General features: G+C 37.2%; 6 protein-coding genes and 1 pseudogene across 11 annotated transcripts; 5 read left to right on the forward strand and 2 right to left on the reverse strand.

Annotated features, from left to right (window-relative positions):
* The first annotated feature begins 44 nt into the window (after positions 1 to 44).
* On the forward strand, positions 45 to 905 carry LOC126627901 (BON1-associated protein 2-like). The gene has a single exon (XM_050297471.1). The coding sequence runs from the start codon at positions 147 to 149 to the stop codon at positions 681 to 683; it is 537 nt and encodes a 178-aa protein (XP_050153428.1). The 5' UTR covers positions 45 to 146; the 3' UTR covers positions 684 to 905.
* A 9,385-nt stretch (positions 906 to 10,290) lies between these two features.
* Positions 10,291 to 11,093, forward strand: LOC126627721 (BON1-associated protein 2-like). Its single transcript, XM_050297237.1, has one exon. The coding sequence runs from the start codon at positions 10,384 to 10,386 to the stop codon at positions 10,918 to 10,920; it is 537 nt and encodes a 178-aa protein (XP_050153194.1). The 5' UTR covers positions 10,291 to 10,383; the 3' UTR covers positions 10,921 to 11,093.
* Positions 11,094 to 16,006: 4,913 nt separating this feature from the next.
* LOC126628259 (BON1-associated protein 1-like) lies at positions 16,007 to 23,564 on the forward strand. Of its 3 annotated transcripts, none has more exons than XM_050297877.1 (4): positions 16,007 to 16,398; positions 20,980 to 21,481; positions 22,325 to 22,681; positions 22,793 to 23,564. In XM_050297877.1, exons 1-3 carry the CDS (start codon positions 16,371 to 16,373, stop codon positions 22,551 to 22,553), a joined length of 759 nt encoding a protein of 252 aa, XP_050153834.1. In that variant the 5' UTR covers positions 16,007 to 16,370; the 3' UTR covers positions 22,554 to 22,681; positions 22,793 to 23,564. The 3 variants fall into 3 exon arrangements, with proteins under 3 accessions (XP_050153834.1, XP_050153837.1, XP_050153836.1); XM_050297879.1 differs by lacking the exon at positions 16,007 to 16,398 and adding an exon at positions 20,694 to 20,828; XM_050297880.1 differs by lacking the exons at positions 20,980 to 21,481; positions 22,325 to 22,681; positions 22,793 to 23,564 and adding an exon at positions 17,275 to 18,322.
* A 2,837-nt stretch (positions 23,565 to 26,401) lies between these two features.
* On the forward strand, positions 26,402 to 27,066 carry LOC126630341 (BON1-associated protein 2-like). Its single transcript, XM_050300427.1, has one exon. It carries the CDS (start codon positions 26,453 to 26,455, stop codon positions 26,882 to 26,884), a length of 432 nt encoding a protein of 143 aa, XP_050156384.1. The 5' UTR covers positions 26,402 to 26,452; the 3' UTR covers positions 26,885 to 27,066.
* Positions 27,067 to 31,055: 3,989 nt separating this feature from the next.
* LOC126627711 (E3 ubiquitin-protein ligase At1g12760-like) lies at positions 31,056 to 34,276 on the reverse strand. Of its 4 annotated transcripts, none has more exons than XM_050297228.1 (5): positions 33,491 to 34,276; positions 33,031 to 33,150; positions 32,811 to 32,958; positions 31,520 to 31,681; positions 31,056 to 31,358 (listed from the first exon to the last, which is right to left on the reverse strand). In XM_050297228.1, the coding sequence occupies exons 1-5, from the start codon at positions 33,808 to 33,810 to the stop codon at positions 31,182 to 31,184; spliced, it is 927 nt and encodes a 308-aa protein (XP_050153185.1). In that variant the 5' UTR covers positions 33,811 to 34,276; the 3' UTR covers positions 31,056 to 31,181. The 4 variants fall into 4 exon arrangements, with proteins under 4 accessions (XP_050153185.1, XP_050153186.1, XP_050153187.1 ...); XM_050297229.1 differs by having other exon boundaries at positions 32,811 to 32,942; positions 33,030 to 33,150; XM_050297230.1 differs by having other exon boundaries at positions 33,512 to 34,274.
* A 3,364-nt stretch (positions 34,277 to 37,640) lies between these two features.
* Positions 37,641 to 39,411, forward strand: LOC126627712 (BON1-associated protein 1-like; annotated as a pseudogene).
* Positions 39,412 to 40,864: 1,453 nt separating this feature from the next.
* LOC126627710 (E3 ubiquitin-protein ligase At4g11680-like) lies at positions 40,865 to 44,483 on the reverse strand. The gene is made up of 5 exons (XM_050297227.1): positions 43,674 to 44,483; positions 42,970 to 43,089; positions 42,725 to 42,857; positions 41,323 to 41,484; positions 40,865 to 41,162 (listed from the first exon to the last, which is right to left on the reverse strand). The coding sequence occupies exons 1-5, from the start codon at positions 44,171 to 44,173 to the stop codon at positions 40,986 to 40,988; spliced, it is 1,092 nt and encodes a 363-aa protein (XP_050153184.1). The 5' UTR covers positions 44,174 to 44,483; the 3' UTR covers positions 40,865 to 40,985.
* Positions 44,484 to 72,089: the final 27,606 nt, after the last annotated feature.

Below are 72,089 nucleotides of genomic sequence, written 5' to 3' on the forward strand. Positions count from 1 at the left end.
GGTCTTTCTCTCTCCTTTCTCACACCCTTCCCTCAACACTCCTACATAACCTCCCACCCACACCTCTTCCCTCTCAACGGCTCTCACAATTCCCCTAACCTAACACAAGCAATTCATCAAACACTAGCGCGCACTCTTCATCGATCATGGCAGCCAATTCCCGGACGCTCGAAATCAAGGTGATCTCCGCTGAGAATCTGCAATTAGATAGAAAACCCATCAAGAAAAACGCTACCGTGACCGTCTGGACTGACGGCAACAGCCAGTTTTGCTCCACGGACACGGACATCGATGGGGGCGCCTACCCACGGTGGAACGAGAAGCTCGTGCTCAACTTCCCAACGCACTCCAAGTCCATCACGGTGGAGGTCCAATGCAAGACTTCGTCCGGCATCAGGACGATCGGGACGGCGACGATTCCGGAGTCGGATTTTGTTGGCGGGTACGTGCCAGAGGGTTGCATGCATTTTTTGAGTTACAGGCTGAGAGATCACAAGGGGGAGAGGAATGGGATTATTAATATTTCTGTGAGGATGAACGTTCATGAGATGTACGCTTGTGCAAGTTCAACGACGTGGTCTCACTCGCAGATGGGGTTTCCGGCGGATGGGAACAAAAGTTTTGGCGGCGGCGTTGTAACCGGAGTTCCAGTTTGGTGTGGTGCCTATCAGAAAAATTATTGAAGATCCAAGGCACAATTTCTTGTGCGTAAATATTACAGGATTTAGACTTTTGGTTAAGGAATATACAAACTCAAGGTCTTTTGTGTTGTTGAAAGAAATTTGATGCAACCATTTAATTCATTGTTACAATACTTGATTGTTTTTGTTTTGATTAAAAGAAATTTTCTCAATATCTTATAGTGATTGTAATTATATATTATCAACGCCCACCATTTCCTCAAATTTTCTGCTTGCACAACACATTTACAATGTGCCGGCACCAGGTAGCCGACAGCAAATAGGGTGAAATGCTTATTTAGTCTCTAAACTCTCACTTCAGTGAAAATTAGGTATCTGAATTATTTTTTGGGTAAAATAAGTCCCTAAATTCAATAAAAACTGCTAATTTGATCCCTACTATTATATTCAAAACTATTTTATCCAATTTTTCGTCAATTTAAATCACTTGACACACTTTAGGGTGTAATACCGTTTTTTTCTCGCCCATAAGCCCTTAACATGTCGTATAGGTTGCGAATCTAATATCTAATTTACCCTCCAAAGTTAACTCCATGCACTATTTCTTTATGAAAAATTACCAATCTACCATTCAATGTGTATCACATGCAAATAACGTGACTTAAATTGACAGAAAATTGAATATAATAGCTTTGAATCTAATATTAGGGATGTAATTGGTAGATTTTTATAATTCAATGACTGATTTTTTTGAAAAAAAATAATAATTTAAAAACCTAATTTTCACTTAAATAATAATTAAGGGACTAATTTGGCGGTTCACCCTTACATATATATTGCATATATACTAAACCAATTTACGCAGAAGCAGATAGGGAAGCAGTGGGTCAAATTCATTGTGATATTTGAAATAGCTGACAACGGCAACAGTCGAGTAATGCACACCACCTTTGACTTGATTAACCAGTGGTTGGGAGAAACGCATTACTAAAAACCCTAATCACCAAGGTAATTTACCACTTTCTAGCGATATTCTACCACTGGTCGTTTATTTACTAGTTACCTTATCAAAATTTGTGGACCCAATAAATTGTTGATCTATGAATTAAAAATTCATGAGTAAATGTTCTTTCACATAATACCATTAAAATTACGTCCAAAATATTGAGTTTAAATGGAATACGGATGAACATTTTAACAGAATTATCCAAAAGAACCATTGCATTGCATTGCATTGTGACAAGTTTAAAGACCAATACTCATAAATTTTTGGCTAAATTGAATTAATGGTCCCTGTGGTGATAGGTTATTTGGATGATAACCCTCGTGGTGAAAAAATTTGAATTTAAACCCTCGTGGTGAAGTTCCATTAGGATCCAAGCCCAAAATTAACATTGATGTCAACTTTTGTTAACATTTCCACCTTGGTTCTTTGGTTCTGCCTCTCCCTGCCTGGTTCTTAGCATCCCATCTCTCTCTCATTTTCTCTCCAGATTTTCGGCCTGGAGCAAACCAATGGATGTTTATCTGCATCCCAGCACCCAAATCATAGAGTCATAGCTATAGTTATGGAACATATGAATTAATTAACTAATAATTTTCAGCTCCAAAATAAAAGTAATTAATAGCAAATTTAAATAATTAGTCTGAGAAATAAAGTTTTATGAGGGTGTCGAGCCCACATTGTAGCTGTAGTTTTACTGATCGAAATCACAGAAGTACAGAACCTCTTTCTATTCTGGAGCCGACTGAAAATGTCGTGCTTAACAGAACACTGTTGTTCCTTTCTCTCCTCTCTCTGTTCAGCTTCCCTTCGTTATTTTTTATTTCCTTTTGAGATAAAACAATCAAACCTCAAACAAAGATAATTCTTCAGTGGATGATGATGAGGTCTGCTTACTGCTCCTCTTTCCATGTTTCTTGGGTTTTGTTTTGCTTGATTGGTGTGTTCTCAACAAATTAGTCCGGATTGGTTTTGTTGGTAGGTTCAGATTTCATCATTTCTACAGCTAACAAAACCAATCAAGAAATGTTAATCTAACAAAACCAACCACGGACACGTTAACAGAAAAAAGACGGAAATGTTAATAGGGTAATCTAGAAAAAAGACGGAGTGGGTTAACAGAGATGTTAATTTTGGGCTTAAATCCTAACGGAACTTCACCACGAGGGTCTAAATCCGAATTTTTTCACCATGGGGGTTATCTTCCTATTAACGTATCACCATGGGGACCATTAATCAAATTTAGCCTAAATTTTTAATTAATGGACCAAAACTCTAATTCCACTAAAACTTAGGGACCAATCCAAATTTGCTTTTAAAAATAAAAATTTCTAGTTTACCCTATATCTTCTTTTTGAAGTCCTAATCCTTCTTGAAAAATAATCCCCCACGCATTAATAAAGCATAGTAATCATCTATTCTATTTTCTGATTTAGCATTACAACAAGTTAGTTTACACTAACTTTATATAATATATCGATTTTGGGTTTGTAATTGAACATTAAAGTTTCATGTTCACCCCAAAATGGCCTGGCATAAGCATTCATTGAACGCTTCAATTGATCGCTTGGTCATTGGTCATACGTACCAAACTCTCAACCCTTACCTGGGACTATGCACTACTTTAGCTATGTTAGTCCACATGATGCTCATGTCACCCAATCCTATTTGAGCATTACAGTTGGTAACTGGGTACAAACCTGAAGTTTTGTACTTACGTGTCTTGGGTGGACACTTTATGTGCTAATTGAGCCGTTGCAATGTACCATTATAGGTCATCACAAAGGGATATGAATCAATGTCAATTTTGATTCTCGTAAGCCCTTACAAGCGATTATGTCACTTCAATTAGAACGTCACACATTCTTGAAGAATGAAGCGAATTATTATGGACGTCCCCACTATGTCTCATCTCAATCCCTAATCTAGATCATTGATGCGAAAATTAACTTAACACACAAATTTAACCCTCTTTTGACAATTGTAGTATAAGTATAAGTAGGGATCGTTCTGGACCGATGATTAGGAGGACTTGCTAATAACCTCTAAACTGACTCAAAAACATAAAACTAAACTTAAAAACACTTAACAAGATTCACAAGACTCAAAACAAACTTAAAATACTCAAAACAGCTTAAAACAATCAAATAAACTTAAACTAGACACTAGGAATGACTTTGGACGAAAATTGACTTTTACTTGAATCAAAACACTTAAAAACACAAATTAAAACAGATTTGAAACACTTTGAAACAAGAAACTAAAAAGGGGGTTTTGATTTGGATGAAGTTGTAACAAACAAACAAGTATGAAAAACTAGACAGATTGTAAAACGAATGTAAGAAATAAGATGATGGATGGGATAGCTAGAGGCTTTTTCTCCACACATGATATGTATGCAAATAATTCGATTTCCAGTTGCTACTTCATTGAATTATGAACGACAATGCTCCAAATTAACCGTGACATCACTAATTAACTCTCAGATTTTCCTTGTTTTATTGGATTGGATGACATCATTTGACAACCCAAAACATTCTTCAAAAGTTCCCTACATGACATCATAATAGAGATACAATCAAAGATCATTACGTTTAATGAAAATCATAAGCATTGACAAAGCACTTGCAACTATGACATCATGTCACTCATGCTAGGAATTGAACTTAACGCGATCGTTTATAAGCGACCTTCACTACATGTGAATATAAGTTTGTAACGATTATGTGAAACTTCCTTATACTCTAGCAACGGATTTATGCATGCCAATTAAGTGTCAACCCTTAATTAACAAATACAAATAAGTTATCAATCAAATAGTTAAGCCAATTGCATTCATGATTCAAGAGTTTATAACTGGAATTTATCAAATCATATTACACACATAATCATGGCTTTGAAATCACCCCTAACTAAGAGGGGTTTAGCCACTCATATTCATAACAATACGAAAGAAAATGAATTTAAACATTGGAAACAAAAGAAAGAAAACACATAAACGTTCCAACGATCCAAGTTGGACAGCAAGCATGTCCAAACACTTTCCTTCCCTTCCTTTGCTATGGCACAAGGTGTTGGTGAGTGTTTGAAGGTTTGTTTGTATGGAAGAATGGATGTAAAGATGAATGGATGTGTTTGGATAAAGGTTGTATCGAAATGAGGATCAATAATCAAGCAAAAACTGAACTATATGGCTGCCACACACACTTCCTTTTATAGAGGAAGTGCACGGCAATGGAGGGAAATTGGTGGTGTGTGCAATGATTCAAGGATGAAAATGAAGTAATGATGCAAAGCATGGGGGGTAAAATGGAGTGGTGTTGCAGCAATGAGTGCATGAAGTGGTGTTTGAAATGATTCAAAGGTGAAAGTGAAGTGATGATGCAAAGCATGGAGGGTAAAATGGAATGATGCAGAAATGAGTCAAAGGTGCAGCAAGACTCATGATGCACGGCATAGGATTCCAAATATGGTGGATGGTGCATCAATGAGTGCATGTAGTGGAGGTAAAGGTTGTATGAAATCTGATGGGTGAAGGGGACAAGGAATGTGCAGCAATTGAGTACAATGATTCAATGTTTTGGTGCATGAAATCAGAAATAATGAAGGAGACAAGGGTGGTGCACGGCATAGATGGATAATGAGTGTAATGGTGCATGAAATGAGTGCAAGAAATCTAGTGCATGAAGGGGACAAGGGTGATTATGCATGACATGGGTTGGAAAGGTGAGTAAATGGTGAATCAATGAGTGCAAGGAGGTGAAAGGATATTGTGCACATGGAAAGGAAGTGGAATGGTGCAGCAAATGAGTGCAATGAGGGAACATGGATGAATGTGCACGGCATGGGTGGTAAAATGAAGTGATTTATGGCAAAAAATAGGAAAGGAATGGCTCCCTTGCACGGCAAGGAAGAGAATGGTGAAGGATGGTATGGCTTGGACTTTTAGGGCAGGTTTAGGACTTGTAGAATATATAATGAAATGTCCCAAAGTATTTAGGAACCCTTTGTGTGACCAAATCTTTGGTAATTTAGGATTAGGAAAGATAACGACAAGATAAGGCAAGTTTGACTAGTCTTTCCTTATTCTTAATGGTTTCCTTGTCTTCCTTGGTCCTCAATTTATTTTCTTCCTTTCCTTGGCACATTCCTAGCTTCTTTAGATCTTTAATTTTGTCCAACCACTTTGCTCCATGCATGTGATATCCATTCCATGCCCAAAACTGCTCCAAAAGACACCAAAATGCACTTCTTTGCCTCTTTAACCCTTTGTACCTACAACCACATGAAAATGGCTTGAAATACTAAATCAACTAAGAAATAACAACATAAATGCACAAGAACAAGCTAACTAAGTCGCATATGCTCCTATCAATCATCAGAGTGGTACCAGACGCTTTATCTAATCTAGTAAATGTGACAAGATCACATATACTAGCTGCAAACATGTTTGCAATGATTTATGTATCTAGGTAGGCCGCTTCGCCTAGTGGTCGGCCTAGTATATCGGCGGCTAGCCAATCAATTTGTTGTCTGCCTAAAGTGCGATAGATCACTTGGTTTGAAGGATTCACCTTATCAGAAGTGAAGGAATATGGCACAAACAAATCCCTCCTTAGATTGTTGTCTCAATCATTTCCATCTCATGAGACTAAATCTGGATTACTCCCGAGGCTTGAAGTTCTTGGTCCAGCATACTAGTTTGGATGAGATATAGAATTGGCATGAGATTATCATCAATGGTGTTTCAATTATATGGTACCTACCGACATAAATGAAAAGTAAGGATATCGAACCACATTTCGTTGATTACTAATAATGTAGAATTGAATGGTCAATTAGAAATAAACAAAATATGTCGAAGGAGATAAATGAAATAATGTGATATAACGCTGAAGACTTCTCTCATACGCCATGTGATTGATTGTAGCATATAAACGTCGTTGTAACGTATCTTTGAAATCATGATACAAAATATACATGGAAGTTTTAGAATGACTTACATGTACTGATTTAAATAAGTTCTAGACCATAGAACACCCTTTCAGTTTAGATGAGGCTTTCACTTTACGGATGCAGAACAATCCGGGCAAATGTGGTATACTCGTCTAAGTGAATATTTGATCAGTTAGGGATATTGCCTCAGCATGTACAAAATCCAAAATTGCTAGAATTGCAGTTTATGTCAATGACATGAATCTTACTAAGACTCTGGAAAAGCTTAAGAAAACTGACTAGTAACTGAAGTCGGACTTTGAGATGTATAATCTTGGGAAAACTCGACGCTACCTCAACTTGAAGTTTCGAGCATGGTTTTGATAGTATTATGGTCCACTAGTCGAACTAGACCCAAAAGGGGTTGCTTCTGAGTATAATCTTGATCATCTATACATTAGATGCAAATGAGACCTTTACGGAGGTTATGGAGCATAAGGGTTCATATCAAAACATGTAACACCATATTTGAGTGCAATTGGCGTGTATTGTACTTAGCTCAATGAACTAGATTGGACGTCTCAAGTGCTGATAATCTTTTGGCAAAAAGCACCACTGCGCTTACACGCCACCACCAAATTAGGTGTTAATGACGTTTTTCTGTTACTACGGATTTGGGCTTACTCTATCATTATGCATCTCAGAATATATCACACCCCCTTGATCTTCGGCATGATACCTACAATGTGGGAATCGAAATTAGAATCTCTGTCTGATCCGCACAATGTACTTTCCCAAATGGTTATGTCTTTACTGTTAAGGAACACTGCAACATTTTGGAGGTCAACCAGATAGACCTTAGTTGTGAAATCTTTGAATTGTTCCAAGACTCATTGTATATCATCACGTGAGAGATATAGTTGAGAACTCTTGTTGAGCATATTCGAATTCCCTACAATTTTCATCTATCGTTGAGTCCCAACAACGATCCATGAAGATAATGACATATGTATCGATCAGATCATGATACATCCAACATGTCAACGCCAAGCATATTGTACCTACATCAGTATAAGCATTATAAGATTGAAGTTAAGCAGTTCGATCCCAGACAACCTTGCCGACCTCTGCACGGATTCACTGTCGAAGTATACCTTCCAGATGCTTGTTTGAGGAATTGGTATGCGTGACTTTCGCATTTGTAATGCTTGCAGTTTTATTTGGAAATTCTATCAAATTGAGAGGGAGTATACATAAGTATACTCACTTGACCTTAATTTACTTTTTTTTCCTATGCTTAGGAGCACTTTTCCCATTGGATTTTTACTACCAAACTAGATTTTGACGTGGTACTCATCTTGGGCTGGTCATACCCTTGTGTACATTCTACTTGCATCCTGAGGACTTATAGTTTTGACTTAATGCAACTTCTCAATTTTCTCCTTTGACTATGGGTTTCTATCCCACCTTAGGTTTTGCTATAGCAAGGTTTTGTGAGTTTTACACCTATGCATTCTTCTGTTTGTTTTGAGACTCGCATTCGCTACTTGTGCCGACTAGACGAGACGACTTCATCAACTGTTCTACATTTTCCTGAAAATGTGACGTGTCATTGATGAGTAGATTTTATATTATATATTTTACCCTATTCTTTAGTATATTTTGGAAGAATTTTGATACTTTGAATTGTATTTTCAATATAGGACTTCCGAGTTCTTATGGAGCAAAACATGACCAAATGGATGAATTTTGGAGTAATTCCAGTTGGAGGACGTTTGTGAGTCACTTAGCTTGATCTCAAAATTTGGGATTTTTCCACCAAGTGGTTATTTTCTGGCAATAAAATAAAAGAGTGATGCGTTGTGCTGGAAAATGACGTTTTTGGGCTTAAATTGCGTTTTTGGAGCCCAAGATGACCTCGAATGGTTTCGTGGCCTTTTGGAGATGTGTTTGGAACGTCCTACTCTTTAACATAAGCTATCTTCGGCCGGATTTGGAGGAGATCTGAGGCTAAAACGTAGTTGGACAAGTACTTGGCAGATTCTCCTAGTTTAATTAGGGTTTTATTTTCTAAGATATTTTATTATTCTTCTTAGTTTCCTAATTGGAATAAGAGATATGTTTTAGGATTTGTGCCATGGCTTAGCAAATATATTGCTTTACCATTCTTAGTTTTTTTTTTCTACGCTTTCTTTTATGCAACTTTGGAGATAGAGAGCAATTGCTAAGGTTTTTGGAGATTTTCTACTTTAAGGTGTTTTCATTCTTTTTATTTTTCATAATATTTCCTATAATTTCAATTATGAATATCTGTAACTAATTTCTTTTGCTAGGGCGAAGCCTTGAGCCTTAGCATGAATATGTGTTTTTTATTTAATTGCTTATGATTGATTGCATGCACACTTTGAATTATTAATCACTGGTTTAAACTATCTAACTTTCTTAATCCCTGATCACCATTAGGATCTTTAGAAAAGTAATTTGATGCAATTTTGGTCAGAAGGTTCCCTGAAATTGACGCTGGCTTCATGTGGTTAATAATTGTAATTTCACTTAAGATGAACACCATGTCTTAAGGATTGCATGGTTTTTCAAAAGTTTTTCATAGTGCATAATTAGTCTTTCATGTTCAGATTTAATCCAAACGTCCAGACGGGTTGCATGTTAGATATACGTTCTATGTTGGAGGTTCCAAGTAGAATATGAATTAGGAAAATCTAACCTTCAAAGTGGCATGCGTAGATCATAAGTAATTGGTAAAAATTCATAGGATTGCTAAGTGATGGTGGAACCCTAATGCTTTCTTAATTTGATTTCTCCAAAACTTTTCTTTTTCTTTCAGCTTTAATATTGCAGGTTGTTTTACTTTTATTAATTAAATTCGTTTTAATAAAGTAGGTTATAAAAATCAATCATCTCAATTTTTACTTTACAATAATTAATTGGAATTTGGTTGTTTCGAATTATTTAATAATCCATGTGAAGAACGACCTTACAAGATCCCTTTATACTACAGTAACCTTATCATTCTTGCAAGTAATATAGGAGTTTTTAACCCATTTGCATGTGTGGTGAAATCCCTATCGGTCATCTACTTGTGTATTTGCACACTCAAGGGGGAGCATTGTGATATACATTCTAATACATATTGTGATTATGTAAATCCTAAGTATAGATAGATTAGGAATTCTTTGGGATCTAGAAGATCTTTGCCAATAGACTTTGTATTACTTAGAGATCAAATTTCTCTCCTCCTTATTACTATAAATAAAGGCACAATGACTGGGGAATAACACATAATTTCTCAAGCCCAATCGCCACTCTCTTTGTCTCTATGTCGTGCCCCTTTATTCTCCCTCAGTTAGATATAGACCACAACAAAGTAGAGATAAATCTATGTTTTCAAGAGGTTCAACTTCGCAATAAATTGTAAGAACCAATTGCTTGAAAGTTTCTCTACTTTATAAGAAGCGTGAACATATTACATGGAAGTTTCTCTTTAAAAACTCATAACTCATAACTCATTTAAAGGCCCAAGAGTCAACCTTCCCAACTAGGAAATTAAATTATACTTCTGCCACTCACTTTCCTATCCATTCAAAATTCGGCGCGTATTGTATATTTCAACGTCCAATTTGGATTCCACAGAAACCACGTGGGTGTTTCGCACTCCTTTCTCACACCCTTCCCTCAACACTCCTATATAACCTTCTACCCACACCTCTTTCCTATCAACGGCTCTCACAATTCTCCTAACCTAACACAAGCTGTTCATCAAACACTTACGCGCACTCTTCATCCACCATGGCAGCCAATTCCCGGACGCTTGAAATCAAGGTGATCTCCGCCGAGAACCTGAAATTAGATCGAAAATCCATCAAGAAAAACGCCTCCGTGACCGTCCGGACCGACACCAACAGCCAGTTTTGCACCACGGACATTGACACCGAAGGCGGCGCCCACCCACGGTGGAACGAGAAGCTCGTGCTCGACTTGCCAACGCACTCGAAGTCCATCACAGTGGAGGTCCATTGCAAGACTTCGTCCGGCGTCAGGACGATCGGGACGGCAACGGTTCCGGCTTCTGATTTTGTTGGCGGGTACGTACCGGAGGGTTACCTGCATTTTTTGAGTTACAGGCTGAGGAATCACAAGGGGGAGAGGAATGGGATTATTAATATTTCTGTAAGAATGAAGGTTCCGGAGATGTACGCTTGTGCAAGTTCAACGACGTGGTCTCACTCAACGATGGGGTTTCCGGCGGCTGGCAACAAAAGTTTCGGCGGCGGCGTTGTGACAGGAGTTCCGGTTTGGTACGGTTCCTATCAGAAAAATTATTGAAGATCCAAAGCTCAATACTTTGTGCGTAAATATTAGAGGATTTAGACCTTTGGTTAAGGAGAATACAAACACAACGTGTTTTGTGTTCTTGCAGGAGATTTGATGCAACCATTTAATTCATTGTTACAATACTTAATTGTTTTTATTTTGAATAAAATAAATTTTCTGAATAATACTATAGTGATTGTAATTCTATATTATGATCAATTCTTAGATGCAATTGATATGGTAAACGAAAACGAGGAATTATACTAAATTAATTTACGCTGAAGAAGATAGGAAAACTGTGGGTCAAATGCATTGTGATATTTGAAACTGCTGACAGCAGCAACAGTTACTCGACCACCTTTGACCTGATTAACGTGGGAGAAACACGTTATTGAAAAACCTAACCATCTACCACTTTCTAGCGATATTCTACCACTAGTCGTTTATTTACTAGTTACTTTGTATAAATTTTGTGGACCCAACAAAATTGTTGATTCTGATCTAGTAATGAGAATTGTTATTAGCAATTCAAAAATCTCATTGTGCACTCCAAATTTTATATAATTGGAAAAATACACTTGTAAGGAGTGTAGAATGTGATTTTTAAAGTATTAATAACAGTTCCCTTAAAAATTCATGAGTAAATGTTCTTTCGTGTAATACCATTAAAATTACATTCAAAACTTAGAGTTTAAACGGAAATAAGGCTGAAAGTATTAACAGAATTACTCAATGAACCATTGTGTTGCGTTGCATTGCATTGCCTTCTAACAAGTTCAAAGATCAATGGTAATAAATTTTTAATTAATGAACCAAAGCTCTAATTTCACTAAAACTTAGGGACCATAATGGGAATGTCTAGTTTTTTTAGTACATCGATATTTTTACATTAAGGGGAGGGGGAGTTCGTCTAAGCCACACAATGGGTAGCCTAATTAGGTATTGAATTCACCATCTATGAGATTTGAACCTAAGACCTCTCACTTCCAAGTAAAGAGAAATATCACCATACCGTAGTATTGAGTGGCTAATGGGAATGTCTAGTTTACCTTAAATCTTCTTTTTTAATGCCCAATTCTTCATGAAAAATAATCCCCACGCATTAATTAAGCATAGTAACCATCTATTATATTTTCTTATTTAGCATTACAACAAATTAGTTTACGCTAACTTTATATAATAGATCGATTTTTGGAAGATGTAGCGCTAGGCCGAGCATGGAAAAAATCAAGTTGGCACCACGATGTGAACTCATATTCAGCATCAATAATTACTGTTCTACAAAAGTGATGATAGCTCAAGAAACCCGAAGGGCCTAAAAAATAGGTGGGGGTTCATCCATAGCGAGTGTAGCAAGTTCGCCAATAAGTGATGAATTCTAACTTACCATAAGCGATGAAATCTAATATTATTAGAATTTTGAATTTTTGAGGTTGAAAAGTTTATAATTTTTTTTTTTAAGTTAACACGTCTAAAACTCAATTTAATAAAAGTTAACACAACGCAATCAAATTACTACATAAATAAATATATAGCTCTATATAGAGCTCAAAATATATATAGCTCCTCATTGGGAAAGTTTCCTTTTTAGAGCCATAAAAATTTGTCGGAGCTCTAAAATGAGTTATATTCACTACTTTTCCACCCTCATATAAAGCCCTTCATTTTTTTCTTTTGGATAATATATAGAGCTCTTCATTGAGATGCTCTTAGGTGGAGAGACCTGAGAATGAGATTGGTAGCAGTAATTATCTCAACCAAAAGTTTTGAACACAAATGTTGTACTCCCTAATACACGAATTCATCTGCACACAAGGTCACACAAAAAAAATTCATCCAAGTAAGTACGACAATTTTATTCATTGTTTAAAACCTGAGGTGAACTTAATTTTTGTGTATTACTTGTTGAGTTAATTATATTTTACGAACATTTTAACCTAAAAGGTTTAAATTTGAAGAAACTTTACAAACCACAATTTTTTTTTTATTAAAAGTACAAGCAATTATATTGAGAATAGAACGAGTACAAAGTAAATTAACTTGAGTTTAGTCAAATTTGTTAGAATAGTGTACTTAACCAAATTTATATTTTAAAAAAATTTCTTGCTTAGTCTATACCTCATATTCGAGTTTGTGGATTTGTACAATGTTTTTAGTTCTCTCTATTGGATTTAGGGTCTTTCAATTTTATGTAAATTACTCCGATCCCTCATATTTTTAGTTCAAATTACCTATATTTGTGAGAGGCTCTTCCATACATGAAATCGTGGTTGTGGTTGTGTTTGTTGACGATCATTGTAGAATACACATTAGGTGGACAACTCTTTGGGTATACCATTATATAAACTTACTTTCCATGAGCTTTGCATGTAACTTACAAATTCCCACCCTTGTCATTTGTGTGTTGTCAGCTTTCATGGCGTAATCACGTTTACGGTTGAAACAATAACCAAATAATAAAAAATAAAAAAAGTCTCTCTCATACCATAAAAATATCCCCAGTTAGTGCGTAATCCTCCTTATGCCACACAATGACGATAAAGCTAAAGAAAATGTGATAGAATAAGGAGGAAAAGTAAAGATTGAACCGCAATAAGAATGATAGAGAGGAAAATGTGGCTTGGTCTGGAACAGAAAAGAGTTTGGATTGAGAATTCACGTATATAGTGACTCCGGCGTCCATGACCACAACCACGCACACAGTCTTTGATTTAAAGCACTAATACAACATACTTATACTACAGGTAACACTTGTAGTCACATTTTGTGAGAGAAATTTCAAAGTAAGATGTTAATGTGATAAAAAAAAAATAGAGGCGCATAGGATTAGCATGGGCAATACGGCTGAAAAGGAACTGTGTACTTTACAAAGTGGTTGGGTGAGTCAAATCTTTTCTAAGGCATGACACATGGTATGAACTATGCAAGGATAACAACTTTACGTGAACAGATTTACCGTTATGTAGCATTTGATCCAATAATATATTGTACTATGTTGAGAAATTTGCATACATGTCATTATGCTAATGAAACTGGACGTTACAATGATTGTGAATTCGTTCTATGTAAATCTTTTTCCTATGCAAAAGAGATAAATTGTGAACATTCAATTTACAACTACAAGAGGTATTTTAAGAAACCGAGTTTTGGAATTTTATGATGAAAAAGCTTTGGTTTGCGGGTGATTCTCTTCTCATCGTTTTAGCTTTACGACAAGTTTCTCACAAATGTAATTTTGAGATTGGTCACTTGATGAGTTTTTACTCATATTCAACATCATGTTTTCTCTCAAATTGATGTCTTTTGCAACTACAATAAGTACTCTCTTTCTTCATGTTGTTTTACTTGAGCATTAATGTGTGTATATATATAGGGGGAAGGGATCCCCATTTTTTGAAAAAAATGGAGATTAGTTGTGGGACCTACTCTACATATAACTTTAATGATTCGAACTGTCTATTTTATAAATCTTGATTCATAGATTATCTTTGCAAAACTTCTATTCAATCCGAAAATGCCCATTTAATTATCACGATGAAATTTCATTGTTTCTTATAGAACAAAATATTCGTTAATTTCTTTGAACCCAATTAGATATCTTAAATATTTCCGATTTGACTAATATTTTGCAAAGATGATCTATGAGGTGCAACTTGCAAAATTTTGTTGTTCTAATGGTATGAGAGGCTAGATGTTGCAAAGTGTTAAGTGTTTAGTTTTCATTGGCTACCAATTTCTTTTGAAAGTTAACCATTTAAGAGTTGGGGCTAAACTGGCCCCTGAAGAGTCCTATGCCATTTTAGCTTAGGCTGGAAATGTCCTGTTCAAAATTGAATTTTGTCTTTTGAAGCTAAATAACGCTTTCACTTACACTAATTTAGTTTGTATTAATTAGATATACTCTTATTAGATTACCCAACGCATTATTATACTCATAGAAACTTCAATGTCATTCCCCGCCAATTTCCAATCAATGTTTACATACATGGTAAACAATAAGCAATTTACTTTTCAAACATTATAAAACGAATTTTGTGCAAAGAGTTTGGATTTTCTTAACAAATCATGAAAATTCAATTCCAAGTATGACTCCAGAAAATTCTCTAACCGCAAAGAGTTTGGATTTTCTTAACAAATCATGAAAATTCAATTCCAAGTATGACTCCAGAAAATTCTCTAACCACGCCACACGCCACACGCCACAATGAATTTCCTCCACAATTAGTTGCAAGTTTCCAACCCTCATTCCCCACGTGATAAGTCAACTAGTCAAGTGAGGAAAGATGTGTGAATGTGTTCGTGACGGTGCATAAAATTATTACCGTAACCTTGTATTCGTACCATAAAATTTAATTGCTTATTAAAGATCTGCCGTATACTGCATTTTTGAGAAATAAAATGTAAAATATAGCCTTATTTTCCAAAAAATTAGTTTGGCAATTACTTATAAAAACCAAGTTCTAAAATATGTTAGGCACTAGTGGTGTGGCGGACTAGGGCCTAGCACCTAGGCGGATTTAAGTAAACTTATTATAAATCGGATAATAAGTGTTTACCCAAGTATTTAACAAGTATATTACAATTTATTAAAAATAAAAAAAAATAAAATGAAAGTTATCTATTTTTTGTCTAAGTGAGAGTCACGACCTAAATGGATGGCTAGGCGGGTCTAAGCGGACACCTAAGAAGATATAAGCGTCATTTCTTAATTTTCAAATGCTTAAGAATTAATTTGATCGGTAACCAGTTGCCTATCACCTAAGCGGAACCTAGGTTGTGGTAGGCAAAGACTTTTAGAATAGTGGTAAAAATCATTTGCTTAGAAATTTCTCTGTCGATACAAGGGGCATGAACCGTCCATTTAATTACATTGAAAGTTTCTCTGCTGATTCCTGAATACCTCAAAAACCCATTTAAAGGGCCAAAGTCAACTTGGAAAACCAAAGTGCACTTCGGCGCATATTTTTATTTAATAGTCCAATTTGAATTCCATAGAAACCAGGTGGCTGTCGCTTTCTCTTTTCTCACACCCTTCCCTCAACACTCCTATATAACCCCTTCCCACCCACACCTAGTTCCTCTCATCGCCTCTCACAATTCCCCTAATCTTGTAAGAATATGAACATGAGATTGGATATTTTGACAGTGAATGATTAAGTCCTATTGGAATAGGAAAGCCTTATGAGAAGTTGTGTGCAAAATCCTTGTTTGTGAAGGATTCTATTATAGTATGAAAACTGATAAGGATTGGAGAACATAAGTTGTTTTCTATAAGGATTTTAATAGGGAATCCTTGTTAAGTTATGAGAAGGATATATATATGCTTGTATATATATGTTGTAACCTTTGCTCTCACAGATGCGCACTCGATTAAGTACTAAGCCCTATTCTTAGTTGGAGTTTTAAGCAATCTGACAGAGAGGAGAAGGATTGCAACGCACAAGGATTGAACAACAACAACCATGGCATCTTCCAATGGCAGTTCATCAGGTTAGTGGTATTGCAAAGTTCTTTACATATATGTGTGAGTGTTTTTTTCATGCTTTCTTGTTTGTGATTTATGCGACTTAATCTTGTTCTTGGTAATATATAGTTTACATGTGGTATCAGAGCCTTAGGTTTAAGTTCTTAAATTCAATCAAGCAAGGGTCGATTGAAAATCACCACAATTAGGTTTCGAAACTGGTTCTAAGCCTCATAACAATTTGTTTTTCCTAAACGGTGCGTTTTGGTAAAATAAGGTTAAAATATTATGATTGTTGGTATTCGGAATCTGTTTGTTTTTCCTTTTGGGGTTTTCTGGGTTTGTTCCTTTCGAAAGGAAGACTTTATCTTGTTCCTTTCATCCTGACCCATTAATTAGCAATCCGAGTAAATCAAACCTGGTTATTGAGTGTTCAATACCTGTCCAAAATGTTTCCGCTGCTAGGTATTGATGGTTGTCTCCTTAAAAGGTATGTGATCTTCAAAACTCGGATTAGCAATATGAATTCTGTAAAATAAAATATGATTGCGATTTCTTGAAATAAAGCATGTTAAAGTGATCATTCATAAGAAATATATTTAGTTTATGCAAACTTACTGGTGCTATCAAAATCATGAACTGAGATGTATGGAACAAATCAGTACAAAAGGATAGTTGTTCCTGATTACATGGTGATCGGTCCATGATTTATATGGTTGTTCCTGATTATATGGTGATCGGTCCATGATTTATCTTGAAACCCTTGATCTTATATGCGCCTATCAACTATTTGTTGTTAAGATTGTATATATGGATATTGGTTATAAAGTTTTGATGTGCAATAGACTATGAAAACGAAATCAGAACTCTAAATGTTCATATGGTGATTTCATGTTCATCAGTGTCTGCAATATCGATGAGGAGCTTAACCTTGGCAAATATTCCGATCCTTACCAGTGGTGGCAATTACAAGAAGTGGAGAAGGGATATCAATTTACTATTGACTCTCAATGAGTTTGATATAGCAATTGATAGTCCTAGGCTTGTCATAAGTGATCAAAGCTCCAGGGTAGAGAGATCAGATTTTGAGAGGTGGACAAGGGCTAACAAAGTAGCACTTTCAATCTTAGAAGCTGGGATGACGGATACCATCAGAGGAGGAATCAAGAAACCAGAACTGGTTGTGGACTATTTGGCTGCAATTGAAAAGAAATTTAAAGAGTCTGAGAAGGCATAAGTCAGCCAATACATGTCTTTGCTTACTACTTACAAAATTGAGGGTACTGGCTCTATAAGAGATCATATAATGAAAATGATAGATGCTGTCGAAAAGTTGAACTCCATGGATGTGAACATTGGAGAGAAGCAGCTTGTATTCATGATCCTTCAAGCCCTTCCCACAAAGTATGGTCAGTTGAAAGTCTCCTATAACACATAAGAGAAAAGCTGGGATATAGATGAACTAATTGCACAATGTGTGCAAGAAGAAACCCGGCAAAAGCAAGAGAAAGGCAAGGAGGTTGAAGAAGCAAACTATGTGCAATCTGGAAGAGTGAAGATAGCATTCAACAATGGTGGCTCCACTGGTCCTGGTAAGAATTCTAAATTCACTAGGAATTCTAACAAATTCAATATATCTACTAAAGTAAATGACTCCCCTAGAAAATCTATCAATTTTAAAGCTAAACCTAAAGATGTGTCTAAACTTAAGTGTTTTTGGTGCAAGACTAAAGGGCATGTAAAAGTTAATTGTGAAATTTTTAAAGATTATGTTAAGAGCAAAGAGAAAGAGCAAGTACATGTCTGTGTTGAGTCAAATCTCTATGAAGTACCTGTTAACTCTTGGTGGTTTGATACTGGATGCTCAGTACACATAACAAATTCTTTGATAGGTTTTCAAAAACAAAAGGAAATTGGAAATGCTTCGTATCATGTCTATGTTGGGGAAGGGACTAAGGTTGCAATACATTCCATAGGGATAGTCAACTTGAAAATGAATTCTGGTTTTGTTTTACAACTCAAAGATGGTTATGCATTCTCTGCTGATGATGTATGTTTGAATATCTTTAAGAAAAACAATTTTGATGAAATTTTGGGAACTGCCCTATTGTCTGAAAATTTGTGGCATCTAGAGTGTCTAGTTGAGTCTATTGATCACTCGATTTTCGGTATCAACTCAAAGAGAATGCTAGAACAGGACACATCCTATATTTTATGGCATAAAAGGCTAGGGCACATCTCTAAAGATAGAATTCTTCAACTTTCCAAAGCAGAGTTAATTCCAAAACTAGATCCTGCCACTGTAACAGAATGTGTTGACTGCTTAAAGGGTAAAATGACCAACTTTAGAAAATTAGAAGCCGAAAGAAGTCAAGGGTTACTTGAAATCATTCACACTGATATCTGTGGTCCTTTTCCAATCAAAGCAATATGTGGAAATAAGTATTTTGTTAACTTTATAGATGATTTCTCTAGACTAGGATACATTTTTCTCATTGCTAAAAAATCCGATGCCCTTAAGTGCTTTATTATTTACAAAAATAAGGTTGAAAAACAGTTAGGTAAAGTCATTAAAGTTGTTAGATCGGATAGGGGAGGAGAATACTTTGGCAGGTACACTGAATCAGGACAACAAAAGGGACCATTTGCACTTTATTTGGAGCAAAATGGCATTGTAGCTCAATATACAACACCGGGCACACCTCAACAAAATGGAGTCTCAAAAAGAAGAAATAAGACTCTAATTGGTATGGTAAGAAGTATGATGACAAGATCGAAGTTACCAGGGTTCTTATGGGGAGAAACCTTGAAAACAGCCAACTACATTCTCAACCGAGTTCCAAGTAAATCAGTCTCTTCAACACCTTTTCAAATATGGCATGGAAGAGCTCCTAATTTTGGCTATTTTCATGTTTGGGGCTGCAAGGCTAAAGCTAGATTCTACAACCCAAATGAGAGAAAGTTGGATCCCATAACATAATCTTGCTATTTTATAGGTTACCCTGAAAAATCAAAGGGGTTTCGATTCTACATACCTCAGGGTCATACCAGAATCCAGGAAACACATAATGCCATTTTTCTTGAAGATGATGTTTCCGATTTGACAAAAGAAAATTTTAATTTTGAAGAGATGGATCAATCACATGATATCTCTGAAGTTACCAACTACAACCAAGTTCCATTATTCAGTCAATCATCATTCACTGAAAGAGAAGAAATAATTGCAGATTTGGAGTCTCTTATAGATCAACCTATGGAAATTGACCACCAAATGCCTGCACCTGCACTTTAGTACTGTTTTGCACATTAGTACTGTTTTGATGACTACAGATCCTTTGACTAAAGTAAAATATCTTAAAGTAAGAGAGCAAGTAAAGAAAGGGATGATTAAAGTTCAGCACATTAGTACTGTTTTGATGACTACAGATCCTTTGACTAAAGTGCTACCTATTGAAGAGTTTCAAAAACATGTATCTCGGATGGGAGTGTTGAAGAGTCTAGATCAGTGGGAGTAATTGGTCTGTTTCGAAGAATTGGCAGGTTGCGGTTATGTGAGTAGCTTAATCTGGAACTGTGCTTGTTATCTTGGTCAGAGTTGATTTATTTAGTTTTATCTAAAGTTTGTTAGTTTCAACTTTTATGTTTTAAATAACGGTCTTTTCCCAGAACTTATTACTTTGGTTTTGAAGTTTTGTAGTTTTGGATGATGGACTTGTTTTAGAGGATGATTTGTTAGATGCTTTGAAAGCAGTTTGTCTGTTTTAAGCTTATGGTTAATAAATCATGTTTAATCATTATTGTGTTGCTTTTCTTTTGAAGAGTGGGAGCATAATATGTCATTAATTGGTTATATCAGTTTTGTTATGAGTCATGTTTGTAGTTTGGATATGCGTGAGCTTAGAATCAATACTGCATTTTGGTTGTGGTCTATGGCTCTCAGTTTCCATATTTTGAAGTACAATGGAATGATAGTCATAACGTTAGATTCTCATAAGAGGCTCTATGATCACTTCCTATAAATTGGAGAAGTTCATGTCTGGAATTGATCTCATGTTCAAGTGGGAGAATGTAAGAATATGAACATGGGATTGGATATTTTGACAGTGAATGATTAAGTCCGATTGGAATAGGAAAGCCTTATGAGAAGCTGTGTGCAAAATCCTTGTTTGTGAAGGATTCTATTATAGTATGAAAATTGATAAGGATTGGAGAACATAAGTTGTTTTCTATAAGGATTTTAATAGGGAATCCTTGTTAAGTTATGAGAAGGATATATATATATATATATGCTTGTATATATATGTTGTAACCTCTGCTTTCACAGATGTGCACTCGATTAAGTACTAAGCCCTATTCTTAATTGGAGTTTTAAGCAATCTGACAGAGAGGAGAAGGATTGCAACACACAGGGATTGAACAACAGCAACCATGGCATCTTCCAATGGCAGTTCATCAGGTTAGTGGTATTGCAAAGTTCTTTACATATATGTGTGTGTTTTTTCATGCTTTCTTGTTTGTGATTTATGCGACTTAATCTTGTTCTTGGTAATATATAGTTTACAAATCTAACACAACACCTTATGCTCACCCTTCATCCACCATGGCAGCCAATTTTCGAACGCTTGAAATCACAGTGATCTCCCTCGAGAACCTACAATTAGATCAAAAACCCATTAAGACAAATGCCTCAGTGACCGTCCGGATCGACACCAACAGCCAGTTTCGCACCACAATTATAGACACCGAAGGCGACGCCTACCCACTATGGAACGAGAAGCTTATGCTCGAATTGCCAATGCACTCCAAGTCCACCACGGTGGGGGTCCAATGCAAGACCGCGTACGGCGTCAGGATGTTCGGAACGGCAACGGTTTTGGCATCTGATTTTGTTGGTGCTTACGTGCCGGAGAGTTACCTGCATTTTTTGAGCTACAGGCTAAGAGATTACAAGGGGGAGAGGAATGGGGTTATTAATATTTCTGTGAGGATGAGGGTTCCGGAGATGTATGCTTGTGCAAGTTCAACAACGTCTTCTCACTCGAGGATGGGGTTTCCGACGGCTGGGAACCATAGTTTTGGTGGCGGCGTTGCGATCGGAGTTCCAGTTTGGTATGGTGCCTATCAGAAAAATTATTCACATTATTTTGTGCGTAAATATTAGAGGATTTAGACTTTTGATTAAGGAGAATACAAACTCAACGTCTTTTGTGTTCTTGAAGGAAATTTTATGCAACCATTTAATTCATTGTTTTATTTATTTTTGAGAGAAAAATTCATTGTCACAATACTTTACTTTGGTATGATGCTGATTAAAGGAAATTTATAAGAGTAGTGTTAGGGAAACTAAATTTGTAGATTAAATTTGCAAATTAAATTATGTGTTCACAAATAGCAAATTAGCACGTTTATCAATGTTTAAGTAATAATCATCAACTTTTATATCATTTAATTTACAAAATTTTGTCAATAAATTTAATCTCCCTAACATTATTGGATACGATATATATCTGTCATTATAATTCTATATTATCAACTCTTGCATGCAATTGTGTGACGATGATTAAAGGAAATTTTATAGTCATTTTATATTCAAATCTTGCATGCAATTGCTTTAGAGAAAGAATATAATGATACACCCTTCTAAGCTACCAAGTCAGTCAATATGTAGTTTCTTTAGGTTGTGTAGCTTTTTTGGCATTTTTTGTTTTCGATTAATAAAGTTTTCTAGTTCGTTTGTTCGTGGCGTGCTTTGATTTTCAATTTGGCATCAGAGCAGGTTAAATACTTTGCGAATGAATCTACTTTGACTTGGTAAACAAACTATCAATTTGTTTATTTCTTAGTTTCTTCTGATTCTGTTATTAGTCGTCGATATTGGCAAGAAACAAATTATTGGTCCCAAGCAGAGTTAAGAGAACAGAGAAATGAAGGAAAGTGATAATTGTTTTGTAGGTACAAATTCGTCAAGACCGAAGACGGTGGATATTTGCTACTACAAATTGGTGCTTTCATTGAGAGCCTGATTCAAACACTCGAACAAGACTCTTGCATTTGGTTCTTGGAATTTTCTGTTATGTTGAGAGCCTCATACAAATTTGTCAAAATTGAAGTAGCCGCTCAACCTGCCACGAATCGAATGTTCGGGCAGTATAACTCTCAGCTTGGCACTCATGAAGTATAAGAGCAAACCAGCTCAAGTTTAACTGGCAGCCCACGCCAAGCGCAGTGAGCACCTCGTTCACTAACGAACCACGTGCACCGCAATTGCGACACAGACGAGCAAGACAAGGGGTAAAGCATCATAGACTAGTAGGTCAATGATAAGCTCATATTTATATATATTTTACATCAAATTCACTTGTCTTTTCTTAGTTAGTTCCTTATATTTTTTAGTTATTTACTTTTTTTTGTGTTTTGTAGGATTTGTCAAGCAAATAAAAGAAAAATAGCACAAGTGGGATTTTAAGTGACAAATTCATCAAAACTGCCTGTGCAGATCAGCTGACTTTGGAAGCAAGTTTCGAACAGCTAAGAATGAATTAGAGAATGAGCCTTATATGTTTGGAAATCTACGGATGTCTATTTTCTGGAGCATTTCGCAGATTGCTAATATCATTTTTCTAGAAGAAGTTATGGTTGTTTTAACACTGAAAGGTTACCAAGAGGCTAAGCAGTTTGTAACTGCAATGGAAGCAATAAACCCAATAAATCTAGCAGCCAAAACTGATGCAGCCAAGAACAAGTCAGCTGACACCTCTTCAAATATCAAAGGAAATGGAATTAAAAATGAGGATTAAGAGGGAGTAATTGGCATAAAGGCTACCTAAAAAGTTACAATTGTTTTACCACATTTCCTCTCACTTATTGTCATCACTAAATGGCTATTAGTGGGTGAGTTAAGGAGAAGAAAATGATGCAGCAAGAATTGGTTTAAAAGCAGCATTGGGGAAGGAAGGAGGGGAGGAGAAGGCCTCGGTCGATTTCTTTCGGTTCTATCTTCTCAAACTCATGTCTATCTTTTGTTTTAACTTAAGGATTGTGTTTAACTAAACTTTTTAGTAGTTAGGGGCTGTTTTGAAGCCCCGAATATGATTACAAGTTTGTTATGACATTTTGTTTGAATTACTTTTATGAATGGATGAAAATTGGTTCACTACTTGTCTCATTGATGAATTCTTTATTTGTTTTCTATGGATGCATACATAGTAAGCATATCTAGGATTCTAATGCTATGAATATGTATTCTCACTTAACCTTAATGTATTCTTTTTTCCTATGCTTAAGAGCACTTTTCCCACTAGGTTTTTGCTACCTGACTAGGTTTTGACGAGGCACCCATCCTAAGCAGGTCATACCCTTGAATACATTCTACTTACATCATGAAGATTTATAGTTTTGACTTAATACAACTTCTCACTTTTCTTCTTTGACTATGGGTATATGCCCCACCTTGGGTTTTGCCATAGAGAGGTTTTGTGAGTTTTACCATCTATGCATTCTTTCGTTTGTTTTGAGACTAGCATTCGCTACCTTTGCCAACTAGACGAGATTAATTCATCAACTGCTTCTACATTTGCCTGAAGATCTGATGCGCCATCTACTTGAGTATTTGCACACTCAAAAGGGGGAGTGTTGTGATATACATTCTAATACATATTGTGATTGTGTAAATCCTAAGTAAAGATAGATTAGGAATCATTTGCGATCTAGAAAATCTTTCCTAATAAACTTTGTATTACTTGGAGAGCAAGTTTCTATCCTCTTTAGAGCATCTCCAATGGAGTCCCTAAATAGGGAAAACCACCGTATAAAATGAGTATAAAACAAATATAGAGACAAAAATGAATCTCCAATAGATCGGATGGTGAGTCCCTAAAGTATAGGGACTTACCGGATACATAGTGTATGTCCTCCCATATAGGGACAATCTTAAGTAAAAAAATGTGCACCTAATCAAACTATCACTTAAAATCATAAAAACTTTAAATTTAGGGATTCTACCATTGGAGGCAATATTCCTTTGGGAACACAAAAATTTCCTTTAAGCCCTCAAATGAGTACTTAAAAGTAGTGGTGGAAGTCCCTAAATAGGGACTTCAATTGGAGATGCTCTTCTTACTATAAATAAAGGTACAATGACTAGAGAATGATGTGGTAAAAACTAACACACAAATTAAACCCTATAAATTATGCAATCGTAGTATGAGTAAGTAGGGATCGTTCTATTCCGGGGATTAGAAGGGATGCTAATCAACACAAATTAAACTTATAAAACTGAAAACTAAGTTAAACTAACAACAAAATAATGACTAGGGGATTTTGGATGAATTTAGTTAAAACAAAAGTAAAGTGCAGCAAGTAAATTAAGTTGTGAATGAAATATGGATGAAACAATAGCTAAAGGATTCCTCTCCACACATAAAACATATGCATACAAATCAATTTTCAGTTATTCTTCCTATAAACCATGAATGACAATGCCCCAAATTAACTGTGAACAACACCAATTAATTCTCAAATTTTCCTAAGTTCATTGAATTAGACTCAGCAACGTAACCAAATTATTCTTCTCAAGTTCCCTAACTATGAAAAGCATGATAAAGATACATCTCAAAGATCATTAAGTTCTGTGAAAATCATAAGCATTGACAAAGCATTCGTAACTATGAAAAGCATGATACTTCTGCCAAGAAGTTACTTAACTCAATCATGACTAGTGACTTTTACTACTTCCAAATATAAGTTCATAATGATTAGGTGAAATTCCCTTATATTCTAGCATCAAATCCCCGCATGCAAACTAAGTGTGCACCCTCAATAAACATACAAGAATAAGTTTTCTATAAAGCAGATAGGTAAATCACATTCATGTTTTATGAAACAATAATTGGATGTAATCAATTTATATAAAACATATGATCATGGCTTCGAATTCACCTCTAGCTAAAAAGAAACTTAGTTACACATGTTCATCATAACTGAAAAGCAATCTAAAATAAACATTGAAACTTAAAACAAAGATAGAAAGAACTCTGAAAATTCCAGCAACTTCAATGGATGAATGGTAGGCACGGCACACTCTAAAACGTGCAGGAATGTCATATTATATGGAGGGAATGGCTGAATCCAAGGAGGAAAAGGTTTTGGCGTTTTGAATTATTTTAGGACTCTAAGAATCAGGTAGAGAGTGTTGAAATGTGATTAGGATTCCTCCTTACAGTTGGAGATAAGATAAGATAAGGTTGGATAAGATAAGATAAGATAAGATAAAATAAGATAAGATAATGTTCCTCTCCAACTAGGATTCATCTTTCTTGTGTAATTCCTTGCCTTCCAAGCCTCCACTTTAATTTCTCAAAATTTTAGCACATGTCTAACACCATTTAAACACCAAAAACGTCCATCCCATATGTTATCCACGCATGCTATCTAATCCAAGTCCAAAATTGCTCCAAATTGCTCCATTTGGCTATTTATTGTCATCTATACCAACTGGACCTACAATAATAAGAAAATAACTTAAATTACCAAAATAAATGAAAATTAACTAAGTAAATACCAAGAAATAAGATAACAAAGTCACATAAATATGCTCCTATCAGAGAATAACACACAAAATTCCTCAAAGTTATTCTCCTCTCTTTCTCTCTATGCCATGCCCCTCTGTTCTCCCTGAGTTAAATATAAGCCACAACAAAGTAAAGATATATCCATGTTTTCAAGAAGTTTAACTCCACAATAAATTGTAAGAACCAGTTGCATGGAAGTTTCTATATATAAGAAGCGTGAGCAAATTACATGGACGTTTCTCTTTAAAAACTCACAACTCATTTAAAGGTCCAAGAGTCAACTTGGAAAACCACTCCCATATGTTATCCATTCAAAATTTAGCACATATTGAATTTCATCCTCCAATTTGGATTCCACAGAAACCACATGGGTGTTTCTCTCTCTTTTCTCACACCCTTCCCGCAACCCTCCTATATAACCTCCTACCCACACTTCTTTCCTCTCAACGGCTCTCACAATTCCTCTAACACAAGCAATTCATCAAACACTTACATGCAGTCTTAATCCACCATGACAGCCAATTCCCGGACGCTCGAAATCAAGGTGATCTCCGCCGAGAACCTGCAATTAGATCGAAAACCCATCAAGAAAAACGCCTCTGTGACCGTCCAGACCCACACTAACAACCAGGTTCTCACCACAGAGATGGACACCGAAGGCGGCGCCTACCCACTGTGGAACGAAAAGCTCGTGCTCGACTTGCCAACGTACTCGAAGTCTATCACGGTGGAGGTCCAATGCAAGACTTCATCCCGCGTCAGGACGATCGGGACAGCGACGATTTCGGCGTCGGATTTTGTTGGCGGGTACGTGCCGGAGGGTTACCTGCATTTTTTGAGTTACAGGCTAAGGAATCACAAGGGGGAGAGGAATGGGATTATTAATATTTCTGTGAGGATGAAAGTTCAGGAGATGTACGCTTATGCAAGTTCAACAATGTGATCTCACTCAACGATGGGGTTTTCGGCGGCGGCGTTGTGACCAGAGTTCCAGTTTGGTATGGTGCATATCGGAAAAATTATTGAAGAACCAAGTCACAATATTTTGTGCGTAAATATTAGAGGGTTTAGACTATGCTATTTTCCCAACTTCTCTAATAATGTACAGAAAACCCATTTCCTTAACTATGGTGGCTCAGTGGTTGGAAATGAATTCCAATACCATATTTCACATGACACATCTTGGGTTCAATTGTTGGTGCTGGTGAATCGGACAATGGTGGCCAGGGGCAAATAGGGCATTGGGCATGTACAAAAAGTGAACGGGCCCCCAATTTCTTGTGGCCCCAAAATTTTTGATCCTCCTATATATTACATATAAGTATGAATTTCTATAAAAAAAAAAAATTTTTTAGTACATCGATATAATTTTATACTAAAGAGAGGGAGAGTTTGGCTATAAGCCATACAATGGGCAACCTAATTTGGTATCGAATTCCCTATGTACGAGATTCGAACCTAAAACCTCTCACTTATTAACAGAAATGCAGAAAGAGCATGTATCGCAGAAGAAAAGAGAGAAGGGAATAAGAGAAAGAGAGAAAGTAATTGATTACATTGATACTGAATTAATCTTTACAACTATGAGAATACAGTTTATATAGCCATCATGACTAGCTTGCAGCCTAAGCTATTTAACTAACTAATTCGATAACAACTCTAACAACCTTTCAGCACGTGTATATTGCCAACATCCCCCCTCAATCTCAACTGGGACTTCCCAGTTTGAGATTGAAGCAGACCAATCAATGGAGCCAAGTAAAAGTAACCCAATTTCCCATGTTTAGGTATGCTAATCTTCCAAAAGCTGAAAGCAGTATTCAAAGTACTTTTGTCAGACATCAGCAACTTCTCTGCTTCAAATGAGTATCTTCCCTGCTTCAAATGTTATCAACCTTGAATTACTAATCAATATTTCAACAAGAACTACACTCCGGCAATCGGCCTTAATGGAGGTGCACACAATAACAACAAAACAAGACTTTTCAAGAACTTTACTCCGGCTATCGGCCTTTAAGGAGTAACACACAAAATCTGAGACAGAACTTTTCACTCCGACTATCGGCCTTGTGGAGGAAACAAACAACTTACACAGAGATAATGGCTTTGGCCTTATATCCCAAATCCAACTACTCAAGCAATCTTCAAAAATTACAACAATTCTAAGAATACACATTATGGGCTATCGGCCTTGTTCGTGTGAAAAACTCAACAAATACTCAAACAAAAAGCAACGGCTATCGGCCTTTATGCTTTGACAGAAATACTTCACCAATCATCCAATCAAGAAACCAACTTTCAGACAGCTTTATACTCCGGCAATCGGCCTTAAGGGAGTACAACATACAATCACAGAGAAATGGCTACTAGCCTCAAAAATTGTCACACACTCCAACCACAACGAAGAAATTGAGAATACGGCTACCGGCCTTGAAAAAGTAAGTACATGGCTATCGGCCTTGATACTTACAAGATGCATAGAAAAATCTTCACTGAGACATTAACACAAACAGTTGATATGCTAAATTGAGGAGTACTCGAAACAGCACCTGATGACTCGAATCTCAATCTTCCAGAAGCCAGAAGCTCATCAATCCACCAGAATTTGAAACATTGCTTGAAAACATACATGGTTTAAAGGCAAGCAATTCTGTTCAGATTCCAGTATATGATTTCAAGACTAGCTCCTTCATAGCGCACAGGACGGTAGAGGTCCCTAGCTCCTGTATCGTGATCATTGAGGGCATATATGCTTTAAGTGAGAAATTGCGACCTTTGCTAGATCTTCGTGTATCTATAACTGGTGGAGATGAAGAAACTCCGATCATAGCTCCCCAAGAAATCTCCAGTTCTTTTAATCTTCAGAGGAAGAAATGGCACCGAGGAATAAAACCCCCTTCGGCAATCGGCCTTCACTCTGTTGAAATACCATCATTCGAGCACCAAGAACCTTCACCAAGAACAGAAAATCACCCAAATCGAGCAGAGCAACGACAAATCATGCAGCGGAAAAGCAACAAATCACCATGGACCGACCTCCGGCGATGATACCATATTAACAGAAATGCAGAAAGAGCATGTATCGAAGAAGAAAAGAGAGAAAGGAATGAGAGAAAGAGAGAAAGTAATTGATTACATTGATACTGAATTAATCTTTAAAACTATGAGAATACAGTTTATATAGCCATCATGACTAGCTTGCAGCCTAAGCTATTTAACTAACTAATTCGATAACAACTCTAACAACATTTCGGCACGTGGATATTGCCAACATCACTCCCAAGTGAAGAGGAATACCACTAGACCGTAGTACTGAATGGCTTCTACAAAAAAGTTTTAAACTAAGACAAAAAATCATCATCGTATGATTTTATCTATATTACAATTGATTAAGTAGAGGTTATACTTTTGTTTTTTTTTGTACAAACGATATTTTCTACACTAAGGGGAATGGATGGGCTTAGCCTCACAATGGGTTAACAATAATATGGTTCAAATTCTCCTTTGGCAAGAATCGAACCTAAGACCTCTCACTTGCAAGTGAAAAGAAATGCCACTAAATCGTAGTACTAAGTGGCAATAGAGCTTATACTTAATATGTTAATTTTATAGTTTTCTATAGCAATAAAAACTTATGTATTACTTTCTTCCGCTTTCCTATTAAACAATAAAAATTTAACTAGTGCATTATTTTCTTCTACAAATACAAACATTTTTTTCATATCTCTCTTTCAGTTGTGCTCCATTTTTTTCACAGATGAACCCTAAATCATGATTTTATGTTGACGATTATTCAATTAGGAAAAGTGAGATGCGGATTTCAATTAATTTTGATTATTGATTGTTGAGCTTTATGAATATATCGTCCAAATTTTTATTTATTTTTAAATAAGAGGGCCTTTTTATTAAATTTGCACAACGCCCCTAAAATGTCAGAGATGGCCCTGGTCAAGGGAGACTGAAATACCTTTATTAGTTTTTCTCACCCCGAAAGGTTAGATTGTTGTAGCGAAACCACCAGCTGGTCCCATATTTAAAAAAAAAAGGAAAAATGAAAAATCACTTCCTCTGATTTTTGGCTTAAACAACTTATGTACAATATGCCCGCAGCAGGCAGCAGTACTGGGTCAAATTCACTGTGATATTTAGCAAGGGTCGAATAACGCACACCACCCTTGACTTGATTAACCAGTAGTTGGGAGAAACACGTGACTGAAAAACCTAATACAATCTACCACTTTCAAGCGACATTCTCTCACTTGTCGTTTATTTAATAGTTACCTTATCAAAATTTTGAGGACCCAATAAAAGTGTTGATCTCTGTATTAAAAATTCATGAGTAATTGTTCTTTTCAGTAATACCATTAAAACTTACATTCAAAATATAGAAAGCATGAGGAGGAAGACTTCAATTCAGCCCACTGAACTTGACTTCTTTTCTTTCTTTTCTGGTTTATAGAGTTTAAATGGAAAATAAGAATGAAAATTTTAACAGAATTACCCAAAAGAACAATTGCATTGCAATATTGTGACAAGCTCAAAGAACAATACTCATAAATTTTTAATTAATGAACCAAAGCTCTTATTCCACTATAACTTTAGGAATAATCCAATCTGCTTTTAAAAATGAAAATGTCGAGTTTACCCTAAATATTATTTATTAATGCCTAATCCTTCATGAAAAATAGGGGAAATTATAGCAATAGTCTCTTAACTTTAACCTATTGCAGCAGTCTGTCAACTAAAAATTCATGACCATTATTAGTCCCTTAACTCATCAAAACGTGCATCTATAGTCATTTTCATAAACTCCGTGAAAACTTCCATCAAAATAAATCACTTGCCATCCACATGAGGCTAAATTCAAGACAAATATGAAAAATCAAATGAAAAATAATTGTAACAATGATACCTCAACTTTAACCCAATTGTAGCAATGATCATTCCAACATGAGTCATTTTGACAAAGTTAACGAAAATGACCATAATTGCTTGTTTTGATGAGTTAAGGGACCAATGATCATGGATTTTAGTTGATGAACCATTGATCTAATTGGGTTAAAGTTCATGGACCATTGCTACAATTTTCTACAAAATAATCCCCAACTCATTAATTAAGCATGGTAACCATCTATTATATTTTCTTATTTAGCATTACAAGTAGTTAGTTTACACTAACTTTACATAAAATATCGATTTTGGTTTCCATAATATCGACATATATTTGATCCCGTTACCGTTCACACTTGTCCGATTTCATATCGGTCACGGGGCTTTAAAATGTTGAATTTGCACATAGGGCAGGTAGCATTGATATGTAACCATTTGTCTATGCAAGTGCAGTGAAAATGATGCTGGCAAGGATGTTGGCTTAGCTCTGCTCCATTCTTGTACACAGAAAGGCAGACGCAGCATTCCTGCAATTTACCAAAAACATTCATGTCAACACGGCCGCGGCAGTCTAGTCATATACTTTTTCACAGTGATGATTTGCTAAATCAAACATCAAATGATCACTTGCGTGCATATTAGACATAACGAAATACAACTGTAAGTATAAAGGCACAAGAGAACTTACAGCATCAGCCTGGGAAATAGGATGATCGGTTGGTGCATTGGTGTCACATTCGGTCATGAATCCTTCAGAAGCTTGGACCTCACCATTGACTTTCTCCGAGTTACTTACCCTTCTGAATTTGAACTTTGGCAATCTATCAATCTCTTCATATGTTGCCCCGTCCTGTTTCATGCACAAATCGTATGAAGACAAGTCATATAAGCGTATATGATAGAAGTGTAATCAAGAATCCATAACTTCTTTCATTTTTTTGGCCCTTCATTAATATAGAGCTTACTACCTCATGCAAAATTAATAGGTTCTACAGAAAAAGGAAATGATTGATTCTTCAATCCAGAACGTCACATGGTATTTGGATGGCCCTTATAAAACTCAAACTTCGGCATAAAATAGGAACCATGAGATCTAATGTTTCAACATCAAAAAGGGAGTTCACATCTGGTTCACGATGAAAATCAAGGAGAACTGAATTCACCAACAGTTAAGCATTCATTATAAATATCAAATGGGATTAAATGAGTCAGCAGCCTTCACATGTATCAGAGCATCTCCAAGGGGGAGTTGTAATTTGGGATATAATTACATCTCAAATCTTCGGAGAATCTCACTCCAGTTAGTTGGATGCAGTTATGAAATGTAAATTTAGGAATTTAATCTCAACGGTTTAGTGTTAAAGCAAGAAAGTAATTACTGCACTTCATCTTCCCACTCTCTTCACGTGGTTCACTCATTCTCGCACTTGTTTTGGGCCCGCCAAAGCACGAAGCAAAACAGATACAAATTTGTGGCTATACATACGTTTGTCGGCTAGTTGTTGGTTTTACAACCCAAATACAACTTCCACTGGAACATGAGATCTAAATGTGCCTATACATCTCCATTTAGTACTGGAGATGCTCGCTCACTTTGTCAAATAATACAAGAAACCAAAAACATACAGAACACAACGACTGGTAAAGCTATTAGCCTATTAGCCAATCGCCCCATAGTCATGTATCATCGGTTTCCATTCACATGCTTCCATATTTGTGCATTATGCGCATGACACGTGCATCGAGGGAGATCTATTAACTTGCCTATTATTACTGAATATGCTATGCTATGTCATTTTGTTTTTTATCTATACGTAGAGCTATATCATATATATCACGTAAACCATGTATTTTAAGCTTAGATGAGAGCTAATTTTTTTAATTTATCTCATGTCACATGATCAGAGGAAAGATTATATGAAGCTACCACTATCTAGACAATAAACTAAAGCTTGCATACAATCCTTATGGAGGTATACCTGATCTGTCACCGCATATAAGATTGCTCTTATGCATGCCAGAAAGCAGCAGACTGCAATTCCAACGAGACAAGAAGCAGAAACGCATACAATGATGAAGGCAACATCAAAGACCAGAAATGAAACACAGAGCCAGCAAAAAAAAGTGCTGCTTGTAAATAGTTAAAACACGTGCAATCACGCACGCACACATTCAGAGTAAAAATAGTTCAATCCTAACCAGTAAAGGCGAGGTGAACTAGATAGCAAAGTCTGGCCACCATTAAGTACCCAGTAGAAGCCAATGACCCACCAAATAAATGAAAACATGCTATTGGCAGACTCCAGATTCTTGGTGATACTGTTGCACAAAAAATGGAGATAGTTAAATATACTTCATGGCATACGGCCACACAAGATTAGCTTTATGCGGAGAATATCACATTCACAACAAATGCCAACCATTACTCACAAAAAAAAAATGAAAGGGGACTGAATTCAGATATGAGATAAAGGACATCATAGAACGCACACACTGCTCAATTGTACATATCTATATAAAATGAAAATAATTGTAATAAGAAAGAACAGCTAAGGGCTTGCCGAATGTGGAACTATATACGAACAGCATAACAACTCCACAATTCTTGGTTTACCAGAACGCTAACTCCTGAGCAATTGTTGACCAGAACGCTGCTTACCAGGGTGTTGGAGAATTATACCTTGCCGATGATGGCGTCGTCATGAGGCGTACAGATGTCTTCCAAATCACCATATTATACATCAGGAAGTTGGAATCGATTGCCAGTGGTTTATTGATGGCAGCCACCATTCTTGGTTTCTTGTAAGCGAACCTTCTTTCTTTTCGGGTGTTTCCCAGATATTCCTGCTCGCCGTGTGTACAGCTTACCTCAATGGATGCTTCTGCCCCCGAACATTGAAAAAGGGGGAGACCCCGTAGCCTTCGGAATTTTATGGGATGCCCCTTGGGGACAGGGCGTTGAGATGATTCTTCTGACATTAAATCGATTACCTCCGTCTTCTGGGCAGCTAATTCTTTGAAGCAAGTAACAGTTTCCTTGACATTTTTGACATGTGCCTTTACGTCGGCGAGTCTAGCAGGTTCTCTAGCCAGAGGGCTTTGTCAGACGCCTTCTAGAGACAAACAAATTTCCATGACGTCTTTCCACATCTCATCAATGGCGGCGACGCCATCGTACCGCTCATGGGTATTGCTCTGAGAGGCAGCGAAGCCGATATGATTGACTGGGTTTTCTGACATGTCAATCGGCAAAGTGATCTGACCGAGAGGAATATGAGTTCACTCTCAATGAACGCATCAATTGTTGGAATTGAATTTGCGCACCTCCGTGAGTGGTGGTAAAGTCAAGCTTAAGACCAAGGGATGCACCGGCGAAAGGCTCTACGGAGGTCAAGTTAGTGAATGATTTTAAACTCAAGTGGGCAAGAGAATTCAAGTGTTTAGGTTGCGTGACCATAGATGAACCCTAGATGGGTGTATTTATACCGTAGGGAGAAAGATCTTTTTACGATAGAGTAAAAAGTCCAAGACTTATAGGATCTGATTGTGTCCATATCCGAATTAGATCGCATGTCTTGCAAACCAAGCATGGTCATTTAGCGGAGTAGCGAGGACTCTACCTAGCGTCCCAGAGTAGAGTGACGGTGGCACCACTACTCTATTTGATACAGCTCTGCTCGAAGCTGGTGAATCCATGATTGGACTTCTGAAGTGATTGTATGCAAATCAGACTTACTCCGGCATTAAAATATCATAGTTCCACACACGTGATAAGTCAAGTGGTGAAGAGAGATGTGTGAATGTGTGTATCTATCATATGGACGTTACAACGTCACTGTATTCATACTATACATATGTTATATTTATGTAGAAGAACTTATCCACACGAGGATAAGAAAGATAGAATAATAATTACATGTATTGCGACAACACTTTCATGTGTAGCAGTCGTACCAAAAAATTTCTCCATGTGATTATTGAAAAATAAGAAGTAGAGATAATCCATATTTTTAGAAAGTTTTAACTCCACAATAAATTATAGGAAAATTGACAAAAATGACCCATTTTCTTAATCCTAGGATCAAAATCAGATTTTACGGAAATGCACAGAGTATGCACACGACATGCTCAACAATATGACATAAATAAGATTTTTCCTACACCTTAAAATAACCTAGTTACCCTCGTATATAAATAGATTATTTCCTCTAACCCAATCACCGTTTGCACATTTCTCCGAAAATCTTTCTTCCCAAAACCCACACCTCTGCACAAACCCTAGTCACCTCTCTCTCTTGAAATGGGATCCATTCATAATCCACTGCCTCTGCTGTTTTCTGGAAAATCCCTTCACTCATGAGCTCTTCTTATCCTTTCAATTTGGTAATCATACTATGGATGGGCATTATGCCCCTTCCTCCCTCACTCCTCTTATCCCTTCATGATGTGCACGACTTGTGCATGGTTACATGACTTATGCGTGACTGATTTGTCTTATCTTAATCCAAAGATTCAGAAAATTGCTCATTTTTGTCTATTTCCTTAAATTGTAAGAACTAATTGCTTGAAAGTTTCTCTCACTATGAATCCTATTACATGGAAGTTTCTCTAAGAAAAGTGAAACTCAATTAAAGGCCCAAGAGTCAACTTGGAAACCCCTGACTAGGAAAGTAAATTACACTTCTCCCACACATTTTCCCATCCATTCCAAATTCGGCACGTATTGTATTTCATCATCCAATTTGGATTCCACAGAAACCAGGTGGGTGTTTTTTTTTTTTTTTTTTTTTGTTGGTTGAAAGAACGGTTCATAAAACCAGCAAGTCACAAGGCCAAACAACAAGCAGAGGGTTGCCCAACACACCCAAATAACAGAAGCATAGATAAACAAGACACAAATAGACGCCACCACACAGGTCACCAACATCATCCTAATTACCCAAGATAAAAAAAAAAACTTCCCCCTACAAAGGAAGACATGGAAGACCGTCTTTGTTCAAAATACCCACAAGCAAAGATGGAGGTGTCACAACCCAGCCTAAGCCGCACATCTCCGAAGAAATATTCCTCACAACAAAATCCGCCGACATATTTGCTGATCATGGAGTCCACGACCAGGAGCATGATTGAAAGCTTTTCCCAACCTCCAAAGCATGGGAAAGGATTGAGAGCAGGTCCCAATCACAACTCAGAGAATGGGAATTAAGGTACTGAATAATAGCCTATGCATCTTATTCAAGTACCACCTCCTGCATATGTAAATTTTTCGCCAGTAAGCAACCTTCCATAATAGCTAGAGCCTTCACCATCGCAGTCGAAAAAGCATGCACCCTCACACATTTCACCACTTTGTAGCCCGAGACCCAGTCTCTGGCAATAACCCCAATATAACCACATAAAGAGTCTCACTTCCAACAAGCATTAACATTAAGCTTAATCCAATTGATAGGGGGAGGAGACCATAGAGATGGCCGATGCATACCTTTAGAATGACTGGTACTGTCAAAGGCCAACAAGCTCCGAGGGGTGGAAGCCTCTTGAAAGGAAACTAGGGCAGTGGCAATAGCCAACAAAGTTATGAAAGAATAATGATTGAGCTCATTAAAAATAGCATCGCAATATGCCCTCCAAATGAACCAACACGAGAAGACCACATGGGACAAAATATGATCTAAATTCTCCTTACATTCCAAATATTGATTGACAACCAAGCACAACCACTCAGCCAAAGTTGTACAAGAGCTTCGATTAGAGGACCCCCAGACCACACCCTAAAAGCCCATGGGCACAAAAGGAGCACATGCTTCATGGTTTCTTCATTTTCAGCACAAATGGGACAAAGGGGGGACAAGTCACACCAATGACGGAAAAGATTGAACTCGGTGGCACAAGCATTATGGAGAGCCTTCCATAGGAAGCTCGTCATTTTTGGGGGGCTTTACAACTCCAAATCCAAGCCCACACCCGAGAATCAATACTGTGGGAAGAAGAATGGCGATCATGATTCGTAAGGGGTAGGCAGTTATGACACCACTTATAACCAGACTTACAAAATAAGAACCATTCATTTCAAAAAGCCAGACAAGTTTATCCGGTTTCATAAGTGGCCCCACGTTAATTTGAGAGATAGCCTCACGCTCAGATTCTGGGACAAAATTTGATAACAGATCTAAATTCCACTCCCTCAAGACCAGATCAATAAACTTTGCAACCTTACACTCATGTTAACATCCGCGAGAATGGGAGGGGTGGGTCCCCTGCTGGTATGTCCGAGACCCAATTATCCATCCAAAATCTAACCTCCTGTCCTCCCATAATCTGCCATCTGGCACCCTTTAGGATGAGATCCCTCCCTTCTAAAAGACTCGCCCACGCCCAAAAGGCCCTACCACCTTTTTTAGCATCCAGGAAAGAAACATTTGGAAAATACCTCTCCTTTAAAACCCACGCCCATAGAGAATCAAGATCATGAATCAAACGCCAACATTGTTTGGCTAGCAAGGCAAGGTTAAAGTCTTTAAGATTACGGAACCCCATACCTCCCTCCCTCTTCGGCAGCCCCATGTCCTTCCAATTGATCCAATGTCACCCATGATCCTTATCAGCCCCCGCCCACCAAAACCTCACCAATGCCGCATCAATATCCTTGCACAAACCATCTGGGAGTCGAAAAACACACATTGGGTACATAGGAATTGTCTCTCTCATTTCTCACACCCTTCCCTCAACATTCCTATATAACCTTCTACCCGCACCTCTTTCATCCCTAACACAAGCAGTTCATGAAACACGCGCACTTTTCATCCAACATGGCAACCAATTCCTGGACGCTCGAAATCAAGGTGATCTCCGCCAAGAACCTGCAATTAGATTGAAAACCCATCAAGAAAAAAGCCTCCGTGATAGTTCAGGCCGACACCAACAGCCAGTTTCGCACCACGGACATGGACACTGAAGGTGGCGCCTACCCACGGTGGAATGAAAAGATCGTGCTCGACTTGCCAAAGCACTCGAAGTCCATCACGGTGGAGGTCCAATGCAAGACTTCATCCAGCATCAGGATGATCGGGACGGCGATCATTCCGGCGACGGATTTTGTTGGCGGGTACGTGCCGGAGGGTTACCTGCATTTGTTGAGTTACAGGCTGAGAGATCACAATGGGGAGAGGAATGGGATTATTAATATTTCTGTGAGTATGAAGGCTCAGAAGATGTACGTTTATGCAAGTTCAACGGGGTCTCACTCAACCAAAGGCGGATCTATTAAGGGACCAGGGTGGTCCCAGGACCACCCAAAAGCTTGGATAAATAATTATGAGGATCTTCAAGGACCACCCAAATTTGGGCAGTAGTGGAGAAGAACAGCAGCCATGGCTGCTGCACGTTGTGCAAAATAGAAGGAGAAGAATAAAGCTAATTTTTGTTTTTTTAAATAACTTGGCCGAAACGACGTCTTTTTGAGCCAAGTTATTAAAAAAAATTAAAAACTCCTCACCTTCACGTGATAGAGCCTGACTAGTCAGCATCTTTTATTCTTTATAGAATAGTCAGACTCACCAATCACCATCTTTTATAGAATAGTGGTTTCAATCAACTTTTAATTTACCAATAATACCAAATTATCTGTAAGTTTTCAAACGTAAGGAGGAATCCTCACTCACGCAACCACGGTACCCAGGTAACCTCAACTTTTTTATTTGCTTTGTTTTCAATATCTTGGTATTCAAATCGTGATTTTGTCGATGATTTTATTCAGACGCAGACCATTTCACAGAATGAACATTCGTGCCCTCCATAGCAATTTCTGCTCTCTGCTCCCTGTTCAACTTCCGTCTCTGCTCCCACATTTCTTTAAGTTTTCTAATTTGGTGTTAGTTCTTACTTATTTTTAGTGTTAGTTGATACAAAATTATTGTTAGGATTAGGTTTTTTTTTCTTTAAAGAACACTAATTAAAACAAAGGGGCCGAACAATGAATCTTGCAAATGATATTTTCATATTTATTTTAGTGTTAGTTCATACATATTTAGTGTTCATTCGCTAGAATTTTCTGATGTTACTTGGATTGTGTTATAGGTTTTTTTTTTTTTTTTTTTTGTTGAAGATTGTGTTACAAACTTATAGTCAGGGGTTTTTAGTTCATACATATTTGTTTACATTGAGAAAGATATCTTAGTTGTTTACGTTGAGAAAGATGTTTTTTTTTTCTTGTATTGACAATGAAACTATCATGACACGTTTTCAAAGTATAATATCCCGTTGTGGACAAATTTAGTATTTCTAGCTTGTTTAGCACAAAAATTATGATTGAAAATTGTAGTTTGCCATTTATTTGTTCAATGATGTTTTCGTCTTTTTTTCTTTTTTTCTTTTTTGAGCTTTTATATTGGGACCACCCTAAGTTAAAATCCTGGATCAACCACTGCACTCGACAATGGAGTTTCCGGCTGCTGGGAACAAAAGCTTTGGTAGCGGCGTTGTGACCGGAGTTCCGGTTTGGTATGGTGTCTATCAAAAAAATTATTGAAGACCCAAGTCACACTATTTTGTGCATAAATCTTAGAAGGTTTAGGCTTTTGGTTAAGGAGAATGCAAACTCAACGTGTTTTGTGTTCTTGTAGGAAATTTGATGCAACCATTCAATTCATTGTTACAATACATGATTATTTTTATTTTGATTAAAAGAAAATTTCTCAATATATTATTGTGATTGTAATTCTATATTATCCATTCTTGGATGCTTGATCTGGTAAACGAAAACGAGGAATTAGATTGATCTCATATACCGGTTCTTTCTCTCTTATTATATAATACTAAACCAATTTACGCAGAAGAAGATACGGAAACGTTAATGTGATATTTGAAACAGATGACAGCGGCAGCGGTTGGGAGAAACATGTTACTGAAAAACCTAACACTAAGCCAATCTACCACTTTCTAGTTTATTCTACCACAACCTAACAAAATTACCCAAATGAGCCATTGCGTTGCATTGCCTTGTGACAAATTTAAAAATCAATACTCATAAATTTTTAATTAATGAACCAAAGCTCTAAGGGGGTGTTTGTTTGCCTTCCTTAGCTCTCATTGGACTGAATTGGATAAAAGATTAGTGTAATCCATATTTGTTCACTTGAGGGAGTAATTTAGTGGTACTAAGGAGGACTGGCCTCGACTAACAATGTTGCTAGCATGTCCTAGCATGCGCCCCCCCCCCCCAACAAAAAAAAACCCAAACTATGGGACTAGCTAAGACGCCTCTCTTTGTTCTCGCATCCTCTCCACTGCTCTCATTCTCTCACTGCTGCCCATGTCCTCTCCCTCACTCCTCACCCCGAACCCAAAATCACGTCCTCTCCCTCTGTCCTCTTCCTACTCAAGGTCGACGCCAATCTGTGTGACCCAGACTTGAGGAGAGATTCTTGACTAGTCGGTCCTGGTTCGTGACCCAGACTCAAATCGGGACCAGAATCAGAGTGTCATCGTAGGGTATACAAGGAATCCAACTGCGAGTTCGATTTTGATTTCGATTGAATTTTTTATTGTTTGTGTTTTGGGAGCTTTATCGAATCAAATGGAGGAGAAAGCTGCGGTTGGAAGTTGAGGAATTTGGACAGAGAGCTTTATCAATTGAAATGAAGGAGAAAGCTGTGGTTGGAAGCTATGAAATTTGGACTCAAAAAAGGGAGAGGAAAGAGAGAGGTTTCCAAGGAGTGTTCTAGGACAGGAAAAAGTAGAAAAATGAAAGGAAAAAAAAGAATTAATTTTAATTTTTTTTATTATCTTGCTTCTTAGTCCGATACTCTACCATACACTCTATTAAGTTAATCCAATTTAGTCTATTCTAAGTCAGTCCAATTTAGTTCCTCAAACTAGTAGAGTCCAAAATAGTATAGTATAACAAACGCACCCTAATTTCACTAAAACTTATGGACCAGTTCAATTTGGTTTTAAAAATGAAAATGTCTAGTTTACCCTAAATCTTCTTTCTGAATGCCGAATACTTCATGAAATATAATCCCCCACACATTAATTAAGCATAGTAACCATCTATTATATTTTCTTCTTTAGCATTACAAGTTAGTTTACACTAACTTTACATAATATATCGATTTTGGTTTCCCTAATATCGACATATTTGATTCCGTTCCCGTTCACACTTGTCCGATTTCATGTCGGCCACGAGGCCTTAAAATGTTGAACTTGCACATAGGGCAGGTAGCATTGATATGTAACCATTTGTCTATGCAAGTGCAGTGAAAATGATGCTGGCAAGGAAGTTGGCGTAGTTCTGCTCCATTCTCGTACACAGAAAGGCAGATGCAGCATTCCTGCAATTTACCAAACACATTCACATCAACGCGGCCATGGCCGTCTAGTCATATACTTTTTCACATCGATGATTTGCTAAATCAAACATCAAATGATCAGTTGCGCGCATATTAGACATAACTGAAAACAACTATTAAGTATAATGGCACGAGAACTTACAGCATCAGCCTGGGAAATAGGATGATCGGTTTGTGCATTGGTGTCACATTCGGTCATGAATCCTTCAGAAACTTGGACCTCACCATTGACTTTCTCCGTGTTACTTACCCTTCTGAATTTGAACTTTGGCAATCTATCAATCTCCTCATCTGTTGCCCCATCCTGTTTCATGCACAAGTCGTATGAAGTTGAGTCATATAAGCGTATATGATTGAAGTGTAATCAAGAATCCAAAACTTCTTTCATTGTTTTTGCCCTTCATTAATATAGAGTTTACTACCTCATGCAAAATTAATAGGTTCTACAGAAAAAGGAAAGGATTGATTCTTCAATCCAGAACGTCACATGGCATTTGGATGGCCCATATAAAACTCAAACTTCGGCATAAAATAGGAAGCATGAGATCTAATGCTTCAACATTAAAAAGGGAGTTCACATCTGGTTCACGATGAAAATCAAGGAGAACTGAATTCACTAACAGTTGAGCATTCATTATAAATATCAAATGGGATTAAAGGAGTCAGCAGCCTTCACATGTATCAGAGCATCTCCAAGGGGGAGATGTAATTTGGGATGTAATTACATCTAAAATCTCCGGCAGACGATAGAGAATCTCACTCCAGTTAGTTGGATGCACTTATGAAATATAAATTTGGGAATTTAATCTCAACGGTTTAAGGTTAAAGCAAGAAAGTAATTACTGCACTTCATCTTTCCACTCTCTTCACGTGTTTGACTCATTCTCACACTTGTTTTGGGCCCGCCAGAGCACGATGCAAAACAGATACAAATTTGCAGCTATATTCGTTTGTCGGCTAGTTGTTGGTTTTACAGCCCAAATACAACTTCCACTGGAACATGAGATCTAAATGTGCCTATACATCTCCATTTAGTACTACAGATGCTTCCTCACTCTGTCTAATAATACAAGAAACGACAAACATACTAAACACAACAATGACCGGTAAAGCTATTAGCCCATTAGCCTATCGCCGCATAGTCAAGTATCATCTGTTTCCATTCGCATATTTCCATATTTGTGCATAATGTGCATGCCACGTGCATCAAAGAGATCTAAATTTGCTTATCATTACTGAATATGCTATATCATTTTTTTTCTTCTATATGTAGAGATATATGATCATGTACACCGTGTATTTTAAGCTTAGATGAGAGCTACAACAACAACAAAGCCATTTCCCACTAAGCGGGGTCCGTTGTATGAATCCTAGAACGCCATTGCGCTCCGTTCTGTGCCACGTCTTCCGTTAGATCCTAAGCTTAGATGAGAGCTAATTTTTTTAATTTATCTCATGTCACATGATCAGAGGAAAGATTATATGAAGCTACCACTTTCTAGACAATAAACTAAAGCTTGCATACAATCCTTATGGAGGTATACCTGATCTGTCACCGCATATAAGATTGCTATTATGCATGGCAGAAAGCAGCAGACTGCAATTCCAACGAGACAGGAAGCAGCAACACATACAATGATGAAGGCAACATCAAAAACTAGAAATGAAACACAGAGCCTGCATAAAAAGAGCAGTGTGTAAATAGTTAAAACACGCGTGCGCACACACAAGCATTCAAGACAATCACTCAAAAGAAACCACTTCAGAGTAAAAACAGTACAATCCTAACCAGTAAAGGCGAGGTGAACTAGATAGCAAAGCCTGGCCACCATTAAGCACCCAGTAGAAGCCAATGACCCACCAAATAAATGAAAACATGCTATTAGCCGACTCCAGATTTTTGGTGATACTGTTGCACAAAAAATGGAGATAGTTAAATATACTTCATGGCATACGGCCACACAAGATTAGCTTTATGCGGAGAATATCACATTCACAACAAATGCCAACCATTACTCACATTCAAGTTACCACTTCATACTCACAACAAAAACAAATGAAAAAGGACTGAATTCAGATATGAGAAAAAGGACATCACAGAATGCATACCCTGCTCAATTGTTCATATCTAAATAAAGAAAAGAATTGTAATAGGAAAGAAAAGCTAAAAGCTTGCCAAATGTGGAACTATATACGAACAGCATCACGACCCCACAATTCGAAAAACGCTCATCCTCGTATGGTGAAACTTAGAAACCATATTTTCCATGTCCGTTGAACTAAACCGACAAACACAAAAGTTCCTATACATCATTCCATAGAACAGTATCACAACCCCTGCATTAATGCATACTTCAAAACAAATTGAACATAGATGCAACATTTGAATCAAGATTCATACTTTTACATCATAAAAATATTGATCAGTGTACTTTTAGTCCTAATTCCTAAAAGCAAGAATAACTATTAATATTATCTCCAAGATTGCTTTACCTTGTATCATCAGCCAAACCATGCTCACCCCCATAACCTCCAACATTACTCCCTGACACCAAACTCTCACTCCCACCACTCCCCCAACCCGCCTCGCGCCTCCTCCAATACGCCGCAACCACACACCCAACATGAACAACACACAGCAAAATGTACCCAACAACCCAAATCCTCATAGGCACCAATGGCTTCTCCTCCACACTCAGCCCCAGCACAGTGAACCCAACAATCACAAAAACCAAATTCCACAGCAGGTCCAGAATTATGGCGGGCTTCGAGTGAAACCAGAAGCTCTGCCTCTCTTCCAGTTCCTCCGCCGCGTTCTCCCGGACCCTAACCGACGGGTCCCGCAGTCTCATTCGGCGCCCGCTGGCGCGCCGAAAGAGCCGCATCGCGCCCCGCAACGGTGGCGGGCCGTGGCGCATGAGCCGCCGGCTTTGGAGGAGCTCGTCGCCGATTGAGTACCCGATGAGTGGGTGAATGTCTACGGAATTCATCATGGTAAAGCAAAAGGCTTTTGGACTGTGTTTGATTTTTGGGAATTGGGTTTGTGATTTTCACAGGGTCTGACTCAAATCTATTTATTTGGGTTGCTGTGATTCATTGGATTGAGAGATTTGAAGGGTAAAGGTGAAAGCTTTTTGGGAGCTGGAAATTGGGCTTTGGGGAATCAAATTGGGGTCTAGAGAGAGAAAAAGTTGAAGGCTTAAAATGAAGCATTTGAGGGAGGAGAGAGAGGGGGCTTAAAGGGGAGCTGCTGGTGCAGAGTGGCAGCTGAGTTGGGTTTCTGCATTAGGGTTTTGGAATTTTTCAGGGTGAATTGATGGGGAAGTTTTGTTTGGGACAAAAACTGCTTTTGTTTTTATCTCTTGTTATTTTTATTTTTTTTTTGAAATTTGAAGTCTATGAGCTTCAGTTTCTTTCAAATTTGCAGGATTGGAGTTACGCTGTGGGATGGGGAAATTGCAGTTCTATTCATTGCTTGTTTGGTTTTGTGTGTTTGAATTCACATTCCCAGCTCTCAAGCAATAATACTTTTTTGGTAAATAAATTTTGTCACATAACTTTGTTGGCACAAAAGAAAATCCTCACCCCTTTCGGTTTTTTTTTTTTTTTTTTAAAAAAAGGAGCAACTAATGGCAAACTATCTATTCCTTACAGGTCCGGAAAGGTTATGGGGAATTTCACTCTACCTAACGCCACACTCAAGCAGACTCAACAATTCAGAGCATCGAACTCGGAACCTCCCACATTTTTATGTTTATTGAGAGCCGCAGTCAGCGTCCTCACGTCTTTCATTGATCAATTGAGTAATAGGGAAAAAAAATTGCAACTATCAATCGTGTGCGCTCATATAGCTCTAAGTGTCATATGTATTTAAATTTTTCGCGCTTCGTAAATTAGTGTCTTTTATTGGTCGATTGAGCATAGACATGAGGTGAAGAATTTGCTAGAATCAATCGTCCACACTAATATTCTTTAACGGTCAGACACATTTAAATTTATCATTCTACATAAACTTCATCAATAGGGCCCCAGTCGGTCACTTTAACGAGCCGGGATCGATAAGTGGAAGTCATAAAAAAGAGATGTTTCTCTTCACGCACGTTTTTGTTACTGTGATAGTTCATATAGTATATCTTAGTTTTATCAAAGTGAAGGAGGGTTCGAATTTAAGACAAATTTCAAATTAAGCTCACACATTTTTGTAACTGTAATAGTTCAAATTGCATATCTCTAGTTTATCAACACGAAGAAAGATATGAATTTTAGAGTTCTTTTACAATGGAAGGGAAAATATTATTAAAAGAAAATTAGTTGGTTCAAACTTGCTTCATTATCACCCAATCATCAATGTGCGTAGATTTCTCAGGAGTAAAATTCTCTACTTTACTATGACAAAAATAACAGTTTACTTTGGTAAATTTCATAGCTATATAATAATGAAAATTGATTCATACACATCATTTTTTTTCTTTATACACTCCTAATATCTTTGATCCGTTAAGGATATAATTTCAACATTATGTTGTTGCGTAATATACGGTGGTGGTCCTCATGATAGAATTGACCAGTAAATGGTTGATCGAAGCTCCAGGAGGTAGCCACCCCCTCCCTCCTTCCCTATTTAAAAATGTCTTTCAATTATCATCTTTATAAAATCAAAAACAAAAAATAAACGAGATTTTGCATGCTAGTATACTTCTTTTTGGGGTGTCTTAGCTTGAGTGGAAAAGAACATAAAAAACAGTGAATGTTAAGATGGTGTGAAGTGTGTGTGTGTGTGTGTGTCTTTTAGTGATGTAATGTAACCGTATTAGTCTGAACTCCATACGCTTTTCATGATTTTGGGGATAAGATTGTACGACGCACGCCCGCTCCTCCTGCCTTGTTTCCTGCCCTGCCGCCAACTGTTTCTTACAACCTTCCCGCCCTAATTTTCATCGCACTGCCCCTGTTATCCAACAATCAACTGCTCAACTCCTCCACACTAGTTTCTGCAAAATAATATAATTTTATCTTGGAAAATTTTATTTAAACTCATGTAACATATTTCTACACTCAACTTACTCTTTGCACCCATTTGATTTTTAACTAAACTATTAATATCTCTTTAAACCCTAATTTACTACCTAATATACCCCCATAAACCCAATTTGAAATGTGGATTTATTTTTACACCCATAACTGTTGGTCTCTCCCGAGTTAGGTTAGAGAACCATTGAATTTTGGCAAGTAAATGCTCCAATCATGATCTCTTCAAGCTGAGAGATGAATATTGAACACCATTTCTTTAAGGGAATTGTTATTAGCACTCAAATAATCTCATTTGACACTCCAAACTTTCTATAATTAGAAAGAAAAATACACTTGCGAGAAGTGTAGAATGAGATTTTTTGAGTGCTAATAACAATTTCTTTCTTTAAAACAAAGTCTTAAGATTGATTCATTACACTATTTTCTTCTTCTTCTTCTTCCGCCTTGAAATTGAACTCATACAAAACAAGCATGCATGTCTCCAGTTCTGCTTTCTTAAGCCAGAAATAATAATTTTTTTTCAACAAAACCGATTCCAATAACAGCAACTGTGAGCCTATGATCAAAACCAGAGCCAGAAACAAACCATATATCTAAAACTACTATAATCTACAGGGAGGAGATTTGAACTTAGGTACAAGGAGGTGGACGCACTGCCCCAACCAACTAGTCTAACCCACATCTGCAGACAGCAAACTGAGTTCAGTTCTCATCAGTCCTATAATCCTATTCAACCACTAAACCAAGAACACAGAGAAGAAACAAACTTGACAAAAGCATTAACAAACAAATACACATTTCAAAATTCGAAAGAATTAAATGATACATGTCCAATTCAACCTTTTAATTTAGCTGCAAATTCACACAACCCCTCAACCTTTTAAATTGTAAATACTAGTTTAGTACATAAAATTTTAAGAATGTACATGTTAAAGCATTGAAGCCCATTAGGATTTTAGCCAAAATGAACGTAGGATAAACAAAGAGCGATCGTAGGGTTTAATTATAGTATTTAGGTTTATTGATAAATTTGAGTTTTATTATTAATTTCATTTTGTAATTAATAGTAATTATGCAATAGGATAAAATAGACAATTAACATTTAAAATTTAAATTGGGTGTAAAAAGAGTTAACATGGGTTTAAATAAACTTTCCCTTTTATCTTTCTTTATTTATTTTTTTTAATTTCATTCTAGTCCTTACAACTCACTTGACTCAATATCCCAAGTCAGCATAAACTTAATTACCCCATATTATTTCTACTAGTCTTTCTACACGCGTTTACGCATGTGCAAAATGCCTTTTATTTGTCATAGGCGCGCAGTGTGCTCCTAAAGATTTTTTAAACATGTTTGATAAATGTGTAACAAAAATAATGTTAATGTTTAATTGTACGGAGTAGGTCACATTTTTCAAAACTGTCATGACCAAAAATGCTTCTATATTTTAATACATTGATCCAAAACAAAAGATGAACAATATGACATTAGAAAAAACATAGAGTCAACTTGTAAGGTGATGGTGGCATTACCAAATTATAGTATGTTTTAATATATCAAGCAAAGAAAAATACGAACAGCACTTACATATGGAAACATAACATCTACTTGTGACATTAAAGCCATGCTCGTATATTTTTTATACCAATCCAAAACAAAAGATGAACAATACGTACATAAAAAAAAAACATAAAGTCTACTTTTAGCAAGGTGGTGCTGATAGGAGCATATTTATGTGACTTAGTTAGCTTGTTTTCTTGCATTTACATAGCTAGTTTCTACTTATTAGAGTGTTTTAAACTATTTTCGTGTGTTTTCAGGTTCAAATGACAAAGTTGGCAAGAAAGTACATTTTGGAGCAGTTTTGGGCCAAGAATGGATAGCACATGCATGGAGCAAGATGGATGGACGTTTTTGAAGTTCAAGAGGCTAGGAATATGCTGAAGAGATGAAGAAACTAAACTCAAGACAAAGAAGATAAGGAATCAGCTAAAAGGAAGGAACATTATCTTAACCAACCTTATCTTATCCAACATTATCCAATCTAACCTTATCTTATCTTATCCTATCCTAATCCTATTCTACCTTAATTCCAGCTGCAAGGGGGACTCCTTATCACATTAGAATACCTAATATCTGATTCTAGAAGCCTTAAAACAATGCAAATAACCTGATCCCTTTTTCCCTTAGAAATCTGACGAATTTTATGAAATCTCGTACCCAGATTTCACTGTTATAATGTACATGTTTGTATTCTTGAGATTTTATATTATTTTTCAAGAATTTATATTAAGTTATTTGAAGTTATACTTTAATTAAACTAGTTGCGAAGTTTAGAGTTTGGAAATTAATTATTTAAAATTTGTAGACCGTTTGAGGTCATAATTTATATCTTTGGATAGAGCTCAATCTCACGAACGCGTAGGCGCAAACCGTTCGTAAAACAGATCTATAACGAAGAAGTTAGAGACGTTTTAGTTGTTGGAAAATAAATAATTAAATGTTTAGAAGCTGCCAAGTGGCAGCAAGGGAGAGGGGAGAAGGGAGAGAGTGCAGGAGAGAAAGAGGGGGGGACAGCCAATCAGAAAGGAGGAAAGGAGGGGGAATTTGACTCGCGAACCTTTAAAATTGAACCGCTCATATCTCCTTCATAAGAACTCCGTTTTGGGTGATCTTGGTGTCCATGGAAAGCTCTTGACGAGACCTACATCTCTGTAGTGTTATATTTCTCAATATGTTTCCTATTTTTTTCAGTTCGAAGCCACAAACCCACGGGTGTCCGGACGGTTTTATCCTTTTTCCGGTGGCTCCGGCAAGCTTCACCGTCGATGACCACCACCAAAGGACTCCTCTCAACCCCAGGAACAAAGCTCAAGTGGTGGTGGAGACATCGGAGCTTGTATGGAATCCGAATCGAAGCACACCCTTTTCTAGGGTTCCGGCAGGTTTGTGTAAAATCGAGGTGTTTCCCGGGAAAATTGGCCTTGGTGACAGGAATGAAAATTGTTTCCCTCACTGAGATCTACTTGCCTGTAAAATTTCGTAATTTTTGAAAATAGTTGAATTTTCCAGCGAGTTAGGGTGGCCGACCACCACCTGCGGCGACACGTGGCCAGTGGGCCAACAATGACTTTCTAAGTTCAATTAGATGTCCTGACTTTGTATTTGATATTCGTATGACGTGGATTGATCGTTTGAACATAATTTCACTATGATACATTACTTGATCAAAATATGAATCGATGATTCGACCATTGGATCGTTAACAAACTTTAATATGTAATAGTACGTAATATTTGAGGACCATAGTAACTGATAGATCAAGAATCCGACGTACGGATCCTTCTGTATTGAATTTCTACCTTTGTAAAATCAAACTTTGGTCGCCACTTGAATTTGTAATTGGCGGAGATCCGACCGTCAGATCGTGATGAAATTTTAGTATGTTATTTTAGAGGCATAATGTGTATTTTAGAAAGTTACAGATCCAAAATCCAATGTGCGGATCTTACGGATTGAGTTATGTAGAATTGTGAACCCTACCTTTGATCAAGAGTTGACTTTTGGTCAACATGTCTCGAAACGTTCTAAATACTAAAATTAGTACTATGGGAGACGCAGTGAGGCCTAGTGAGCCTACATTGGTTAGAGAGTGACTTGAATATATGGGCTATGGTGATTACCTTAATTTCTTATATTAATATTAATTGTGATTACGACTTGGTTTTACAAATGTGATTTCTATTGAACTGTGATTTTATATATTTAGTCATAGACCTATGCTTATTAAATAGGATTTGGCTTGTACACTGATGATGTTTGTGATATATATGTGTTTAATTATCTTTTTAATAATGTGATTGATCATTATGATGAATGTTATGACAATTATGGGATTTAATTATTGTTTGATAATTATTTGGATATGATTGCCAACTGAATACCTATTTGAACTTGGCATTACTACATAGCTTGAGATGGAGATGAGTTAGGTACTTTATTAGATTTTTAGTAGAAATAGTAATTAAGGGAATTACTTGTGTTGTGTTCTATATGACTAACTGCTGGTTGATATGTGGAATCGATAACATGTATGCGTATAATTATGTTTAATGTGTGATGATGAGATTGCACCATGTAGTAGTGGTACATGGATGTGGTCCTGCTTGGTATATCCGCGATGGGGGACCATATGTATTCAGGGGTAATCATGCTTGGTATATCCGCGATGGGTGATCACTGCCTGCACGATGATATTATGCCTATGGTTTTGCTTGGTATATCTGCGATGGGGGACCATACGCATTCTAGAGGTGATGATGATTGGTTGTACTTGGTACATTTTATAGGCGATCATATTTGGTTTGGTTCCGTTGAGTGGTCCGAAACCCGAGGTTGTTGAATTTCGTGAAGTGGCCTAAAATCCCATTAATTGGAGAAGTAGGCTTGGCATAATTGTGTCACTCTAGCCTTAGTTTATGTCAATGGTTTCGAGAGTCTTGTGAATTGAGTTAGAAAAGATGTTGGACGTCTGAATGACTCCTTCGGGATTTTCTATGATTCAATTATGAATTCATAAGGTATGAATTTAAAAGATATGGGAATGATTGTTATTACTTTGATCAAATTAATTAATTAATGCGGCTAGAGAATGATTTTGTGTTTCGTCGGCTCTTAAACATGATGTGTGTTGTGAATTGCCATATCATGATGAGGCATAATGATTTATATGTTTATGGGAGAGAAATCATGTTTTCATGGGGATTGGTTATGTAGCCTGAGTCCAGGAATTAAATGTTGTCAAGTTATAATAAATGATTGAGGAATGCTATGCTTTTCTGCTTGAACTTAGTGGATAAAGGTCTGATTTTGTGAGAAGGTGAACTATGAATGGCTTGATCCCTATTGAAGGTACGTAGGCAGTCTAACGAAGAGATTAGATGCAGCCATAAAGTATACGAAAAATTATTGTGCATCTGGATCTTGAAGGATACTTTGTATATATTCAGGAGGTGAGGTATGTTAGATATACAGGTATTTGGTGACGTCATGTGTCAATCTTGGACGTATGTCAGGATCGGAGCGTGACAAATTTAATCCCTTCTCTTTTAGAAACCTGTCGTGTATCCTACTCCTTTCATCCTAGGATTGTGCAATTCTTTTTCCTTCAGAAATTGTGCAAACCCTAGACCTATAAAGGTCGTACCCAGTGCACAAGACTCCCGCTTTACGCAGGGTTTGGGAGAGGTGAATGTCGGCTAGCCTTACCCCCATTTTATGACCCTATTTTCACACCACACACAATAGAGAAATAAGAGAGAAAAATACATGAGTGCCGCAGGTTTCTAAGGGTTTTAGAGACTTGTGCCGTGCTTGCAAGGAGAATGAGAGCTTGTGCCGTGCCCTAGCACCCAAGGATTGTGCCAAATCTACCATTGGAGTGTTGGAGTGTTTCTAGGTTCTTTCTATCCTTAGTTTTAGTTCAATGTTTAGTTTAATTTGGTTTTCAATTATGATGAACATGTGGAACTAATTTCGTTTTAGTCAGAGGAGAATTCAAAGCCATGAACATATATGTAATATGAATTGATTACATCCAGTTATGATTTCATAAATCGTGAATGCAATTTACTTATCTGTTTGATTGATAACTTGTTCTTGTGTGTTGATTAAGGATGCATACTTAGTTTGCATGCATGAATTTGATGCTAGGATATAAGGGAATTTCACCTAATCGTTATGAACTTATATTCACAAGTAGTAAAAGCCACTATTCATGATTGTGTTAAGTAAATTCTTAGCAAGAGAATCATGCAGTTCATAGTTACGAATGCCTTGTCAATGCTTATGGTTTTCATAGAACTTAATGATCTTTGATATGTATCTCTATTATGCAATTCATGTAAGGAACTTGATAAGAAAATTTGGTTGCGTCGCTGAGTCCAATTCAATGAAATTAGGAAAATCTGAAAGTTAATTTGTGCTTCTCAAGATTAATTTGGGGCATTGTCATTCATGGGTTATTGAAAGAATAACTGGAAATCGATTTGTATGCATGTGTGTCATGTGTGGAGAAGGACCCTCTAACTAGCCTTACACCCTTAATTCACCCAATTTCGTATTATCTTTAATTTGTTTATGCAAAGTACTTAGTTTTACCTCAAATTCGTCAAAACCAATTCCCTTTTATATTTCATGTCTTTAGGTTAGAATCTGTCCAACTGGGTTCTTTTTAGTGTTTTGAGTCTTTCTAGTTTAATTTTCGTCCAAATCATCCTCTAGTTCTTGTTTTGAGTCAATTTAACTTAGTTTGTGTGTTTTGAGTCAGTTTAGTCTATTTTGAGTAGTTTGAGTTTAGTTTTCTGTTTTAGAGTTTTCAATTTTTAGGTGTAATTTGTGTTGATTAGCATCCCTAACTAATCCCCAGCCTAGAACGATCCCTACTTACGCGTACTACAACTATCTTAATAGGGTTTAATTTGTGTGTTAGTTTTTACCACATCAGGTGCCATTACCAAATTATGGTATGTTTTAATGTATCAAGCAAAGCAAATATGAACAATATGTACATATGGAAACATAACGTCTACTTTTAACATCAAAGCCATGCTCACCACCCATTTGTTTGCACTTGATGCTTCAGATTTTCATTGTCAATCTGCGAGCAATAATAATAAAATAAGAAATCTAGCTAATTAAGAATGAGAATAATGCACTATAATTTACAATCACAAATATAAGGGTTGCAAGCAATTTGAACCAACACAAAAACTCAGTATCAGTTTTTTTAGGTGAAATTCTATCATGAGAAGGTGTTTATATTGTGAAATCATTAATATGTATAATTTAACCTTTGAACGTGTAATTAAAAGTTATGAGTTTAACCCAAATAACTTTAACTTGGTCAATTTACCTATAGCATACTCCGATCACTTGAAGAATATTGTAAGATAAATAACTTTTCAAGTTTGAGTTAACAAATTATACTCATTTTTATGAAATTAAGTAGTAATAAATGTTACTTTAATCTTGTACTTCAACCTTTTAACCTTGAGACGAGTGTGATGCTTGTAAAATTGACAAAACATGCAATTTTATTAATATTTGAATTTGAATGCAATTGGAATTTATTGTATACTTCCACATGAAAATAAGAGATTAGTTATCATATTTAGAAAGTTGTTTGGTCACTATTAATCTTTTTTCAGATGCCATAATTTTTTTTAATTTAAAATAATTAATTTGTACAATGATATAGAGAATGGCATTAAAAATAAATTAATTCGTTAGACTTTATTCCAAATCCGTATGATATGAAGAGTCATTGAAGGTTTTGGTTCTTCTATAGTCTTTTTTCGTGCACCAACTATATATTAAGGGTATATATAAAGCTAGAAATTTCTTAACAAATTAAAAAAGAAAGGATTTAGAATGCATACGACTCATGCTTCTTCTTTTCCAATTTTTGAGAATTAGTTGGTTTAGATAAGGAGTTTTATTCTGACGGATATGCCCTAATCAGGTGTAGAAATAGAGACACACCTGTTAGGAATCCTATCATTAGGTAGTTCCTTCTTCATTTTTTTGTTGCATTTATTGTGGTGTTTCTATAAATGTTTTGTAAAGATGCTTAGAAGGAAACAAACAATTTTTTTTGTGAGAATAATGGTTTGTCAATATTTACAACAATGTCAAAGAATAACAAAGTAAAAAACAAACAAGTACATATTAAAAATTACGAGTACAAATAAATGGTCAACTTTAAAGGAAAATGATCATTGCCAGATCCTTTTTCTGGGGATCCTAGGGATCCTGCGATCGTGACTGTTTATTGTACATCGTGCGATCAGTTTTCGTTAGGTACTATTTATATTTAATTTTAAATTTTAAATTTTGAAATAATTCCTGATCATACGATGTACGATGAACAGTCACGATTACGGGATCCCTAGGATTCCCAAGAAAAGGATCCGGTGAGGATCCTTTTCCAACTTTAAAAACATCACAGTTGCAACGTATAACTTTTTTTCAGAATGCCGGGACAATGAAGTAAATAAACATATCTCATACATAGAAAATTTTTATTATGTTCAAATAATAAGAAATGGAATAAGAATTACAGGTCATCTGGCTCATAATTCCCCAACTAAATGCATTATGGGAAACAAAACTCTAGCATTCACGTATCTAAAACTAATAAGGAAAAAATACACAAATAAACACAATAAATGAATGGAAGATATTGGCACAACAATGTTACTAAATTATGAAGATGGCAATGAAATTGATATAATTTATCACGACCTGATTTTGACATACGTCCAGGATTGATGTGCGGGATCCCTCCCACAATAATATACTAAAAATTCATGACGAACCGACGTCCATTGGAATCCTGCCAATCGGAAGTTTAAGTGGCGACCAACTACGAAACTACACTAAAACAGTAGAATTATGCTAAACGGATGCCAGGTCGACGTCCGCAATGTGAGGAAGCTCGTAGTAAGGTCCTCTAAGATTACGCATGTGATCCTCCCCGAGAAGAACTATGAGATCCACGCCTGAAGGCACTCTAAGCATCACCACAAAAGCAATTGCGATGACTCCACCAGTTCAACGCTAAGGGCCTCCTCCAGAAGTAGCCTGCAAATCTCTGCGAGTAGCACTTTGATGCCCTCCATGTGAAGATCCTTGAGAACAGGGGCGGAGGGACCATAGGACCATAGGGGTGCGTTTGTTGCACCGGACTGTCTCGGACTGGACTAGCTGCAGGGACTAAGCTGGACTGGCTTAGACTAGACTAAGCTGGACTAGTTTAGTGAAGCGTTTGGTGCAGTGTCGGACTAAGAAGTAAGATAATGAAAACAATACTGTTCACTAGTTTGGTGTTTGCTCAGACTACGACTACATTATTGTTCTATTTTAATTGCTTTTTTTTATTAAAGATATTATTTAAATTAATAATATTGGATGAGAGTGAGACTCAATAAAAATACAAAAACCAAATTTTTTTGCCAACGAAAGAAATATACATGATTCAAGAGTAGCATTGTTCCAAACATCAATTTAAAAAAGTATTCTCTCAACAATTGACAATTGATAGGGTTCAGAATGCTTTTCTTAATTATTCACCTTTGGTTTAAAGTTGTAGATTAAAGTTAAAGCTTTGTTTGCTTTTTTTGGTTGTGTTTTGCAACGTTGTTTGCTTTGTCGTTTGCCTTATTACCTTTCATGTTGGTGTTTTTTTGAACCGTGTTTAATTAAGTTGTACCGAAAAGAAAAAAGCCATTAGTACATCCCATACTGCAGCAAATATTAGAAAATACAGTGAATAATCTGTTGAATCCAAATCACAGAAATTCAAATGTATCATCTAATCAAATTGAATTCCTCTTCAATCGAGTCACCGCTAATATCAAAGTATATGTAAAGCAAGAAAATGTATAAGCAGGTTACTCAAGAAATATTTGATTGACTTGACTCACTTCAGTAGACATCAGATTAAGTTATGATGAAATAAACAGCAACTTGAAATATCAACTATCGAGTCTCGAGTAGGGTAAAAGTGTTTTCATTAGCTGAAAAAGCTGTAACCTTGTTTACACAAGGATCAACTTTGTTGTCATCTAGATCCCTTTCACTGTAAAAACCAGGTTTTTCAGGTTCAAGCAATCCACTTTCACCACTCAACATCAGAACTACAGCTGGCATGCTTGGCCTATCTGCCGAATTTCGCTGCACGCACACGCATAAAAGACCCACATGGATTGACCACAAAACTTCATGTGGATTACTGGAGTCTCCTACTGATGTCTCGAGCATTTCAATGGACTTGCCTTCTGTGTATTAATTCCATGCCTAAAAGATCACAACCACCAATCGTACTGAATAAATAGAAGTACAAAAAATCAAGTAAAAACAAATGGAAACAAGGATTAGAGATCAAACAAGAATACTCGTATGCTTAGTTTGAATTAAGGATTATAGTTTTTTTTTTTATTTTGTCTTTTTAATCTGTTGAATTAAGAAGTAGGGGTTGAACAAAGATATTTTAATCATAATCAAACGATAAAGGCATTCGAATATGTAGCTATCACAAGTCGAAAAAGAAACAAGTCGCTCATTCTATTTTCTGTTTGTACTGGATATCTAACTAATTAACAAAAAAATTAGCCTTTGAGCAATCAATTTACAGCTTTTGAGGTTGCTCTATTTCTATTCATTTTTGCCATGGAGCTCCTTCATTTATACATACAAACTCCAATGATCACAGTAGACGAATACTCAAACAAAGAAAGATAAGGATGCATCTCCCAAACGAAAATCTGAACCCATATCAAAACAGGATCACGATGCAACTGTAAGATTATTTCCTGCAATTAAGCCCCATTATTCATGGGCTTCACACATATATTGCAATATGATTTATCAATCAAGAAGACAAACAACCCATGAACATGAGCCATTAGATGCAGGAAATTGAAGCAAGACCATTAGTTCCAACTTACAGTAGATAAACAAGATATTTTTCAGAGCATGATTCGTTTTAGTTAAACCCACCTTCTTCGCTCACTATGGAAAGGACCAGAGAAGAAGTTCTTGGACACATTGAATTCAGTTAAGTAGGGAAGATTACAAATGCTTGGAGACAAAGTGCCAGACAAATTAAGTCCATTGAGATTTATTATAGAAGTCACCTTGAAATCAGAACAATGAACTCCGGTCCAATTGCAAGGATTTGAATATGCTGAATATTCCAGGACACACACACAGACCCAAAATCAGCATACCCATATGGAAGGACACACCCACACACACACAGTACATACATACATCCAGACACATACAATCATAGACTATATACACATATCAATTATTAGATGAAATTCAACGATGGCAGAACAAATTATGATGAAATTCATATATATATCAAATCCACTCCAGTAAAAGCCCAAATTTTAATATCAAGTTGAACCTAAAAATGAAAACCCTAATTTATTTTCAACTGCCCAGATCAGTTATTGAAAAGTTTTCAAACCAAAACAACGAAGTCGTTCATAACCCAGTAATAATTTACCAGACAAAATTGAAGTCGTTTCGTTCACGATCAGCAAAAGAAAATCGAAGAAGAAAATCGTCAGATTCGAAATTTACCTGACGAGGAGCAGAGGACGGCAAGCAGGACGCAGAGGAGGGCGAGGAGGGCGAGGAGGACGAGGGTGAAGGAGTAGGATGTCTTCTCTCGCAGACGAGCGACGAATTTCCCTCTCGCTGGGCTTAGTAGTACCGTGAAAATTGGGGGTCCTCGCTAAGAACGCTTAGCTAAGGACTTTGTCTGAGCGAGTCCGGGTTTATCCCATTAAACTCAGTCCCTCAACCTACCAAACATGGGACTCACTAAATACTTAATCCAGTCTAGTCCAGTCCCACTTAGTAAGGCCAAACAAACGCCCCCTAGTAGTCCTAGGCCCACCCTGCTTTTGTTTGTAAAAATAAAAAAAAATTAAAAAATTAGCACTACTTATTATTTTTATTATTTTTATCACTTTTCAATGACTTTTTCACTTAAACCATTCCAATTTCCTAAATAAAAGATCAGGCCCTCTTTAAATATTTTAAAGATATTTATGTAATCTAGTCTAACCCTAAAGCCTACATATTCCAATTTCCAACACTTCTATTCCTTTTCCCAATACTAAAAATTAGTATTTTATTATTCTTCAAGTTTCTAGCCGACTGCAGTCTGCCAGTCTGGGTTAGGGTTGATATATGTGTATTGCTTTTCAATCAATCTTCAATTTCCATGATCCTCAAAGGTATGAACTTTGAATCTCCAAAGTTGTCATTTTCAATTTTTTTGCAATTTGCTAATTCATATATGTTGTCATCTACAATTATAAATTAATTTAACAAATAATATTTGTTTTTGCAAATTAAAGAATTCCATTATTCCATTATTCCATCATTCCATCATTCCATCACACAAAAGACATTGAAGTTTAGTTAATTGGTCAACAACCCAAAGTATGTATTTTATGTGACGACTCGTCCCAAATTATTATATATATTTATCCCCGAGTATGTAAAGTGACGATAATGCCCTCGAGGCTTAGTAACATGGATGTACGTATATAGTTTTAAATTATTTTTCTCGCTGATGTAATTAAATTGTACACGTCGTCACGAGTGTGTTGACGTGAGTTAGGGCCGAATCGGGTTAATAACAGAAATGTTATGAATGAATAAGTGGAATTGGGGTTGGTTTTATTTCCATTTGGACTCAATTACTTAAGCCCTAAATTCTATAGCCCAATTAGGGCTTGAGACCATTTGAAATTGGCCAATCCCGTAACACACACCCATACACACACACGTGCAACCCTCATCTCTCCTTCCTTCTCGAACTCTCTCTCTCATATGTATGACCCGAGCTCTCCAACCTTCAAACACCATCAAAACACCACGGATCGAGCTTAAGGTTAGCATCTTCATACTCCTCTCGACTTCCCAAGCTTGGTGGTACCGTTGGCTCGAGGAAATGACTTAAAAAACTTGAGAATTTACGAGCTCCGGTGAGGTGGAAGTTTACTCTAACGTGATCGCCAAGGTTTTACAAGGTTTTAAGGTCCATAGAGGGTCCTAACCAACTCTATAGGGACCCTAGGCTAGTTTTGAAGTGATTTGGACGTCGGGACACACGGGTTCACTAAGTTGCAGGTTTAGCCGAAATCTTGAAGGATTTTTCCGGTCATTTTCTGTCGGTTTTAGGACTTCAAATAGGTATGGTTGTGTTCTAGATTTCAAGAGCTTCAAATCTGTATAAAATTTGTGAATTTTGGTTGAGAATTGAGGGAGATATTAAGGTTTTAAAATTTTCCAATTTCCGACGTAATAGACGGCGGCCGGCGGCGAAGCCACCAAAGAAGAAGGGGAATATTCTGTCAACTTTGACGGAATATACTGACGACGTCAGGTAACTCCATTAGTTTTTAAACGGAATATTCTAATATTTAACAGAATATTCCCTAACGCCGTTAGGGATTCCGTCAGTGTGTTAGGTACGTGCCTGCCCGTGGCCAGTGCGTGAGGGCGCGTGAGACATCAGAAAAAAAACTTCTAAAAATATGGGGATGCTTGCGGTGTTGAGTAGACCACGATGGTATGTTCAAACACCCCAATTGAGCAACGTATGAGAAGTTATTACACGATTTTGGTTATGTGCTTAAAATTAACGTTAAATTAGTTGTTTCACATATAGGTGAGACGTTTCCGGAGGACGAGCGTAGCTAGGCGAGACTCGGGGGTTATGACCCTGCTACATACTAGTGAGTGGGCTTTTGGTTTTCTATATATACGTATATATGTTTTCCATTTTCCCATAAATTGTTTTAAATGGATTTACGTTTTTTTAATGCCATGTCAATTGCATTACATTTTAGTATATGCATTAGTATAGATATGCATATTATTGCATGACGCTGCGGATGCCTAGGTAAGCTTCAAGTGAGTGCATATTGATGATAGTGCTTGCAGTGTGTATGGTTATGTTTAGATGCATTTAGTGCTCATTATCCTACACCTCGATGTTAGTGCTCCACCCGAGGCCAGGGCCGAGCCTTCACGTGATCGTTCACCTCCCGTGCCACATGCTCACCTTGGATCCAAGGTAGGGGCCAGCCTGTTGTACAAACCACATTAGGTGGTTCCGACTTATAGATGACTTGCGATACTTTGCACAACCTTCACGTGATCAGAGCACTTGAGCGTATCTATTTACACCTACCCTATCGTACAGACCACATTAAGTGGTTCCGACTCGTGTGCAGGAATTGGTAGTTGAGCTATAGGTCCAGCCGTACATGTCACGTTAGGTGACTTCGGCTGACATATCAGTTTACATTGATTTATTTCACCTGGCTTACTTATTTCATTGTTGAGATACTTGACATGGCATATACTTGGTTTTCACTATTCTCGAGCATGATTTCTACATACGTATGTATTATTATTTTCTGGGAAAATTATACGGGTTTTACGGTGAGGGGTTATTATTTTTGGAAAGAGAAATAGTTTAAAAAGCTTTGTTTTTGCCCACTCACGTTTTTTGTTTTGCGCCCTTCCATGTTCTCGTTAGACGTACGTGTTGGTGGCTTACGAGGACTCTACGACGATTCTGATAGACTTCAAATAATGTAGGAATTTCCTTCATGTCTTGTATAATTAATATTTAGCTGGATGGACTGCATCTATGTTACCTACGCTCTGAGTACTTGCATTACTACTTTAAACACCTCTGCACACTTTTATAGTTATCTTAGTGTAAATTAGTTAGTTTTGGTTTTTAATTACTCACATTTTCATATCACTTTCACTTCCGCTCTGTGCTCATGGCTACTTCACCCTCACGTCATTTTACTCTCAATTCCTCTTACAATTTTTTGTTTATAAATTATGATTAAATTGATGTTTTGCAATTTCTCTTAACTATTGCCTAATTTGTTTTAGTTTGTAAAATTAGCATATATATACTATGCAACGGTTTCAAAATATGAAAACTCGTCAAGGACAATTATTTTAATTATTGGGAATATGTAATATTATCAATGCTATGTTATTTTGAATTTTGGTTACTTTTCATATATATACTATGATGTTTTGGTTAACAGTTTTGTGAGAGGCCCCTTCTAACCCAAAATCCTAGCTTCGCCACTGCTTGAGAACCACCTATAAAAACCCATAACGTTTTCAGGCTCTGCTCGAATGTGTATTAAATGAGTGGCCCTCTGATCGAGTCCCCTTCTTCTGTTGTCCACTCACTCATGCATTACACTCCTCATTAAGGTTCAATGTGCGTGCGTGCACGATCTATAACCTGGCCGTATGAAGTCAGCCCCTGAAGAGACAGCAGATCTTGATTGCTCGGTCAAAAACCTCTGATCAACTTCTTCGTCTTCTTCGTCTTCTTCTCCTCAAAGAAAGGCTGTGAGAAATGGTAAAGTCTAGTAAAGTAGGCCACATACTTAGCAACCGTATTCGTGCCTGCTTAATAGTAGCAAACTCCGTCTCGAGCTCTTCTCGAAAGGACTATGGGAAGTACTGCTCGTAGAATGCTGTCTGAAAATGCTTCTAAGTGATGGATCCCCTAATTGCTAGTAACAGACGGGCACTCTTCCACCATTCATAAGCCTCGTCTGTCAGTGTGTACGCTGAAAAGTCTAACTGCTCTTTAGTAGTACCATCAAGTGAAGACAGCTTGTGAGTACGGAACTCTCCATACAAAGACTTCTCTGTAGGTCGCACGAATGTAAGCCTGAACAAGCTGTGCCAAATTCTTAATGGCCTGGAAAGCACCGTCAAGTCTATCATAGTCGTGTCAAGCCTCCTGATCAGTAGCAAAATCTTCGTTGTTGTCGGGGACGACATCCCCAATTGATTGGGTAACACCGTGTGGAATCTTCATCTTACTTCTGACCAATAGAAGAATTCAGCATAAGTGAATAATTAGGATTCGAGAACGGACTCACGTTGCTTACATAAAATCTAGCTACCCATGACCTACCCTAGGCTTCCTCACTCTAAGGAAAAAGTACAGGAACTTAATACCTCAACTCTGATACCACTAAAAGTTGTTACGCCCCAATCCCGACTTATATCCAAGATCAACATGTGGGGTCTCTCCCATAACAACATACTAAAAATTCATGACAATCTAACGGTCGAATCTTCGCTAATCACAAGTTTTAAGTGGTGGGTAAGTGTGAAACTAAGCTAAAACAAGGGAATTACACTAAATGGATGCCAAATAAATTCAGGGCCATGAAATTAGCTTAGAAACACACTTTGGGTCATCGGCCACAAGATGCCGCCGCACGCCCTCACGCGCGAGTTGGGGTTGACTAAAACACCGTGGCAGAATATTTCATTAAAATTAATGAAAAAGGCTAACGTCATTAGAATATCTAATTACAGTTAATGAAATATTCTCCTTCTTCTTTTTTCCTCCAGTCGTCGGTGCCACCGTCTGCCATCGTTGATTTCGCCGAAAGCTGTTTGGAGTCCAAGAAGTGGTTGGAGATGGCATGTATTCATTGAAAAAAACTTGGTTCAAACTGGGGTTATTTGATTGCTTGATCCTGAGGTAAACCTAAGCATCCAATGCTTGAAACTAGCTTCTGTGATGATGGCAACTCGGTTGGTGGCCTCAAACTAGATCAAAATCGACGAAAAAAGGTCGAAACCTCGTCAGAAAATTCTCATCTTCATCGGAGCTTCTAGAACCACCGTTTGTGGTTCGCATTCCAAATTTAAAAACTCCTCTTTGAGCTCGTGAAGAGAGGAAGCTTGCCATGGTGTTGTTTGGTGATTTTTTGTTGGTGATGGTCGTTCTTCGTCTTGCAGAGAAATGAGAGAAAACGAGGCGAAGGATATTTGAGAAAATGTGGGAGAGAATAGTGAAATGGAGAGAAAAGAGAAGAAAAATCTAGAAAAATGGAGAGTGGGCCCCACATGACACACCCCGTCCCGAATGAGGGCATGCTGGCCGTCACGTGAGAGTGACGTAACCATTTACACAGTTCGGAAGCTTTAAAGATATAATTCCTAAGATGTAACACCCGAGGGTGAGTCCTACTTTTGTGAATTATGTCAGAACACCGTTGGATTCCTCGTGGCCACCAAAGCTCTGCTATCTTGAACCTGGAGGGGCGCAAAACAAAGTTGAGTGGGTCAGTAAAACAAAGTTTTTCAAAAATCATCTCATTATCAAAACGCTAACCCCTCACTGTAAAACCCGTATACTTTCCCAGAAATATGTAATACGTATACTTGTCTCAAAACCATACTCAGAAGTAGTGATATGTGAATTATATGCCATGCCAAAAATATATATCTCATCAAATCATATAAGTAACTCATGCAAAATAATATGTCAACCGGATCCACCTATAGTGGCCTGTACGGCTGAATCTATAACTCATAATCAATCTCATCAATCTTATCTAGCCTGAGTCATCGCAAGTGACATGTACGGCACTACACTGCACACGAGTTGGAACCCCTGAAAAGGTCTGTGCGACTGAACTGGGTGAAATATAGTTATGCTCACGTTATCCTCTCCTGATAGCTATGCGATAAATTGCTAGTCACCTACGAGTCGGAACCACCTATAATGGTCTGTACGACATGTCGGAACCACCTCTAATGGTCTGTGCGACATGCACCTAAATTGGATCCAATTGTGAGCATATGGTGCGGGGGTGACTAAGTATATTTACAGGCCTAAATCATCTCTACTAAATCACAATCACCTTAGTGCAGGTTTATGAGTTTTCAATCATATCAACTCAACAATTACATAATCTAATTTATGAACTTACCTGGCACTTACCTATGTGTCCGCAGCACCAATCATGCATGTATGCAATTACTAATGCATAAATAATTAGGCATATATTTTGCATGGCATTTCATATCGCATTTTATATCACATTTCACTTAAATTGATTTCCTGGGAAAAATCTCATTTATATAGGTATATACGGAAAACAAAACTGCCCACTCACCTAGAGTTCACCCTACAACTCCCTAGCACAATACATCAAGGCGTCATGACAATCGGCGCCTAGAACAATCATCAAATCAAACCTCATAAATCATATCGATAGAATATATAACTTATATAAAACACGTCACTACGTAGTTCGATCCGGAAGATCTGCAACTCAGATTTCCAATCCATAACTTCCAGAGGTCCACAATATATCTCTAGAACAACATCCTAAAATTTCCTTACCATCCAACGGTCGGATCTCTGTCAATTGTCAAAACCAAGTGACGGTTAACATTCTATTTTATGAACTTACAACTCCAATTCCAGAAGATCCGTAAATCGGATTCCCAATCCATAAGTTCCTATAATCCTCAAATATTATGTATTACAACGTATCAAAGTTTGGTGATGATCCAACGGTCGGATCGTCAATTCACATTTTCACCTAACCATGAATCGTAACGAACTTAGGTTCAATTACTCAATTTACATCAATCAATTATCAAAACTGAACCTAGAACATTAAACACATGCTAAGAATGACATTGGCGGGTCACTGGCCATGGGCCGCGTCACTGGCCATGGGCCGCGTCACTGGCCACGGGCCGCCGCGGGTGGCGGTCGGCCGCCCCGACTGGCCGGAAAATCCAACTATCTCCAAAAATTACCAAAATTTACAGAAATGAAGATCTCAATGAGTAGAGTAAACTTTATACCTGAGGCCAAGGCCAATTTGGCCTGGAAAAGCTCCAATTTGCTCAAACCCGTGCAAAACCCTAGAATTGGGTGAGTTCCAATTCGTCCTCAAATCAACTCCGCCATCCCAACCAATGCTTAGGCTTTGTTCTAGGCCTCAAAAGGATGCTATGGGTGGTGACAATTGGAAGAAATTGTTTCAGGTTTTGGTGGAATTTGAACAAGAAAGTCGCGGCACCCATGGGTGCGTTTTTCACCAAACCACAACCAAATTTCAAGATTTTTGGGGTGAAACATGAAGAGGGAAGGTCTAGGTATTGATTGGGAGTGGTACCTTGATCCAATTTGTGAGAAATCAGGTGAAAATCGTCGGAAAAATAGATATAGGTGCGCGGGTACACGGGTTGGGGGAAAACCCGTTTCTTCATTTTTTTCCCCTGCTTCTCTCCCTTCTCCTTTCCCTCCTTTCCTCTGTTCCGATTGGTCTAGCTCTTCTCTCTCCTCTCCCCATTCAGCCTCTTTTTCTTCTTCTCCGATTGGGCAGTTTTGCCCAATCTCTCTTTTTCTCTTTTTCCTCTGTTTTCCTTTCCTCCCGATGCCTTCCTCTTTCTTTTCCCATTTCTAATAACAACTAATAAAAATAATAACACACATATATATATGTATATATTAACCAAAGTAAAAGTACTTCTCAGGTTGGAGTTCCGTAAAACTTTAACCGTAACTCCAAATCATGAACCGTCTGCGCCCACGCTTCCGTAGCGACGAGTACTACAAGGATATGTCAAAAAAAACAATCTTAGATGGCACGACACAACGATTAACCTTAAATAATGCGCATGCCTCAAAGGGCATTTTTGTAAAATCCTTTATTAAAACTTTAAGAAAAACTCTTAAAATCAGGGACGGGCTGTGACACCACATGGCACACTAAATAAGGCCAAAAAAACACAGAAAAATGTGTCCAAATAATGGTAAAATTACAAAAATACCCTCAACTTCCAAACTTCATAGAATTTTTGTTCTAGCTCCAAATTTCTTTCTGCTTGCACCCAAGCGTTCGTATCGATGAGTACTTCCCAAATTGCTAAGAAATGATGCAAAACATGAAAGGAGCTTAAACATCCTCGTAAAACTCTGCTTAACACAATCGGGCATTTTAGTCCTTTTGAAAATTCGGAAAGAAAGTTTACGCCAAAATTTTGGGACAGGTTGTAACAACTACAAAATAAGAAATTTAAATAGTGAAATATGGGGACAAGATATCACATAATTTCACTTGGTTCTGTTTAGTACATTACCTGCAAATTTTGCACACCAAAGAGTGATGGAAGGCAGAATTGATGACCTGATGTGGAAAAGAGAAACTAAAATGTGAAGGTTGAGGGTGTGCGCGTAGCCCCGAAAAATCCTACTACATGTATAGATATTTAATTTTGAAATGTCTGACAAAACAACAACAACAACAACAACAACAACAACAAAACCTTATCCCATTAAGTGGGTTGGTTGTATGAATCCTAGAACGTCATTGTGCTCGGTTCTGTGTTACATCTTCCGTTAGATCCAAGTACTCCGATTCCTTTCTTAGAGTCTCTTTTCAAGTCTTCCTAGATCTTCCTCTACCTCTTAGGCCCTGAACTTCTGTTTCGTAATTGCATCTTCTATAAGCAGTGAAATGAATATTCATGGAATTTGAAAACATAAACAGAAAATCAGAATTCAAATTTTCAAATGTCGCTTTCGATTTCTAAGTCGGCTTCGATTGACATCCATTTGAGTTCCATTCATTCATTAGCTTTGAAATTATTTCATTTTCAGGGGAAATAGATTCATGAAGTTTATAGTTGGATTGACTGTTTGGTTTATGGGTAGAGGAAATCGAAATTATAAAGGAAGGTGGAGGTTTTTGGCTATATCAATGCATTTGGAGGAGCTTGGATCTTGTGGGTATAAGTGATCTGCACAATCACTTTTGATCCTAGTATGCATCTGGAGGAGCTTGGATCTTGTGGGTATAAGTGAATCTGCACAATCACTTTTGATCCTAGTACGGTGGATGAGGGAGGAAGATGAGTGTATTTCTGGACTGAAAGGGAAAACGATGAAATGGGGGTTGGAAAATTTGCTACTCAACTAAAATTACTGAGAAGGGGTAGCGTTCATACTTCGGAAAGGGTCTTCAACTCTCTCTGTTCTTCACCGTTTGATGACAGATTTCACATAGCCATAATACAAAGTCAGGTGAATCAAAAAATTTCCTCTTCCTTCTTCTCGCTTATTCTGCGTTTTGACTAATCAGCAACAACGTAAAAAACCAATTTCGAAAATGATTATCTCAAAAAGAAGAGGGAATTGTAACAATAGTTCATCAACTTTAACTTAATTGGAAGAATGGTCTCTCAACTAAAAATTCATGATCATTGATCCCTTAACTCATAAAAAACGTGCATGTTTGGTCCTTTTCGTCAACTATGTTAGAATTTCTGTCAAAATGAGTCACTTGTCATGCATGTAAGGCTGAATCAAAGGGCAACTATGGAAAACGAAGTGAGAAAAATTATAGCAATGGTCTCTCAATTTTAACCAAATTCCAACCTTTACTCACATTCGAGAAAATACTCCCAACAAGATTGCTTGCTCCAAAATCGAAGAGGCACCGCCCTCCGAATCTCGAGAGCCAGACTCCCAACATGATTACTTTCTCACAAATCGAAGAGACACTGCTCCCCGAATCTTCGAGAGCCAGACCCCCAGCATGATTGCTTTCTCAAAAATCGATGAGGCATCGTTCTCCGAATCAATCGAAGAGGCGCTCACTTTCTCAAAAGCTGGGCTGCTTAGAGACCACGAGGGCCGATCTCAGAAATCGAAGAGGCACCTACTTTTCTAGCCTTGTCAGCACCTGTCACACGCACACTCAGCTTTGCAGAAATTATGGGCATTCTGTCGAAGACTTCTGGTGAAGTAGAAAGCACATGAATCTTACTGTTCAATCACCCACTTCCCACACGCAACAATAGCTCATGGGTACCACAGATAACTTTGCCAAAGTTCTCTGCCAAAGTTGAGCACGTGAAGCTTGCAACTCCCACTACATCGCTCTGACCAAGAAAGGTAAAAGAATAGCAAAGAAACAGCACTAACAAAGTTTAGACACATAAATTTTGAAGGTCTAGCTACCATATTATTACCCACAAGGGTAAAGGAACAGTACCACTGCTGGATAATTGGCAAGTCCCTGTTTGTCAACCTATGTGCTTCGTGGCAAGGTAGACTAGCAAACATGCCCAACCTTTACTTACATTCGAGAAAACACTCCCAACAAGATTGCTTGCTCCAAAATCGAAGAGACACCGTCCTCCGAATCTCGAGAGCCAGACTCCCAACATGACTACTTTCTCAAAATCGAAGAGAGGGTAAAGGAACAGTACCATTGCTGGATAATTGGAAAGTCCCTGTGTGTCAACCTTTGTGCTTCGTGGCAAGGTAGACTAGCAAACATGCCCAACCTTTACTCACATTCGAGACAACACTCCCAACAGATTGCTTGCTCCAAAATCGAAGAGGCACCGCCCTCCGAATCTCGAGAGCCAAACTCCCAACATGATTACTTTCTCAAAAATCGAAGAGACACTGCTATCCGAATCTCGAGAGCCAGACCCCCAGCATGATTGCTTTCTCAAAAATCGAAGAGGCATCGTTCTCCGAATCTCGAGAGCCAGATACCACAGACCACTTTTTCAAAGTGCTCTGACAGAGTTAAAACATGTGAAACTGGCAGCTCCCACTACCGTGCTATGACCAAGCAGGGTAAAGGAATAGCATTACTACTTCTTAGGGAGACTCCTATATATGTCGACCTCCATCCCCAACAGACAGGCAGACCTGCAAAAATGCTCAACCCTTCATCATATCTGAGAGGGCACTCCCAACGAAGCCTTTCGAAATATTCAGCTTTCCTTCCCCCCGATAATACCTCTGCAAACAAGCTATACTAGAGCAAGAATATCTCATATCATCAGGGTTAAAAGCAAGAGTATCCCATATCATGCTTTTTCCCTGGCTTTTCCTTTGGCCTTGTTTTTACCTGCAAGACAAGGAGAAAGAAAGCAATCAGTCAGCACTTCGAATCAAGCTTCCAGCCAGGAACTGACTGCCTGGAACCCCTTACCTGATTACTTACCTGGCATTGCTCTCGAGTACTCATCTTCAACATCTTATATTTCCAGGGAAGATTCCGCATCTGCTTGAGGAACAGATAGGGCAAGTGCGAAGGATACAAGGAAGCATGTGGAGACAAGCGTAACAGCACACGTGCCGATACATCCATTACTCTGTCAAAAGCAAAAGTATCCCATATCAGCAGGGTGGAACGTACTCTAGATTTGATGGACTTGTTTTGACCCTCAAATTCTTCAGTCGGCCTTATACTCTGGAGGAAACCAGAAAACCCTCCAGCTCAGTTCAAGAATAAGCCTGTGGAAAGTTACTTCTTCAAAAGCAAAAGTATCTCATATCATCTCTTCTCATTTTTCTTCTCTTTATCCTTCATGCTGCTGCAAGATGGGGAGAAGGTGAACAATCAGTCGGAGCTCTGATTGCTTACCTTGTCTGTCACCTCTTTCAGCAGACCCCCTAGCTCGGCGACTTGGGGGACTCCTACTACATGGTTTGTATCGCGCTTGACCAAGCCTGAAACTACAAGTAAGCTTCAAGTGAAATTGATACATTACCTTGTGCATCTCCACCAGTTAAAGATACCACCCCTGGATGGAGGAATAGTACTTCCAGAGAAGATGCCACATCTACCTATGAGACAGATAAGGCAAGTCAAGACGACACCACACTCCGATACTTAGAAGTTTCGTGATTACGAGATCATTCTCCCACAATATTTCCTAATGTCATTTGTACTAAATCTTTCACTTGTACTCACTAAAGGAGAGCTTGAACCTATGTACTTGTGTAAACCCTTCACAATTAATGAGAACTCTTCTATTCCGTGGACGTAGCCAATCTGGGTGAACCACGTACATCTTGTGTTTGCTTTCCTATCTCTATCCATTTATATACTTATCCACGCTAATGACCGGAGCAATCTAGCGAAGATCACAAAAAGCGACCGTTTTCGCTACCTAGGATTTATCTTGCAAGAGAACGGAGAATTAGATGGAGATCTCAACCATAGAATACGAGCTGGATGAATGAAGTGTAAGAATGCATCCGGCGTGTTGTGTGACCGTCGTAGGCCACTGAAGCTCAAGGGAAAATTTTATAGGACGGCAATAAGGCCAGCGATGTTGTATGGCACAGAATGTTGGGCGGTGAAGCATCAACACGTACACAAAATGGGTGTAGCGGAGATGAGGATGCTTCGTGGGATGTGTGGGCACACGAGAAAGGATAAGATTGGGAATGAGGATATCCGAGGTAAAGTAGGAGTAGCCGAAATTGTAGGAAAGATGAGAGAAAATCGGCTCCGGTGATTTGGACATGTGCAAAGAAGGCCGAATGACGCTCCGGTTCGAAGATGTGACTACGGGACAGAGGTTCAGGGCCGAAGGGGTAGAGGAAGACCTAGGAAAACTTTGGAAGAGACTCTAAGAAAAGACTTAGAGTACTTGGATCTAACGGAGGACATGACACAAAACCGAGTGCAATGGCGTTCTAGGATTCATATAGCCGACCCCACTTAGTGGGAAAAGGCTTTGTTGTTGTTGTTGTTGTTGTTGGAGAAATTGTTTCTAAACTTTAATCCAATTTGAGCAATGATCCCTCAAACTTTAACCCAATTGTAACAAATAAAAAAGGTTCAAACTTTTAATTACCCATAAACAAAAATGAACATTTGCAGTAAATGATTTAAACCAAAATCCTGGACAGAAGAAAAAAAAAAGAGGATGAAACTAGGTTGCCTAAAACAGAAAAGGATGACTGAAAACTATTTCTCTTCATTCTTCTTCTGTATTTTTCACGTGAAACTAGACCTGGCATTTGTGTCGTGTTTTCCGTGTTCGTGTCGTTTTCGTGTCATACCCGATATCTTAACGGGTCGTGTCGTGTAACACCCGTTAAAATAAACGGGTAAAATGACCCGACCCGTTACCCGTTAAGAAAAATATATTTTAAACCAATAAATAATCAAATGAAAAACATAATACTAAATAAGTATATACATTCCATATTATCACATCCAAAACATAAAAACGCAATTTTGTTTTAAGTATATTTTCGCTTACCTAAAGTCTTTAATAGTTTTTTAATTAATGTAGAAGTGTAAAAAAATATAGAAAAAATATATAAACACTCGTAATGACAAGCTTTTTTCAACGATCCAACCATCAAACTTATTTGTACACATTCCAAGATTGCATACGTAAAAAATTGTAAAAAACCAAACATTCAAATATTACATAACGGAACAAAAGTTATCGACGGTTATAAACGAAAAATCACAATTTAACTGTTATTTTAGCTCTGATTTTGATGATTTTTTTACAGATACACTCCTCGACCCTATAAGAATGTAATGAATAAATTTGATCTTTAATTTAAAGTATTTACACTAGTAGATACCACAAAAACTTATTTTATACTTAATAGAAGTATAATATTAACTTTAAGTGTTTGTTTAATCTATTGTTTTGACGCAATATGCATTCTACGAAACTTTTTTCAACGATCCAACCATCAAACTTATTTGTACGCATTCCGAGATCGCATACATAAAAAATCGTAAAAAACAAACATTCAGAGATTACGTAACGGAACAAAAGCTTTCGACGGTTATAAACGAAAAATCACAATTTAACGGTTATTTTAGCTCCGATTTTGATGATTTTTTATAGATACACTCCTCGACCCTATAAGAATGTAATGAATAAATTTGATCTTTAATTTAAAGTATTTACACTAGTAGATACCACAAAATCTTTTTTTATACTTAATAGAAGTATAATATTAACTCTAAGTGTTTGTTTAATCTACTGTTTTGAGGCAATATGCATTCTAAGAAACGTTTTTCAACGATCCAACCGTCAAACTTATTTGTACACATTTCGAGATCGCATACATAAAAAATCGTAAAAAACAAACATTCAGAGATTATGTAACGGAACAAAAGTTTTCGACGGTTATAAACGAAAAATCATAATTTAACGGTTATTTTAGCTCCGATTTTGATGATTTATTACAGATACACTCCTCGACACTATAAGAATGTAATGAATAAATTTGATCTTTAATTTAAAGTATTTACACTAGTAGATACCACAAAAACTTATTTTATACTTAATAGAAGTATAATATTAACTCTAAGTGTTTGTTTAATCTACTGTTTTGACGCAATATGCATTCTACGAAACTTTTTTCAACGATCCAACCGTCAAACTTATTTGTACACAATCTGAGATCGCATACATAAAAAATCGTAAAAAAAAAACATTCAGAGATTACGTAACGGAACAAAAGTTTTCGACGGTTATAAACGAAAAATCACAATTTAACGGTTATTTTAGCTCCGATTTTGATGATTTTTTACAGATACACTCCTCGACCCTATAAGAATGTAATGAATAAATTTGATCTTTAATTTAAAGTATTTACACTAATGGATACCACAAAATCTTTTT

This window comes from Malus sylvestris, chromosome 7 (assembly GCF_916048215.2).
Source record: "Malus sylvestris chromosome 7, drMalSylv7.2, whole genome shotgun sequence".
Taxonomy (NCBI): Eukaryota; Viridiplantae; Streptophyta; class Magnoliopsida; order Rosales; family Rosaceae; genus Malus; species Malus sylvestris.

Coding starts and splice junctions, on each gene's coding strand:
- LOC126627901 (XM_050297471.1), top strand. CDS start 147: ATGGCAGCCAATTCCCGGACGCTCGAAATCAAGGTGATCTCCGCTGAG.
- LOC126627721 (XM_050297237.1), top strand. CDS start 10,384: ATGGCAGCCAATTCCCGGACGCTTGAAATCAAGGTGATCTCCGCCGAG.
- LOC126628259 (XM_050297877.1), top strand. CDS start 16,371: ATGGCATCTTCCAATGGCAGTTCATCAG. Junction 16,399..20,979: donor TTCCAATGGCAGTTCATCAG/GTTAGTGGTATT, acceptor CCACCATGGCAG/CCAATTTTCGAACGCTTGAA. Junction 21,482..22,324: donor GCGATCGGAGTTCCAGTTTG/GTATGGTGCCTA, acceptor ATTGTTTTGTAG/GTACAAATTCGTCAAGACCG.
- LOC126630341 (XM_050300427.1), top strand. CDS start 26,453: ATGACAGCCAATTCCCGGACGCTCGAAATCAAGGTGATCTCCGCCGAG.
- LOC126627711 (XM_050297228.1), bottom strand. CDS start 33,810: ATGTCAGAAGAATCATCTCAACGCCCTGTCCCCAAGGGGCATCCCATA. Junction 33,151..33,490: donor TATAATTCTCCAACACCCTG/GTAAGCAGCGTT, acceptor TTTGTGCAACAG/TATCACCAAGAATCTGGAGT. Junction 32,959..33,030: donor AGTTCACCTCGCCTTTACTG/GTTAGGATTGAA, acceptor ATTTACAAGCAG/CACTTTTTTTTGCTGGCTCT.
- LOC126627710 (XM_050297227.1), bottom strand. CDS start 44,173: ATGATGAATTCCGTAGACATTCACCCACTCATCGGGTACTCAATCGGC. Junction 42,858..42,969: donor AGTTCACCTCGCCTTTACTG/GTTAGGATTGTA, acceptor CTTTTTATGCAG/GCTCTGTGTTTCATTTCTAG. Junction 41,485..42,724: donor TATATGCGGTGACAGATCAG/GTATACCTCCAT, acceptor TGCATGAAACAG/GATGGGGCAACAGATGAGGA.